The 60,948-nt window shown below is 31.9% G+C and overlaps 1 protein-coding gene across 1 annotated transcript; it reads left to right on the top strand.

Annotated features, from left to right (window-relative positions):
• Window positions 1–1,960: 1,960 nt before the first annotated feature.
• On the top strand, window positions 1,961–52,193 carry LOC109055842 (1-phosphatidylinositol 4,5-bisphosphate phosphodiesterase beta-1-like). The gene is made up of 19 exons (XM_042743067.1): window positions 1,961–2,356; window positions 8,503–8,580; window positions 14,097–14,165; window positions 29,222–29,362; window positions 29,693–29,772; window positions 30,265–30,318; window positions 30,400–30,475; window positions 32,217–32,317; window positions 33,308–33,474; window positions 38,403–38,549; window positions 40,147–40,304; window positions 41,465–41,547; window positions 42,462–42,546; window positions 42,622–42,808; window positions 45,548–45,624; window positions 46,365–46,490; window positions 46,556–46,626; window positions 47,892–47,986; window positions 52,018–52,193. The coding sequence occupies exons 1-19, from the start codon at window positions 2,258–2,260 to the stop codon at window positions 52,191–52,193; spliced, it is 2,070 nt and encodes a 689-aa protein (XP_042599001.1). The 5' UTR covers window positions 1,961–2,257.
• The last annotated feature ends 8,755 nt before the right edge of the window (window positions 52,194–60,948 follow it).

Below are 60,948 nucleotides of genomic sequence, written 5' to 3'. Positions count from 1 at the left end.
AATAGAGAATCAGTCTTTATGTACTTGCAAGGTGACTGCAGCACATAATAATAATAATAATAATAATAATAATAATAATAATAATAATAATAATAATAAAGATGAAAATAATAATTGCTGTTTTTCTTTCTTGTAGGTTTCCCAGAAGTGGACTGAAAAAAGACACATGACTGTGGCTTATATTAATATAAATATTGATCATATTGCTATCTGCCAATATTAGCATAATTATCATCACTTCTCTGTGATTGAAAGAATCATTAATTGAACATATATTACATTTCTTTTTCTAGAAATTGAAATCCTGCACGCCCTATTATTTTGCTTGAGATAAATAAACTTATAGATTAGTTTGCAAGAGATGAAAGATGAGGAGAAGTTAATATATGAGATGCATGACTGCATTCAGGGCTGAACTGTATTAGATTCCCAGATGAGGAAGAGGAAAGAAAGAAAGACCCCCACATGAGATGAGCCAGAGCTATCTTTGTCAGTCAGTATTAGTGCATGAGTGTTTTAATTATCACCCTCCACTTGAACTGGTCAATACTGGAAGCAGATTATGTATTTTGTCCAGTTCATTCAGTGTACTTCCTTACACAGCTTTAGCTTCCCCTCTGTAGATTTTAATGTTTTGATGCCTGTTTGTGCTTCAGGCATGCATTATATTTTGGATTTGAGCTGTATTGTGATCACATTAAAAAATAAATTAATATGTTGTCAGTAACAAATAATTATGTTGTTGCTCTAAATTTCATTCAATGAGAACGATATTGTCAGGGTACAACTCATTTTTTCCAGAATATATATATATATATATTTTTTATCACAATGGCAAAAAAAAAAAAAAAAAAAAAAAATTCTTCTGGGAAAAATGAGTTGTGTATATGTTCAAAGAAGTAGCATAATATTATTTTGCATTTAAACTTTAATTTGTTTTCTCCCCCCATTTGTTTTAGTCCCATTACAGTAGGTTACTAAAAGGGAAAGGGCACTTGTCAGGAAGACTATTGGGCTTTTAAACTTTGATTTATATATTAATTTATTTGCATTGGATTGTTTCCCCCCACATTTAAGTCATGCAAAATGTCTCAATGAAAAAAAAAAAATAAAATAAAAATTCTTAGGGCAATAAAAATAGGCTCTTTTCTTTCTTTATATATATATATATATATATATATATATATATATATATATATATATATATATATATATATATATAATATATATATATATATATATATAATATATATATATATATATATATGTATATATATATATATATATATATATGTATGTATTTATACAATATATATTCTTTTCATTTCCTCATGCAGCATTCTGTATTATTGTGCATTTAAACTAACAAAAATAATTTAATTTTAATATATATATATATGGGGTTGAACGAATTCTGATTTTTTAAAGTCGACTTTTATATGATGAAAGTCGAGTCAAAGTCGACAAGTCGCTGATGACGTCATTAATTAACAAATACTGTAAGTCTGGAGTTGTGACAAACACCTTGTATACAGCTATGACATATGACACAGCGCTGCCCACATGGCTATTGCTCCTATAACAGCTCATTTTTATCAGTTCTTTTGTCTTTGGGTCGTTATATTTATCACAGATATATATATAGTACACTTACAATTTAATTTAATTTCCCATTGCAACATATTTGAGCATTTATTTGTAACTATTAAAACAGATGAAATGATGATGCTGATTTATATAGGGCTAAATTAGCTGGCAAAAAAATCCCCGCGTGTGTCCTGCCTGCGTTCTCTTTGCAGAGGTGTTATGAAATGTTTAATTGTGCCGGTTGCTCCAGCAGGGGAGGGACGCGGTGCGCGCTAGGAGGCGCTGGATCTCAGTGCGCTCATGAGTCAACTTGCGGAGGACTCTCTCTCTCTCTCTCTCTCTCTCTCTCTCTCTCTCTCTCTCTCTCTCTCTCTCTCTCTCTCCCTCCATCATTTATGTTCGCTCTTTCTTTCCGCTGCTCATTTGCTCCGCGTTTTCGATCACTCCTTCCGTTCTCAACCACAGATCTGCGGCGTTCAGTCCAGTCAAGCAGCATGAATTGAACGCTTCTAGATGACCATCCGAGCGCGTAAAGCGTTTCCATTCACCACAACTGTTCCGCTGTCATCCAGCGCGCTCCGCTTGGGCTTCTTCCCGGAGAAGAAAGAGAGAGACTCTTGATTTTTGTTTTTATTTTTGCGCTGCTTTGGGTGTAAATGTTGAAGCTTGGATGGCTGGAGCTCAACCTGGCGTTCATGCGCTTCAACTCAAGCCGGTGCGCGTGTCCGAGAGTCTGAAGCGAGGCAGTAGATTTATGAAATGGGATGAGGTAAGTCACCATCAGCCTGTGTGTGTGTGTGTGTGTGTGTGTGTGTGTGTGTGTTTGACGTCTTCAAGTCAGAGAATGAATGCATGTGATGATTGCGCGGTGAATGCGGTTTGTTTGATCGCTCGCGCGGATGTTGCATTGTTTACAAGCCCAGCATGAACGCAACGGACGCCGCAGAGCCTCTCAATCAGCTCCCCATTGAGCTCTATCGATGTTAGACGGGCTTTGACTTCTGAGTCCATCAGCAAAGACTCCATCTGGAGCGAGTGTCAGAATCTCTGCAGAGCCTCGAGAATGACATCAGGTTACTTTGTGTGCAGTAATGTATCACTGCATCGGTCTGTCACTGGAAACCTGACTGCACTGATGCAACAAGCTCATATGTGATTGCTCACTCTGTGTCTGTAATATGAAGGCTTTAAAACAAGCGTGCAGTTTGCTAGAGAATATGTCGCATTTTGTAGCGAGTGCTGCATGAGCATTGATGGAGTGCTGAGGATCTCACACACATTCACCTGTTGGATGAGAGAGTTTCCTGCGAGGAAAAACTCCCTGCAGCTCTAGATGAAGGAATTTAAAGACTTCGCATATGATAAATGTCAAACATTTCCTGTATTTTGAAGCATAGACATGATTTCATTTGTTTCTGTTATTGCAGATGCTTTATTTTGTACCAGATGTTGAGAAATGAGGGGTTTTATTGAATATTTAGTATATGTTCTCCCTACACTGAAAATAAAAATTAATGTAGAAAGAGTTTTCTTTTAGAAAGTGCTAGTATTTATTTATTTATTTTTTTTTTACCATTAATTAAAAATAAATAAATAAATAAATAAATTTTGTAATAGACTGACTGAAGTACACTCTTAAAAATAAAGGTGCTTAAAAGGTTCTTCACAGCGAAGAACTATTTCTGGTTCCTCAAAGAACCATCTCTTTCTTACCTTTTTATAATTTGAAGAACCTTCTTTCACCACAGAGAAGCTTTTGTGGAACAGAAAGGTTCTTCAGATGTTGAAGGTTCTTCATGAAACCATTTAGATGAAAAAAGGTTCTTCTATGGCATGGTGAAACACCTTTATTTTTAAGAGTGTATTTCCTTGCATATGAGTTTTAATGGACTTGAGCTTTTAGTCCATGCTGATCTTGAATATCTGGTTGCACCATTAATCAAGAATCAACTAGGTTTTGATGTGGTTATGTTTTACACATCAGTAATTTTGTCTATTAATGCTCAAAGGTTAAATATTAAAGCCATACATTCATTTGGAAAAATTCTGCTATAAATTCTGTCCAAAAAAAAGATGCTATATTATGTTAGTGTAACTCTAATTCATTAAATCTTATATCTGATATATATATATATATATATTTATATATATATATATATATATATATATATATATATATATATATATATATATATATATAAAAAAAATCTGGGTCATGCATTTAAGTCTGATACCATTTTTCTAGCATTTAAATAATTGTTTGATTGCAAATTATCAGCAGAACAAGAAATATTAACATGCATTTGAGAATGCATTTGGAGTGTTCTCTATGCCACATTAAATATTAAGAGATTTTGATGTGGTGTTGTAAAGCAGGTAAAGTAAAATGTTTACTAATGTTGGTAACATCTGTATCTTTAATGCTTTAACGCTAAATGTAAAAGCCATTCTTGGTCATTTTAATCATACAGGCTACATTCATTTTAGAACCTGCTATAAATTCTGTCCAGAAAAGCTACCACAGATTTTAAGAAGTGAAGCATTTTATTGAATATTTAGCATATTTCCCCTAATATTGTGTATAATAATACATATATTACATATATTATTAATAGTATTATCATAATATTATAATATGAATCATAATATTTAGTGGTTGAACAATATGGGTCTTAATGACCAATTCTTGGACTTTTGCTTTTAGTTCACACATATCTTGATCAAGAGATTCTGAGATTCTTGTTCTGCAGATGATCTAAAGTAAAACATCTGTTGATGTTGGTAACATCAGTACTTTGGTCTCTTATGTAATGCTTTAAAAATGATCAAAAATTAATTTTATTTTTAGCTTTAATCACACAGGCTACATTCATTTTAGAACCTGCTGTTATAACAGCTGGTTTAATATGTTAGTGCAACTCTAATTTTACTCAAATTATCCAGAGTAAAACATTTTTTGATGAAAACTAAATACATTAGTTTTAGAAACATATGCTATAAATTCTTTCCAAAAAAGCTGGTTTATTATGTTAGTGTAAAAATACAGTGAAGTCTGATATTTTAAGCATTTTTCTAACATTTTTTTTTCCTAATTTAATTTATTTAAAACATTTTTTCATTACAAAACAGCTGGTTAGTTGTGTTAGTGTATCTCTAGTACATTTAATAAGAATTTTTCTAGCCTTTTAGACTTTTTTATTTCAAATGATCTAAGGTAAAACATTTGTTGATGTGGGTAACATCAGCACTTTTGTCTATTATATAGTGCTCTAAAGCTGAATACATTCATTTTAGAAACTTCTGCTATAAATTCTGTCAAAAAAGCTGGTTTATTATGTTAGTGTTACAAATTCAAGTCTAATACCATTTAAATTAAGTCTGATACAATTTTCAGCATTTTCTCATTTAAAACATTGTTTATCACAAATTTAAGTTTGATACCATTCATCTAGCATCTTCTATCCCATTTAAACACAACATAATAAGAATAATAAACATAAACATGGGTTTTAGAATGTATTTGAACAAAACCAGATGATGATGTTCTGCAGAATGATTTGAGATGTTATAAAGGTGTGTCTCTGCCTCAATTTTAAAGATAACCCAGAATCTGAAATATCGCTTCATCTCGCATCTTGGTTTTATATTTTCAGGTTTAAAAGCGGGGGAAAAATCCCATCTTATGGATGTATCCATGCTCTTTTAGAAGCCGTAATCACTACGTAGGTGTGAGTTTTCTGGAGGAGTCTGACTGCCATCAGCACAATAATGCCGTGCAGCTTTACATGAGCTTATGCTGAAAATGTTGACGTTTAAAAGCTTTTCTTTGCAAATAAAATGGGAAATGTTGGCCTGTTGCTATGGCAACTTTCATGCTTTAAATTCCCGTCTTCCTTGCCTGCCTTACATTAGCGAAGACACGCCGCGCCGCCCAACTTAGATGTGCCGTTAGAATGTGGGCAGACCCACGCAAGAGCTAAAATAACACAATCAATTACAGCTCTCTGTGGAGAGGACGGTTCATGCTCCCCTTCGTTCGGCGGATGAGACGTTGGTTCTACTTGAACAGACCTGTGACTTGAATGTTGTGCCTTCCACCAGGTGGGAAATCATTACCAGCAAGCGTGAATCACACAAATATAGAGCGCTTATGCAACCTCTGAGTCAAAACTCAAATTTCGGTCCGTCCCGAGATCGTATCGAGAAACATGTTTTCAAGTGGATTGCCACAGAAATCCCAAGTGTTCTTGCTGCGCAAGGCAAGATTAGTCTTCACCTCCCACAGAAACATGACGTCGGCTTACACAAGACTTTGATTCTGCTGTGCTCTTTATTAAGTGCACTTAAAATAACTCCTGCAGTTGCATGTAGAGATCATATGTTATCAAAATTGGTCTTTTATGGGTTTTATTCCGTCTGTTTGCTCCGAGCCACACTTATTTTAGAATGTGCTATAAGATTTTGTTAATTATTTGAATTTTATTAGATTTTTTAGTTAATGTTTTAATTATTTTGTCATTTTATTAGTCTGTATGTATACAGTAGTCAACATCTGAAGTGGATCAAAAAGTTCATCAAAGCTGTCCTAAGACAAGAACGATTCTAGGACAACTTTGATGAAAGGTTTTGATCCACTTCAAATGTTGACTACTATATTTTATACATTTTTATTCATTAGTTTTTGTACTTCAAGCTAAACTAAATGAAAGTGAGAAATATTTTTATTTTATACATGTATTAGATTTTTAAAAAATGATCTTTTATTTTATTTTTATTTAAGTTTATTTTATTTCAACTAACAAAATGTTTGTTATTATTATTATTATTATTGAATTTTATGGGTTATATTCTGCCATATGTTATCAAAATTAGACTTTTATGGGCTTTATTCCATCTATTTGCTCTGAGCCAGAGCCACTGCTGTTTTACTGTAGAACTTTCTTTAATATTTTTAACTTTATTTTAAGTTCAAATATTCCTTTATTTTCACTGATATGACTTTATTTTAGTTCATGATATTTTATTGATCTATATAGTTTTTAATTCATTTTTATTTATTAGTTTTTTTGAATTTAGAATTTAGATTTTTGAGATTTTAGTTTTAGTTAATGTTTTAGTAATTTGGTTGCATGTTTTATTTTACTAGTCTATATTGTTTTTAATCATTTTTATTTATTAGTTTTTTGTATAATTTTAGTATTTTAAAATATATGTATTTTTTTTTTTATTTCAGTTTATTTATTTCAAGTAATGCCTTTTTTATTATTATTATTATAATTTAATTTTATGGGTTATATTCTGCCATTTGACATCAAAATAGGTCTTTGTAACAGTTCCAGTGTGGGGGAAGCCAGATTGTTTTAAGAAAAAGGAGGGTTTGAGTTGGCGTTCAGCTTTCTCCCTTCTGGCCTTTAATTATTGTTTGGTGTGTTATCTGGAATCTTTAAAATCTGGACGGACTTTACCTCAACATCTTCTCTTGGACATTTGGATCGTCCGGGTTTGGATTTTTTCCTTTTTTTCTTGGTTTTTGAGGAGTTTTTTTCCATCAAGACTGTGGTAGCAAACTGAATTTACATTTTTGTGCGCTGACAATCAGATCATTCGTCACTGGACTAGAGTTTTTTTCATTTACTTCAGCATAGAATATTTATATTCTTGCCCCAGTGTGTGTTTCCAGGAGGTGCATATTGAAGGACTGAATGGACATGGTTTTGATTTATAGGGTATTACTGCATGGTGGTGGGGTGGTCTTTTGTCCTCTAAATATTTTATGTTATGTACTGATTGGTTGGCAATTATAATCTGTGCAAAAGAGTTGGAGGGTGTCCCTTCCCTATTATTTTATTGTGTTACATATTGCCCTTAATGTGGAATGGTTGTTACAACTTGAATGGGTTTTATTCCATCTATTTGTCTAAGCCATTGTTATTTTAGTACATACTATTAGCTTTTGTTAATATTTTGAATTTTATTTTATTTGTATTTATTTTTAGTAATTTTGTTGTGTGTTTATTATTTTATGAATCTGTCGTTTTTATTAATTTTATTTATTCGTTTTTTTAGTTTTTAGTTATTTTAATACTTCAAGTGAAACTAACTGAAAATGAGAAATATTATATATATTTTTTATATTTGAATTAATTTTATTTTATTTAATGTTTATTTTATTTCAAGTAGCTATTTTTATTTATGTTTTTAGTTTTAGTTCATTATAATCCTGCTCTATATGCTAGTGTAAAAGGAAAATTTCAGCAGATATATACTCTTAAAATGTATGACATTACAAACCAAAAAATACTGACATCTTGCATTTACATGTACTGTAGCTCCATATTGTCCAAAATTGTTGTCTAACAATAACAAGTGCTTTCTATTTAGTTATTTTATTATGTCAAGTTAAACTAAACAAAAATGTAAAATGTTGCCTTTGCATGTATCAGAAATAAAACTGCAGATTTTATTTTATTTCCATTGAAGTTTTTTATTTTAAAGAATCATTTTTTTTTTAGTTAATTATAACTCTTCTCAGAGCTCATCTATATGCTAGTGTAAAAGGAAACTTTTATGATGTATATATTTCAAATCCGTCTTTCTCCTCCAGCTGTAGTGTCCAAAAATAATGCCATTTTGCTTTCAGATTCATGTGCATGATGTGGATTTTTCAAAATTGTTGTCTAGCAATAGCAAGTGGTAAATCATGGTCTGTGTAAATGAAAAGTTATTGGCTATTTTACATTTTGTTATGTCCTGACTCAGTTCCCCCTTTCCAGCCTTTTTCAAAAGAAAATACATCTGTGCATTAAAGAATGTCTTTGTCTTTTCACGGGAGCTTAATGCATATTGTGAATATGTTACCATTTTTACATTAATTCTGCTGTGTATTTATACTTATTGTCATTTTTCTCTGCTTAGGATTCATCTACGGTGACTCCAGTGACGTTGCGCGTCGATCCGCAGGGATACTTCCTGTACTGGACAGATCAGAATAAGGTAAAATTTCTCAAATCAAAATCCAGTGCAGCCCAATTGAAATGTGTGATATATGTTATATTTAATATTTATTTATTTATTTATTTATTTTGTTATCACAAGTGCGTCCCGGTTTTGTGTGCAGTGTTTGCTGATCGGTTTGTCCATCGCACTGTTATTCTAGTATTATTGTTATACCACCTTACTATTTATCACTATTTCATTTGTATTTTTATTTTCATTTTAGTTAAAGCTTTAATTTAGATTGTTCTCTTGATTAAATATGTCTATTTAGTTTTTTATAAACCTTAATTTCATTTTTTTTTCGTCATTTAGTACTTAAACTAATTGAAATGTTTTTTTATATATCTCTTTAATAAGTTTTTTAATATTCTATTTCATTGAATTTATTTAAATTAACACTAAATGTAATTTTTATTGATGTATTTCCCATTCTAGTTTTAATTTTAGTTAAAGTTTTTAGTAATTTTGTTGCAGTTTTTTTGTTTTAATGAAATGTCTTTTTAGTTTTTAATATTTTTTACTTAATTTTTAATTTCTTCATTTAGTACTTAAACTTAATGAAAATTTGATTTCTTATTTATTTCATTTTATTTATTTATTTTTTGCCTTTGCAACTATTTGGAAATAAATGCAAATGAATATTTCTCTAATATGTTTTTAATATTCTCTTACATTTAATTGACATTAAAATGATTTTTTTTATTTGTAAAATTAAATCTTTAATTTATTTCAATTAACATGGTGTTTTGATCATGGGATTTCCTGACGTTGAGACTAACCTGCCAGTGAGATTAAAAGTATTTTAATTCAAAATTTCACTCTTCACCCTTAAGCTCCAGCGTCCTGAGCATTAAAACGAGACATTATAGATTTGCATCTCATCAGAAGGAAACAGTTTGTTTTATCTAGTGTGGTGTCACTTTCCAAAGTCTGTCCGGAGGGAGTGAGGTTGAGTCTTTTGTCCAGATGGAGCACCGACAGCCAAATGCTCACATCGCCTCAGAGTCTGGCTCAGAGAGATTTCCCACTTTAAATGAGAGATTTTCATCCAAGTATGGATGATTTTTCATTTGAACTGTTCCGGAGTCTGTCCTTCACTTTTTGTGTTTGCATTAATATTCTAAACATGAAAATAAAGGCGTACTGTTCATTCAGTGTTGATCTTGACTGATGTACCTGGAGCTGCTGATAAACAGCATCTAATAGATTGTGCTGAAATGATCTGATGTAGTTAAGTGTGAGTGAAGAGCAGAACAGACGTCACACCGTATTAAAAGCATACAGCCTTGCTGTACATGATTACACAAGAATCACAAGCATGTTTGGTAAGATAACATCAGTTCAGTCTGCCTTTCAGAAAGCGTCATAAAGCACAATCGTATCTTATTATGGCAAGTTAAGGGCATTGAGCTGATAAAACCAGAAAATGAAGAGCTCATCTGCCATGACATTGATTTTGAGTAAAAAAATGTTGAAGAATACTTTGCACTTGTTCATTTTACATCTTAATTCACCTCTTTTGATGAACCAATCTTTTGTTTTTATAGACAGAATTATACATGAAATCAAACTGACCCTGTTCACTTTCATAATTCATGTTCCTGGTTTTAAATGTCATTTAAAAAATGAATTATTTATTTGGTTGTTTGTTTGTTTTTGAAACGTAAAAAAAAAAAAAAAAAAAAAAAAAAAAAAAACTTGGTGTCAGATTCATTTTGAAACAATTTTCACTCAAACATTGCTAGTAAATTTCATAAATAATTGCAAAGAAACTGCAAGTAACACATTACAGTAAGCATGAAATTTTGAAGTAGAAACAATAAATAAGTATTTGTATTTCTTGTAAATGGTGTTATTTTAGGATCATTGAGATACTATTATAGTTTTAATTAATATTCTGAATCAGTTTTTATTTTTATATTTACAGTTGTCATTTTAATTTTAGTTAAAGATTTGTAATGTATTTGTTTTTATATCTATGTTGATATAGTTTTTAAATTAGTTTATTTCAGTTTTAGTTATTTTAGTACATTTAGTTAAATTAAATTAAAATGAGAAATGTTGACTTGGCAACTAGATAAAATTTAAATTGTATATTTTAATTTTATTCAAGGTAAAGTGTGACCTGGACACGCTTTGAGAGTAAACTCAACAGGAAGTGAGGTCATATGAGTTGAATGTGGATTTGGCAGCATATTACAGTCTTTGCTCTCCTCTTGCTCTTTTATGTAAGAGAATCAATTATGATTCAGTTGAGTGCGAGTGTATTCCAGCAAACTTTAGCATGTCATTTCTCATGTCAGTTTCCGAGAGCAGCAGTAACATCAGAATAATATTCATCTGAGATACCAGATGGTATTGAATAAAACGCTGTTAATTGTGACGGACTCCGAAGGGCTCGGGACACCTAAACTGCATTCAGTTATCAGATTCAGTGTCTGTGCATATAGATTGGCTGAAACAAAAGCATTTTCATATACATATACATATACATATACACGCATATGTTTTTTATTTTGTTTTTTATTTTAAGTGTTCCTTTAACAAGTGCAAGGTTGGGGGTTCGATTCCCCGGGAACACATGATAGGTAAAAATTGATAGCCTGAATGCACTGTAAGTCGCTTTGGATAAAAGTGTCTGCTAAATGCATAAATTTAATTTAATATATTATGTAAACAAAAACTTTTATTTCTTTTATTTCGGATGCGATTTACACATACACATTATTAATATATATATATATATATATATATATATACACATTATTAATATATATATATATATATATATATATATACATTTTGTATTATATTTTATTATAAATATCTATATTTAAGTGTGTGTGTGTGTGTGTTTATATATATTATATTTTTATATATATATATATATATATATATTTTTTTTTTTTCATTCAATATATTTCATTTCAATATATTTTCATTATATTTTGACTCATTCTGTACAGGTTTTGTGAGATTCACCCTGTTTTTTTTTTGTTTTGTTTTGTTTTTGTTTTTTTACTCCGATAACAATCTACTTGTCAATCAATGAAAGCAAACCTGACAGTTTTTCCTGTCCATAAAATACGCTCAGAATTCCAGCACAGGCGCCTCTGGCCAATAGTAATATAATAGCATCCTGTATTGTTATGCAAAGCAAGCGTGTATTTGAATCAATACATGAGTTTCTATATTTAGCAGCACTGCAGGCCGGATTGTCGCCAGTGAGAGTCGAGCAAATCATCGCAGTCACTTACAAGCAGCCCATTATTGAATTCTGTAGCAGGTTTGTGAGTTTTCTGTGGATGGAGAGTCAATAGAGTGCGGTTTGCTCTGCTGAACTAACAGATATTTGATCATGTAGTCTCAATGGATTTTCAGAAGCAGGAGTCTGGGCTCGCTGGCGACGTCTTCTGCAAGCTGATTTCAAGGGTTTCTGTTGTCTGTCTTCATATTGCTTTAGCCCGACTCCCCGTCACAGACCACCTCCATCCACTGTTGCCATGGCACTGGTGAAGCTCCCGCCACCATACGCGGGTTTTCATAGATGAACCGTCTGAGTGAGAGATGCTTTCATTATTCAGACAGCCTTGGCACGCACTTGCAATTATCATAAATATTATATCCTAGTCATAGAATAGGGAAACTATATCGAAGAAATAGCCACTGCACTGCATTGTAGTTGCACGCATGCAGGGACCTTCACATGTTCATAAAATTCGCACATTTACATTTGCATTGTTTGGATTCCTGTCAATGTCATTTCTGCATGTTTTGATTTCAAAGTTAGTAGGCTAAATGTGAGTTCCGTTGGAAATGACTTAGTGGCCTAGTGAATATTAAAGGAGACGTGTTTCTTGTCCTGTGTTAGTGTTTTAGGTCAAAGCTCTGAACAAATGACATCCTGGATGTCTTTATATAATCTCCTGGAGTCTGCTGTCCTCCCGCGTTCACAGAAGTGTGTCACGCACACAAAAGTGTGTCAGCGAGGGCTGGGGATTGTAGCCCATCCAAAATGTCTAGAAAGGAAGAGAAGTATACTATAGAAATAAAGGACATGAATTTATTTTGTGAAATTATAATTGTTGGTTTTGTGCGAGTTTATCCTTATAGAAAGTGTTGGTTTAATCACAGATGTGGATTTTTTGAAAGGTCTAACATTATAACAGATATAATGTGTAATACCTAATATATGTTTTATAAGATATATCTGTTATATCTTTGTTTCTTCCAGGCAGAGTGCTTGTGTATTTTTCAGTAATTCTTTCTGCAAGTTGCGTCGTTACGCCAGTAGTTGGCGCTGTAGGTCTTTATAAGTGTGTAATTTAATGATTCATTCAACCGATTTGTTCAAAACACTGATTTAGTCAGTGAACCATTAATTCAGGTGACTTGTTAAACCATATAGATTCATGCAGGCACAAAAGAAACTGCTGCGCTTATGAGTGAGTCATTGAATTGTTCACTCAACTTACTTGCTGGACCATCCCGAAACAAAACAGCACTACAGTGATTTGCTCAGACACACTATTATGTTTGTTTTTAACTCTTTTCGCTGATGGAACAACAACGGCAAAGCAACTGGTGATATTGTGCCAAGGATATAGAATTTAGTAGGGACACTTGGGACATGTTAAACTGTCCCTAGAAATAATTTTGATCGTTAAATCCCCACCACTGTGAAAATCAAACCTACACCCTTCTATTGTGCCTAAATATAAGTTACTCAGTATTAAATTATTGTTTATGGAACTTTTTTTTAAAGAAATGTCAAAATCCCGCTGTTTGTGATATTCATGTTGGTAAACAACAGCACTCTTGCAGGCATGAGATTGCTTAAATAAGCCCTGGCTCATATTTATATATTGTAGTTCTGTATTTTGTTTTGTTTTTATGTATACATTACTTACAGTATTATGAGCTCATAAATCAGCATTCTAGTAAAAATAAAGGAATCAGACAAATGTGGTTTAGTTTTTAGAGTATGATGTCACATTACAGGGCACCGTCATGTGTCAAGTTGACAAATGTTAGAAGTTGTTTGTGGAGCACATGAGGACATTCAGGTTTCACCGTCATAATAATGATGCTCTACTTTTACCCTCCAATCATTGCTGTTGTAGCTCGTTCGTTCCAGCAGAATGCCGTCAGTTTTGGTTTCTGCTGCAGCTGTCAGAAAGCGTATCTATCAGCGTGTCCATTACACACTGCAGACGCAAATAATGCGGTGCTCTGGCCCTGCGTCATTTCCTTACCAGGGTACTTTAACGAGAGCCTTTCAATTAATTCTTTGATCTGGATCTGCGTGTGTGAATTAGTCACTATGTTTTAAGTCTGTTTAATTATTTATTCTTGATTTTCCGTCATTGTTTTCTCTGTCAACATTTCCCGTGCTGTTACCTTGTGTGATGTCTGAATGGCTTTTGTGATATTTAACTACATATTGATTCGGTTCAACAGCATGGAATTGTTTTTGTGAGCTTTGGCATAAAATCTGTCCCTCCCTCTTTCAGGAAACAGATCTATTGGACATCACCTACATCAAAGATGCAAGAACGGGGAAATGCACCAAAACTCCAAAGGTAGGACTGCTGTATTTAATGCACCCAACCAGACAAATACATCCAGGCCCAAACAATATACCAACCAATACTAGTTCCAACATATTCTAAAACAAGAAAAGGAAAGTTCATCCACACTCATGAATCTTTAGTAGTCAAGTCAAACAATCCACCTCATTTTTAACGTTAAGAAACTTCTGGTATCATTTTTTGTTTCCAGTTATTTTTAATGGTATGCCTTCCAAAGATCGTTATGCTGCTTGATATTGCATACTGGTATTTGTTATCGTATTATTTTAATGTATTTTCATAATTATAAACACTGGATTTTGTACGGTTTACTGCAAATTTTTGTTCTTCTAGGTAGCATTTTAATAATAGTTTGGCTAAAGTTCTGCCAAGGTTCGATCAAAGTTATGAGCACACGTTCTTTCAGTATCATTAATAGAACATTAGTTCAATTGTAAAAACGTTATACATTGTTAATGGAATGTTGTTTTGAAACGTTTTAGTAGAGTGTTCAACTGACATTTTTTAAATGTTACTACTTGTTTCGGAATGTTCAGAGAACATTCAAAAGTAACATTCCCATAATGTTTAAAAAATGGTAAAACAGAATGTTCCCATTATAGCGTTCGAAAAACCAAGAAAATAAAAAGGTTTTAAAACATTAAAAACACTAGATGTATTGAATGTTCAGAGAATACAATTTTCATAACTTAATGGGAGCGTTAGCAGAATGTTCTTAGAACATATTTTTGTTAGTTGGGTCACCTTTGTCTCTTTATCCTTCAGAAATCAAATGTTTTAGTCATTTGGTTCATCTTAGAGATGGTTGATCTGTCTTATAAGTCACTGTGGAGTTTTTGAGATGCCTGTGGAGTAAATGAATGAGAAAAATACTGGGAAAGATGGGCGTCACTGTTAGAGATGGTGGTCTGTCCGTTCTCCTTTATTGGCTTGCAGCCATTTATAAGCATGTCCTTGTGTAAAGGAGGTTTAGCCATTACTACGGCAGCGTGCTCTGTTTCCCAGGCCTTATATAGGTTAATAGCTCTTGTGGGTGATAAGCATCTCTCTATGAGGGTAATGGTCTGTGCAATCTGGTGTGCAATGGCCACAGGCAGACAGACATCTGCACCCACGCTATATCTGGACCGCGCCGGTCTAAATATGGAGCCCGTGGGCTGCGGGTCTCCCAGGTGAACTCTTTCCTGACGCTCACGGATGTTATTTGTGTCTGTGAAATGAGAGATGGAGCCCGTGGGCTGCGGGTACGAACAAACGCAGTGAAGAGTCGTGTAATGTGTTACGCCCCAGCGGATGTTAGCAGCACATCCATTTTAGTCTTGAGTTTATGCTGTGGATGCATTGATTTCTATGTGGTTGGTGCACCACACGGATGTGGAGGAAAAAGGCTTTGTGAAAGCGGTTGGTCATGCAATCAAAATGTAACAAATGTTATCTTTTGCATCCGGTGGTCTATGGTTTCCAGTTTCAGTTACTTGTATTTTATGTTCATAGATACTTAGGTTTTATTCCAAAATTAAAACAAGGAAATAAGAAAATATTGTTATTGTTGTTGACTCAAAAGCTGTTTCATGGACCAATGTGGGTCATTCCTTCATTTTTTCTACATCAATTAAGCAGGTAAAAGTTCTGAAGTTGATTCTAAGTGTGCCATTTTCATTTGGAAGCTGTTGCTGTGAACCAACATCATGCAGTCAAAGGATCTCTCCATACAAGTGAAACAGACAATTGTTAGGCTTCAGAAACCAAATAAATCCATCAGAGAGATAGCAGGAACAACAGGAGCGGCCAAATCAACAGTGTGGTAAGTTCTGAGAAAAAAAGAACACTGGTGAGCTCAGAAACATAAAAAGCCCTTGACATCCACGGAGGACAACAGTGCTGGATGATCAGAGAATCCTCTCCATGGTAAAGAACAACCCGTTCACAACATCCAGCAAAGAGAAGAACACTCTCCAGGAGGCAGACGTGTCACTGTTAAAGTCTACAATCAAGAGAAGGCTTCACCAGAGCAAATACAGAGGCTTCACTACAAGGTACAAACAACCCCAGATTAGACTTTGCCAGATTAGACTTCTTTGGATGACTGAAATTAAGATCAACATGTACCAGAATGACGGGAAGAAAAAAGTATGGAGAAGTCTTGGAACAGCTCATGATAAAAGCACACAGCATCATCTGTGAAACACAGAGCAGTGTGATGGCAGGAGCATGTCTCCAAGTGGCACTGGGTTACTGGTGTTTAGTGATGATGAGACAGAAGACAGAAGCAGCCGGATGAATTCTGAAGTGTATAGAGATATACTCTCTGCCCAGATTCAGGCAAATGCACAAAGTTTATTGAGCAGCGCTTCATAGTACAAACAGACAATGGCCCAAAACATACAGCAAAATCAACCCCGGAGTTTTTGAAGGTATTCTGCAATGGCCGAGTCAATCTCCTGATCTCAACCTGATTGAGCTGCATTTCACTCGCTGAAGACAAAACTAAAGGCAGAAAGAGCCACAAACAAACCACAACTGAAGTCAAGCTGCAGTGAAGGCCTGGCAAAGCATCACAAAGAAGAAACCCAGTCTCTGCTGATGTCCATGAGTCCAGACTTAAGGCAGTCACCGCCTGCAAAGGATTCACAACAAAATATAAAAAATGAACATTTTATTTATGATTATAATTACTTGTCCCATCACATTTGAGCTCCTGAAAAGGGGGGGGGGGGGGGTCTGTGTATAAAAAAAAATTAATTCCTAAGCGTTTTATGTTATATTTGTGTTCAACCCCTTGAAGTAAAGCTTAAATTTGCACTTCAATTTCATCTAGATTGTTTCATTTTAATTCTATTCTGGTAGCATACAGAGCCGTAATTATAAAAATTGTGTCAGTGTCCAAATATATGGACCTAATTGTGTGTTTTTTATCAATAATTTCTACAATTCCATACAAATTATTATTAATTTTATTTAATGTTTTTAAATAACCATTGGAATTGTAGTCATTTTAGCATTCACTTTCAAGCGCATTTACTTCACCTGTTGTTTGCCGTTGCTGGTTAGTCTGATTATCAGTTATTATTTGTTGATTTCTCTTCATAATCTTGTACTGTGGTGGTCAGAGTGAATCCTGCAGTCTCTCTCTCTGCGCTGTGATATAAATCATCTTCTCGGAGCGAGTGCGCTCTGACTCAGTGTCATGATTGAGAGGGATTCTTGGAAACGCAGTGTGCTGGTGTCAAAGCAGCTGAATAAATCTTGTAGCGGCGCGTTTATATGAAGGCGTCCACGAGCCACAACAAACCGTCCATCCACCCTTGGATGTAGAGGTCGAAGCCATTTCCACAGACCCTGTATGAGTGAGAGAGAGTGAGACATGATGATTCTGATGATCGATTGAGCCACTCAGCACACAATACAACATCATGCATGAAGCTGCTGGAGAAATGCTGCTCTCACCAGCTGCTTTTTTGGATAAATAATTGGTTGTTTGTGATATTGAATGTTTACTCAATCTATTATTTAGTTAAAGTTATAAAAATTACCAATATTGTGAATCACCACCATCATGATTTATATAGGCCTTTTTGTTTTGTTTGGGTTTTTTATTATGCATATATGGTGGTAATTTCATAAAACATATACTGTAAATATCAAGATATTTATAAAATGTTTATATGTGTGTGTGTGTGTGTGTGTGTGTGTGTGCATATATACAGTACAGGTCAAAAGTTTGGAAACAAAAGTCTCTTCTGCTCATCAAGCCTGCATTTATTTGATCAAAAATACAGAAAAAACTGTAATATTGTGAAATATTATTACAACTTAAAATAATAGTTTTCTATTTGAATATACTTAAAAAAAATAATTTATTCCTGTGATGCAAAGCTGCAATTTTCAGCATCATTACTCCAGCCTTCAGTGTCACATGTAACATCCAGTCTATCACATGATCATTTAGAAATCATTCTAATATTCTGATTTATTATGAGTGTTGGAAACAGTTCTGCTGTCTAATATATTGATGAATAAAAGGTTAAAAAGAACTGCATTTATTAAAAAAAAAAATTCTAATAATATATATTTAATAATATATTTTCTTTACTATCACTTTTTATCAAATTAACACATCCTTGCTGAATAAAAGTATTGATTTTATTTAAAAAAAAAGAAAGAAAAAAAATTACTGACCCCAAATTACTGACTAGTAGTGTATGTTTTGTTATTACAAAATATTTATATTTTAAAAACATAGCTTCTTTGTTTTTTTTTTTTTTTTTTTTTTACACTTTTTATTCATCAAAGTATCCTAAAAAAAAGTATCACATGTTCTGAAAAAATATTAAGCAGCATAACTGTTTCCATTTTTGATAATGAATCATCATATTAGAATGATTTCTAAAGGATCATGTGATAATGATCCTAAAAATTCAGCTTTGCATCACAGAAATAAATGATAATTTAAAGTATAATAAATTTAAAAACAATTATTTTAAATTGTAATAATATATCACAATATGTAACATTTTGTTTTTGTATTTTTGATCAAATAAATGCAGGCTTGATGAGCAGAAGAAACTTCTTTCAAAAACATTAAAAATAGTAATGTTTCCTAACTGTTGACCTGTACTGTATATATGTGTGTGTGTATATAAAGACTTATATATAGCAAGTGTTTATATATTTAATAAGTTTAGATTTATGACTTATTAATTATTACTTTATTAATAATAACCAATTTATGAATTATACTTTTTATTTTTATTAATAATACGTTTTAGTGAGTTATGATGTTATTATTATTATTATATTATTATTATTTATGTGTACAAAGCTATGTATTATCATAAACTTATGATTTAGGATTATTGAACTTCTAAAATGATTTTAGATTAAAATGAATACACTTTAATAAATTATTAGATGATTATTATTATTTAATAAATATGTTTTTAAACATATATGCATTTACTTCCATTTACCACAGGTTTCAGAACAAATTAAAACAAACAAAAATCTAAACGAAACAAAACATTGGAGACTGGAGTAATGATGCTGAAAGTTTGGCTTTGATTACAGCAATAAATTACATTTGACAATATATTTAAAAGAAGACAGTTATATTGAAATAATATTTTACATTATTTCATTATTGCACTTTTTATTGTATTTTTGATAAGATAAATGCAGCCTTGGTGGGCAGTAGAGGCTTTATTTTTATTTATGGTTATGTTATGTGTTGTGTTGTGTGTTATGTTATGTTATGTGTTATCCCCCTTTCTTTACTTTATGGTAAGTCATCAGACTCCTTATCTAATCGTCTGTGTTTTATATGTCCCAGAGTAGCAGGTGACTCCTAATTGCAAGCTGCTTAACCAACTTTTTTTATTAAGAAATGAATTTGAATGAGATTTTAATCACTAATGCGCTGAGACCATGAAAAATATCCTGCTGCTTTTGTTTGCAATTGCTTTTTTTATGTGAGCCATTAAAGATGTGTTGTTAATTGAAACGAAGAAAGATGCCATTGATTTGTTGTGCGCCTGTAAAGCTGACAGCAGATGAATACAGAAGAGAGCGGAGGAACTGCTCATCTTTCAGGAGTTTATCGCTTGTTCTTGGCTTCTCGTTAAAGCTCCCGGCGAGAACAATAGCAGCCTGTTAATTACGCCATTGAAAAATAGAGAAGATAATGAGACGGTTATGTCATAAATGTATATGATTCGTATTAAAACCAATCACATCGTCTCAAGCAGTAGTGGGTTTTTTACATGCGCCCATCTGTTGAAAATCAACCAGAGCTTTGCTAATGGCGCTGCTGCTGGTACCGACCATATGTTTGAGGAGCGAGCGGCTGTTCCCATTCTTCTGTGAGAGTCTCCCAGTGAAGTCTGCAGCTTGTCTGAGCATGCATATTGGCATACATACACTGTTTATGAAGGGTAACTTTACTAAACAGTTGCTCCCCTTTTGCGGACAATATTTTAGCATCTCAGTATTCTCTAATAGTTCCCTTAAAAATGAAAATTCTGTAATTTCTTTATACGTAGAATGCTACATGGTTGTATAAATATTATGGCTGGGCATGTTCTCATTACGCATTAATTAATTAACACCAACAGTTATTTTATCGAGCATTAACGACGCTTTTATTATTATTCCCACACTCTGTTGCGTTGGGTCCCGTGATCGTGCAGGTCTCTAGGGAGCCTGTTATAATGTTATGATCGAGGCTCTGGACTCAGAGCTTATGCGTTGGGTCCCGTGATCGTGCAGGTCTCTAAGGAGCCTGTTAAAAATTAAAAACATTAATGCCCTGGCAGTGGCAGATAGCTTTGGTTTTATATTTAATTTGATTACATTAATGTTTAAGAAATATTTTAACTGCTGAACACTGCTGTAAAAAAATCAAGTTATTTCTGGCATATTGTTTTTTTTAATGTGTTTTTATTTCAATTTTTTTTGTATTTTTGTTCATTTTAAATGAAAAAAGTGCGCAATTCACTACTTTTGAATTCATTATTGAATTTTGTGCATAACAATGTGATTAATTACAGAAAACTCATGTGATTAATCACAATTAAAATTTTTACTATATATATATAAAATATTGAGTGCAAATATAAATATGTACATAAATACATAAATGACCTCAGTCACATTTTCTTCAGAATGAAAAAAAAATCTATTTTTCTTTCTTTTTTTCTCCACTGCTGCAGTATGTGGTCTAATCTCTGTTTTCAAGAGACTGTTTTACTGTATAATTATGAGGTATCAAAACATAAATCAGTAAATAAAGGTTTTCTACAATGCAATATTTGCCTGCTGGTTTAATATGACACCTGATTATTTCTTACTCATTTTACTGCAACTTTTGTTAAAGTTCATTGAGCATTTGCTCTTATCCAAAGCCACTTATGAATTTTTTTTTTTTTTTACATAAATTAGATGCGGACATGGCTGAAACCATCATCTAATGCATTTTAGTTGCTTATCAGCTACATGAAAAGGCTGACTCTGATTGTCCGGCAGGTCTCTCGCTCGTCTTCGGTGGTTGACAGCGCTCCAGTGATTCTGGTCAGAGCCCTGCGCTTTGATACGGCGTGGTTTGGTTAAATCTGGCTCCCGGAGGCAGCGAGGTCTCGGTGCATGTTGCCATAGAAACTCTGGTGCAAAGGCTCCCTGTGTGTGACTGGAGCCAAAGGCGCCGGAGCTAATGAGGTTGCAATAAAGGGCATCCAACATGGCGAGGAGCCTCGTGGAGGACAAGGTGACAACAATGACAGCAGCGGCTCTCCAGTGCGCCAGAGACGCTGACTCATCTGATTTAAACAGTGCTGCCATCATCACAATCAGTCTGCATTTCACTGCATTCTTTCCTGGAAGAAAGAGAGAAGCGTCGTTGATGATCACAGATGTAGGTGGACTGACGCTTTTGTTGGTGCGCGTGTTTGGATCTCGCACCTTTGTTAGTGGTGTTTTTTTGTTGAAGGGTGAGTATTGGTATTTATTTTTTTTGATTTACATACTAAACTTGGGCTGCACAATTTGGGGAAAAATATAATTGTGATTTTTCTGGTCTTCTTTTTTCTTTTTTGTTTTCTTTTTTTTTGCATGGATGTGTAAAAAGCACCAGGTTTGAAATGCTTCTTTGTTAAAAACTGAAATTAAAATTTTAATTTGACCAAAAACTGAAACTGACAATAAAGTGGATTAAATTATCAGTTAATCACATTTATTTAATAATCAGCATTCAAATACAAACTAATAATAACTAATAAAATGTTATTTAATAATTAATTAATTAATTATATTTATGTGATGAACACTAAAATACAAACAGAGTTGCATGTAAATATTTAAATTGCACTTAAGGCAGCTTTTATATAAAAAAAAAATATGATGTAATTAGGTTTCTATTCAAGTTTATTGTTGAAAATATAAACATTTAAATGGTGGCTTTAATAATAATAATAATAACAAAAAATTAATATGTAGTTAATATATTTCAGTTGCAGAAATTTTGGTGCATCACTAAAAATAAATAAATAAATAAATTATTAATAATTAGTAATGCAATTAAGGAATATACTTTATAATATTAATTGCTAACTTACCGCTGATCCTGAGCTGCTTTGCTGTATATTTAAGTAGTTAAATCCCAGTCTTTTCAGTTTTATAATTGCACAAAGCCATATCGCGATTTCAGTTTTCTTTTGATTAGTTGTGCATCTCGGTTTGATCAAATGAGCAACAAATCCCACAGACCTGCACTGAAGAGACCAGAAGATGACTCCTGTATGGGCCGTTCTGAACTTGGATAGTAGTAAGAAACCACCTAACAACCACCCAGCACACTATACCAACACCTTAGCAACAATTCAGAACTTGTGATAGTGAGTTTTAAGGCAGCAGCTTTCATCTCGTGTTGGTTTTGTTCTCTTTAAATGGTGATGTTTAAATGCTGAAGTGTTGAGGTGATGTCGGGGGGGTTTGTGATTATGCTGCTGATGTTTCTGTCTGCCGGTCAGCGGTGCAGAATTTTGTTTTATTCCAGGCAGCGCTGGATTCCTGAAGACAGAGAGAGAAATGAACACAGCTGTAATATATGCAGATAAATCTAAATCTAATTTATTTTGCTCTCAGCAGGACCTTTCATTTTGCCCGGCGTCCTGCAGAGAATAAAAAAACAGATTTGCATAAAACAAGAACACGTGAGAGAATCACATGATGATACAGTATCTGAGTTTGAGAGTCTGACACGCGATTATCATACTGAAGACTGCAGTTTATCAAATATATGCCATGCTGGATGATTTACTGTTTGAAATGAAGACAAAAATACTAGTTTTGAAATTTTATAGTTTTACTACAAAAGAAAAAAAATGTAGTACAATAGTACAATAGTGTTTTTACAATATATTTCAATATAATATATTTTATTTTTTATTTATCTTATTTTATTAATTATATTTAATGAATTAATTTTACAGTTGTCCTATAAATAAAAAATATATTTATATTTATATATTTATTGCAAATTTGTATTGATTGATAATCATAATACAAGTACGCATTAACGCATTATATTATTATTATTATTAGGGGGAAATACTAATATATATATATATATATATATATAGATATCTATATATATATATATATATATATATATATATATATATATAAAATATATATATATTAGTTTATTTTACAGTACAGCAGTATTTTTTTAATATTTAAATTTGTATTTAATAATTAAGAAGATAATCAAGAATAAGAATAAAAAAACTCATAATTATTATTAATATTTTGTAATAATATTGACTGGATAAAAAACAGTGAATGAAATCTTGAGTGAAAAGATTTTTTTTTTTTTCATTTTACATAATGTTTGAAAATGAAGATGTAAATATTAGTATTGTAATTTTACAGTTGTACTATAATTTTTTTTCTAGTTTATACATAGTTTGTTTTATTTTACAGGATATTTATCATTTTATTGAATATTTTTATTAAAATTTAAAATGACAAATTAAATTAAAAAATTACAAAGAATAATTGTGATTTTTAGTCATATTAAATGGAAAAAAGTGTAGAGAGTGGAAAGAGATTTCTCAAGTTTTTCACAAATTGTTTAACCATAACAAGGATTGTTCAAACTTTTTAACAATTATTTATATTTTCTATGAAGATGCATTCTACTGCAAAAATTACTCCAATCTTTCTATAATCGGTAATTCTTTCCTAAATCCTCTTGTTTTTTCTAAATTCCTGTCGTTTTTCATATAACAGTGCAATTTTTTCCCAATATCGTGAACCAAGTGAGCCAAGAACATGCTTGCATCGTGGTGTTGAGTTTTTGCACAAGAAAACATCATAAAAGTGTGAAGTGAGATAAGATGATGTTTGAATGGTGGTGTTGAGTTTTTAGGCTATTTACAGGCGTGATCTTTTTTTAGCGCCGATCTCACACACATCTGTCCGGCTGACACAGAACTCCCCTTTTAAAGAGTCAATTTAATATTCAATAACTGCATGTATTATTCATGTGCTATTCAGAGCTGGTGTCTGCAGTACACACAGTGGCTTTCACTAATGAACGTGTGTCGTCTGTCATGCTGTCGGAGGAAAGCGCTTTAAATAAAAGTCTAACAGTAGTCTGGCTGCAGGGGCTCCGGGGCCTAAACCAGTCATGGGTCATGAGGAATACGGGAAAATCCTGCCGGAAACAGAGCCGGAATGAGTCTCACTACAGAACTTCACTGGAACATGATCACAGACAAATATTAGAATAAAACTGTGTTACTGTTACAAGTATTTTAATATTCACAGGGTTCCCTGTGCTTTTTGCCAAAATAAAAGTTTGATGGTTTAACTTTTAAAATCATTAAAATGTTTATATTATTTTTATTATACTTGATTTTTTATTTTATATTTCAGTGAAATATTACAATAGTAGTTTCTCTATTTTTGCTTTTATTTAGTGTTTTTTATTCTTTTGTATTTTATTTTTCTGCAATACTTATTTTGAATAATTTAATATATTTGTTTTATTGAATATAATTTAATTATAATAATTATTAATAATAGCCATATTATATATATATATATATATTATATATATATATAATATATATATATATATATATATATAGTATATATATATAAGAATAGTATTTTTTTATTAGTATTTAATGTATTTGTATTTAATAATTTATTGTTTTTCAATTTATAATTTTTTTATTAAATATATTTTTATTGTATAAAATGTATTTAATAGTAATAATAAGAAGAATAGCCAAATTGATATATATTTTGGCTAAATTGTTCAGCCATACTATCAAGCACAACAAACCTAACCCTAACCCTGATGACAATAATAATAATAATAATAATTATAATAATAATCGTCTTGTTATGGTCAAAGGCATCAGCCACAGGTGATATCTCTGACTATCATCGATACAGGATACTATCGTCTCTCAGCACAACCCTATACAGAAATATATGATTTGTTTAATAATGTTTTTAATCTTCTTATAATGTCACTGGCGTCTCCCTCAGAGCAGCTGTTCAGCTCAGTCATGATATTTTAAGCTCCAATTTAATCACCAAGATTTACATAATTTACAAATTCTGTACTGTAGGTCCAAACAGCCTGAAGGACATTAAAGTTACGCTTAGTTCACCCTAAAATGACAATTTGCTGAAAATGTGCTCACTCTCGGGCCATCCAAGATGAAGATGGGTTTGTTTCTTCATCAGATTTGTAGACATGTAGCATTGTATCAGTGTCTCAGCAATGGCTGCTCTGCAGTGAATGGGTGCCGTCAGAATGAGAGTCCAAACAGCTGATAAACAGTGCTGTGGATTACTTGTGGATTATCATGATGTTTTTATCAGCTGTTTGGACTCTCATTCTGACGGCACCCATTCATTGCAGTGGAATTTCTCCAAATCTGATGAAGAAACAAACTCATCCACATCTTGGATGGCCCGAGGGGGAGAACATTTCAGCAGATGCCATCTTTATTGCTGTATGTATGCGTTCACAGAAACTGAAGGGACAGGTGGATTCATTGATGTACTCTGTGTTGGGTGTGACGCTTCAGTGTTCTCACAATCTTCATTTATGAGCATCATTTAGCAATGCATCTGAACGCTAGTTTGGAGCGAGACATTGGTGGCGCTGATCAATCATTTGGCCCCTGAAGTGGTGAGAAGACAATTGAAGCTGTAATATTACTCAATTAGTGAAGCTCCCGGAGCGCTGATGGATTTAGACTCTGTAATAGCACTCTGTTCCTCTGGGTGTGTTGCGGGCATATTGTTTTTGTGAGTCACAGCCGGAACTGATGAAACATTAGATTTTTGTTTTTGATGAAAGAAACCATTAGGTGTCTTTTTTCCCATTTGTTCTTGTGCTCACGTGTGCTTTGGGATTTCACTTGTCCTTTCTGATTATATTTGTCTGCTGACATGGAACGCATTCACATGATATGTATTTCTTGTAATAGTTAATATGTTTCATTTTTGGTTATTTTTAGATTTAGATTTGGTTATTTTTAGTGAAAAAAAAAAGGTGTTGAGTCATTGCAGTAAAATCCAATGTAAAATCCGGGTCCTGAATTAAGTTCAATAAAAGCAAAATGTTATTTGGTTACTTTTGTATGATTAAAAAAATTAGTTTAAAAGAATTAATTCATTTATACATGTATGAATTCTAATTTATGTATTTGGTTAGTTATTTTTGTATGATAAAAAAATACTGTTGTACTCGATGTAAAATCTGGATCTTAAAGTAATTTTTAAAGCAAAATTTAGTTAGATTTTATTTATGTATACAAATTTTTTTTTTTTTCGGTTATAAAAAAAAAAAAAAAGACAAAAAATATCCAATATAAAATCTTGGTCCTGAATTAAGTAAAAAAATATATATATAAATAAATAAATAAATAAAATTAAAGCAAAATTATATGTATGTATTTATTTATTACATTTTATTTTGTATTGCTTTTGAATGAGAAAAAAAGTAAAGTAAATTATAGTAAATATAAGTAAATATAATAAAAGGTAAATTTAGGTAAAAATTATTTATTTAAATACATTTATATTTGGTTTGGTTTGTTTTATTTATTTACTTATTTGTTCATCTATTTATTTATTTGTTTGATTTATTTATTTATTTATATTTATGTGTTTCATTTTACCTGTTACTTTTGTATGATAAAAAAAAACAACAACAAAAGTAATTGTTCAATAAACGCAAAATTTTGAAAAAAAATCAAGTTATTCATTTATTTCTATTTATAATATAGAATTTTCTGTTTATATTTATAATATATATATTTTTTGGTTATTTTTATAGTCATGTTGAGATTAAATTATTAGATTTTTCCGTGCTTGGGTGCTGTCTGGGTTTTGGCTGGTTCTCAGTCCTCCAGTGGTGTTTGGTGGTGGGAGTGTTTTTCAGGCTTGATTATATTTGTTGAAGCATTGGTTCTGCTGTGGCTCAGATGAATGGCTCTCGCTCATCAGCGCTTGATTGGAGAGTCGTGGCGCTGGCTTTAATTAGCCGCTGACAGCTGAGAGCCGAACACACACCTGTTGCACAGCTGCATGAGAAACACTTGTTGAGCGACACACAGATGAAAGATCTGCTCTCTACCTGTCCTGACCAACACTCTCAACTACACACACACACACACACACACACACACACACACACACACACACACACACACACACACACACACACACACACACACACACACACACAGGCTTTCTGGCTGGAAATGGGCTCCACATTGCAGCTCATTCTGGCCAACAAACGCCCACTCAGACAGGAACAGAGCAAACAACCAGCCAGAGCTTATTTCATCTTTACGCTCCAGGTTTATATGAGACAATTGGCAAGCTTGTTAATATTAATATATTTCGTTTTTGGGTTATTTTTGTATATGTAAAAATGCTGTGTTGTTAAAGTAAATATAACAAAAGCAAAACTGAGGTAGAATGTATTTATTTATTTATTTATTTGTTTACTTATTTAAATACATTTAATATTTTTGCTTATTTTGTATGATAAAAAAGATTGATTGATTGATTGATTGATTGATTGATTGATGTTTTAGAGGAAAACAATGGAGTTTTAATTCAAATAAAACAATTAGATAGAACTGCCTGTTTTATGTATTTATTCATTCATATATACAATCTTTAATGTATTTTTAGCTATTTTGCTATATTTTATTTCTATTTATTTATTTGTTCATTTTATATTTATTTATTAATTGTCTACCTACCTGTTTATTTATCTATCTATCCATCCATCCATTATTCATTCATTCATTCATGTATTTTTTATTTCTCTGATAATTTTGCTGTAATTTTTCTATTTATTTGTTCATTTTCTTTATGTTTATTTATATATTCATCTATCGTTATTCATTTATGTTAAAACATTTTATATTTTAGGATTAAAAAAGTGTTGCAGCCAAGTGTTCTGAAGTCATTTTAATTGTGTTTTTTAATTATTTATATATTTATCTGTTTATCTGTTTATCCATCCATTATTTATTTTTATTAATGCATTTTATTTTTAATATTTTTGGGTGATAAAATAATCTTAAAGTCATTTTAATAAAAGCAATAATTAATTAATTAATTACTTTGTGTATTTTAGAAGAAAACAATTGAGTGTTAATTCCAGTTAAGTCCAGTTTTTATTTTTTATATTAAAATTTGATGTATTATATTTAATTTTATTTATGTCTTTATATGTATTTTTTTTTTATATATATATTTATGTATATCTTTAGCTGTATTTATCTATCTATCTATCTATCTATCTATATATCTATCTATCTAATCTCTATCTATCTATCTATCTATCTATCTATCTATCCGTCTTTCTGTCTGTCTGTCTGTCTGTCTCTCTGACATATAAAAAACTAAATATAAATATATATTATATTTTAATTATATAATTAATTATATTAAAACACTAGATTTTCTAATCTTTCTTTGTATTCTATCTATTTTTTTCTTTTTATTTATTAAACAATTAACAAAAGCAAAAAAGACCTCTAACACTACCTTGCTCTATTCTTTTTCTATTCTATCTGTTTTCTTTTTATTTATAATATAATACAAAAATGCTATGTGTACTGCATTCAGCTAACTGAGACTCGTTATAGCACTTGTATATCATTGCTCTTTTGTTGATTTTGATTGCTTCCATTGTCCTCATTTGTAAGTCGCTTCGGATAAAAACATCTGCTAAATGTCTAAGTGTATATGATGTATATTAATTTTTGTATTAATAATGTATATTAATACATTTCATTTCAGTGTAAAATGTTGGTCCTGAAGTAATTTCAATAAAAGCAAAAAAATATTTAGATATTAGTAGTTTCTCTTGTATGATATTGGGCTGATGTATTGAATGTTTCTTCATCATCACGAGCAGGTGTTGAGCAGCTCAGATGGAGATTTTCGGGCTTTTTCTGGCGTGTTTTATGGCAGCAGGCTTCATTGTTGCGGTTCTCCCTCAGGAGGCGAAGCTGCGGGAGCTGCTGGATGTGGGGAATCTGGTGGGCCGGATAGAGAACCGGATGCTGACGGTGGTGACGGGGCCAGACATGGTCAACATCCAGTACCTCAACTTCATGGCTTTCCAAGAAGACGTCGCCAAGGTGTGTGTGATTAGATACACTCTTAAACATAAAGGTGCTTCACAGAAGAACCGTTCTTGTCTAAATGGTTCCATAAAGAACCTTAACATGTTCACAAAAGCTTCTCTGTGGCGAAAGAAGGTTCTTCAGATTATAAAAAGGTAAGAAAGAGATGGTTCTTTGCAGAATCAAAAATGGTTCTTCTATGGCATCGCTGTGAAGAACCTCTCTTTATTTTTTAGAGTGTATTTGTTGCAGTGAGATATTTGTGCGACGTAAATCCCAGTCAGGATGCTTGATCTGGATCGTTTTAATGACATGTCTTTGTGTTTGTGCGCTGTCGCTGATGAAGAGTGGGCAGATGAGCTCTTCAGTCTGGCGTCTAACCTGCTCGCTCAGAACATGGGCCGAGAGTCCTGTCTGGAGAAAGCGTGAGTTTTCAAATGAGTCATTGTCAGGAAACTACTGGATTTAAAAGAATATACAGTAACACTTAAAGCCTTTGTGTGCAATGCATTATAAATGTATTCATAATGCATGCTTTTAATGCATTATATGATTTCATAAATAATTGTAACCAAAACTGCATTAGAATGTTTGAAGGTTTGTTTGTTGTGTGTTTTAATGCATTACACTTTCTAAAAGTCTAACGATGAAAAAAAGTGTTATAATGTATAGTGGTTACAGTTATTATTGTGTTAATATGATGAATTGTAAGATGCATTACAAAGCAAAATCATCTATTTATCCATCTATTTATCTATCCATCCATCCATCCGTTCATCCATCCATCAATCCATCCATCCATCCATCCATCCATCCATCCATCCATCCATCCCTCCCAACACAATCAGAAGGTCGTGTAAACACACTTTCCTGAGAATGACTGATGTAGTTTTTCCGTGGTGTTGTTTTCTCTCCAGCTTCACGAGACTCAAGCTGCAGACGAATCAAGAGGGTCGTATCCCAGTGAAAAAGTAAGCCAGCATCCGTCTGCACCTCTGTGTCACATGATAAATGAGAACGTCCTCCTCTGATGTTTCTCCGTCTCTCTGCAGCATATTCCGCATGTTCTCGACTGACCGGAAGCGCGTGGAGACGGCGCTGGAGAGCTGCAATCTTCCGGCCGGACGGGTGAGCATGTGTTCGGTTAATCGCTCCAGAATCCCGCTGGCAGACAGGAACACTGCGTGTTTCCACAGGAAGTCAATTTGTGGGTTTTACCAAATAAGTGTGCTCTCGGATCAAGGAACACCACCTGATCTTAGTTTTTCTCTCCCAGGATCGAGTGGATTCTACACGCCTTATTATTTTACAGCAAATCTAAAAACTGAACATAGGACACGGGGAGATTTTCAAAAACATGAATGTTAAAAGGCCTCGGGAGGGAGAAAGTGTGTTATAATTAGTTATTTTATATTTGTATTTATTTGTTATTTTTGTCTATTTGTTATTTTTGTAATTTATTTCAGTTGTGTTTTTTATTTATTTGTTTTGTTATTTATACATATTAATTATATTATACATATTAAATATATATTTATATATTTATTTATACATTGTTTTTATTTATTTATTTGATCTATTTAACAGTTATTTTTGTATTAATTTTTAATATATTATTTATTTATTTATTGTCTGTAATTATATTTTATATATATATATATATATATATATATATATAGTATTTATTTAGCTTTTTATCTGTTTATTTTTTGTTATTTTATTTTATTTATGTTTTTCTGTTTTTCTGTTTTATCATTGATGATTTGTTTGTATATTGTTTTTACCTATTTAAGTGTTTTTAATCTATTATTTATTTATTTTTATTTATTTATTTATTTATTTATTTTAGTTAGTTAGTTATTTTGTTGTTAATTTATACATATTAATTATATTATACATATTAAATATATAATTATATATTTTTACATTGTTTTTATCTATTTATTATTGTTTTATTTATTTATTTTTAATATATTGTTTACTTTTTATTTGTAATTATATTATATAATTATATATTATTTTATTCATACATTGCTTTATTTATTTCTCTAGTTTTATTTTTTATCTATTTATTTATTTGTGTATATATATATTGTTTTTCTTATTTTTTGTTTTATTTTCATTTATTTATGTTTAACAGTTTTATCATTATTGATTTGTTTATACATTGTTTTTACCTATTTAATCTGTTATTTATTTATTTTTATTTATCGGTTTAATTTTTTTTTATTTATTCAAACATTAATTAACCTATTTCTCTGTTTTTCCCCCTGCTTTTTAATTCCTAGCATCAAGGGGAGTCTGTTGGTTTGCTTTATCATTTTACGGCCAATTTAAAGGTTGAAAGTTGAACATGGGGAGATTTTCATAATCCATAATGCTAAAAGGCCTCGGGAGAGTCGGGAGGGGAAAAGTGAGGAGCTAATGAGAAACCCTCACTGTGTTATTCTGGCTGGCCTCCGCCTCTGACTCACTCACATTCACATCCTTTCATCTGTTTTTTCTTCTTTGTTTGCTGCTTTTATATTTTGTGCGGTGAAGCATTAATCAGCCGCGGGCGAGAGCTGCATGTTTTGAATGTTCACTGCAGAGATGAGCGTCTGACAGCTTGTGAACGACATGAGTAATGTTCACTCGCTGACGTTATTGAGTTGGTCGTAACAAACCAATCGATTCGTTGTCAGGTGAACTAGATGCTTCTTAGGATGAAATGAGCTAATTAAATTATCAATTCAGCTCAAATGTTTTTGTTTCTATTCTTATGAGACCACGTGTTATTAAAGGCAGGTTTAGCCTCTCTGTTTTTGGTGATTAATCGCTGCGTCAGACTGAAGATGATTTGATGGTCTGATCTTGTTCGTCTCTGCAGAGCGACTCCGTCCCTTTGGAGGATTTGATGCCTGACGTTTACAAATCATTCATCAACAACCTCTGCCCGCGATCTGAGATCAACCAAATATTTGCTGATCTGTAAGTCTTTATGGAGCCGTTTCAGCTGATGCTGTAGCTAAAGATGCCTTCAATTCAATTCAATTCAATTCAATTCAAAAATAAAATAAAATAAAATAAAATAAATTAAAATAAAATAAAATGAAATAAAATAAAATAAAATAAGATGTTTGTTTGTCTGTTTTTTTATGATTTCATATATTTATTTATTTTTCAAATTTGTATATAATTTTTTTATTTGTTATACTTTTACTTGTTTATTTGTATTTACACATTTAATTATTTAGTATGCATTGCTGCATGTATTTATCTGTTTTTTTTCTGTCTACTTTTTCCATTTTATTTATATTTTATTTGTTTGTTTGTTTTTTGTATTATTTATACATTTTTATCTGTTTATCTGTTTGTTTTTTATTTATTTGTCTACTTTTTCTATTTATTTATTTGATCTTTTTATCTGTTTTTATGTATTTATTTACTCATCAAATTTTTATATGTATCCTTTTTTATGAATGCTTTTATGTTCATTTTAATGTTTTTTTTTATTAATTCATCCATTGTTTTATCTATTTATCTGTTTTTTTCTGTTCTTCTTGATTTATCTTTTATTTATTTTTACTTTTATTTATACATTATATATTTATCTATATTTTTCCTGTTTTTATGCACTCATTAATTTTTATCTATTTTCTAATTTTTCAGTGTAACTAGTTATGCATGTATGCATGTGTGTATTACTAAATAATGTTGCCTTCAAGTCATGTTGGAATGATATTTATGAGACGGCGAGTGCATTACAGTGTTGTAATTAGTTGGGGGCGTAACAATTTAATAAATCCTGATGAAAGATAATTGGTATTGATCATAACAAGACGTTCCTTTAGAAAGAAATCCACCTTGCTGAAAGTCATTGTGTAATTTGCATGCTGGGATGATGTAGCTGCTCATCTCTGTGTTATGATTATGACTGTAAACCATATGCTCTCTTATGGATCTCCTGTCTCTCTCCAGCGGCGCGAAGAGCCGAAGCTATCTGACGGTGGATCAGATGACAGAATTCATCAACAACAAGCAGCGGGACCCGCGTCTGAACGAGATCCTGTACCCACCGCTCAAACCCGAACAAACCCAGCTGCTCATGGAGAAGTTTGAGCCCAGCGCAGCGGGGATTCAGAAGGGTCTGTCATTATTCATAATTCATCCACTCACTCTCATTTTCTTCTGTGGACCACAATACAAACTCTTTTCCATATGTTTATAATAATTGTATAGTTAGGCTAAATGTTTGGGGCGGGGGGGGGTAAATCAAATGGGATTTTTATTTATCTTTTTTGTTTGTGTATTCATTTATTTGTTTATGTGTTTATTAATGAATTAATGAATTAATTATTTAATTTAGAGATCCGAGTTTGCTGTGTTGGTAAAGTTTTGCCCCCAACAAACTTATTAGGATTATGTATCAGTATGACTTATAAATTACAGGACGAGTACAACTAATAAAATGATCTATTTAATAATAATAATAATAATAATAATAATAATAATAATAATAATAATAGTAAACAAAATGGAATATATTACTGTTGTTATAATACTTTTACAATAGAAAAAAAGTATTTAATATATAGTACTATTAATCATCATCATTATCATTTTAAATCATAATTAATCATAAGAAGGGCTGCAAAATATGGCCCAAATCATATTAGGGTTATATATTAGTATGTTTAGGAAGTAATAGCACGACTACTAATTATATTAATAAAAAATAGGAATAAAGAATTTATTAATATAATAATTAAATAAATACATAACAACAACAATAACAAAAAATAATAATAACTATTTGTAGTATAACTGAAAAAATACAGTTCTAACATTTATGTCTTAATTTCTTTATTTCCAAGTTTTAACCCATCAAGCTTTTATTTTGACAGAAAACCACTTGACACCTTTAAAGCTTCTCCATTTTTTGCAGCAGCTTTATTAATCCTTCTCATCACAAATCTGTGATATAAATTTTATTTCACTTAACCGTTCAGCTCCAGTTCATAGTGACTAAAATAACACCATGACACTGATTCAGATGACTCATTCACTGTAACGCATTTCCTCTGAAATCATCTGATGTTTTGTGTGAGAAGCAGATGCAAATTTCCAGAAAGTTCATTGATGATATTTTTTTTCTTTGCTGCTTTTTTTTGATTTCATTTCCCCTCTCTCGGCCGGATGCTGTTTTCAGACGCAGACCGTTTCTCCATCGATCGCTGATAGTCAGCTCGGTGTAATTGTTAATTGCTGATAATTACGTGGGAGGGTTTTTCCTTGCGTTCCCATGAGGTGCTGCATTTATATAAGAGCAGAAGATGTCAGGCCTTTCTAATCGAGCTCCGTCTGTTCCCGCCATTGCACTAATATGAAATTTAATCCCTCATTAGTTTTTCCACCCAACTTGTTGATTGACAGCCGCATTAAAACACTGATGGATTCCTGCGTTTCCATGTTTAAACGTCAAACACCTCGGGATTCAACCAGCAATACATCCCATCCGATTTAAAGGCCTGTTGCCATGGATACGCTCATATAAGATGCCATTTGAAAATATTAAACTTTTCAGAAACATCAGTCACATTTGAGAATTTTCCTCATTAAAGTTTAATAATTAGGCCTGAAACATTGTTGCATCAGCTAAATATAAACATGCACATTTTTGTCAGATATTCTCAGTCATTTCGTCATTCTCAGGAGGTTTGCTGTCTGTCAGCGAATCAGCACACAGGGTCATGAATATTAATTAGATGTCGCCCTAAATGATTTGCTGAAAAGATGATGCTGGAGCAAATAATGGGGAAACCAAATACTAATAGTTATTTAATATACAAACAAATATACTAATTCATTCTAAACTGAAAACCATAGCTAAAAGTCTCGGTTGTTTCATTTTAATTCTATTCTGGTGGCATACAGAGCCACAATCATGAACATTTTGTCAGTGGCCAAATATATATGGACCTTACTGTAAGTATTTTTTTCAGTTAGGACATCTCCTTATAAGGCAGCTGCCTGCGTAGGAGGCGCACAGCAAGGAAGTGCACTTGTTTTTGGAACACAGCCTTTGAGTTTTCTTATTCTGTAGACAGAAAACCAAACCTCCATAACATTCTGCACCGTTTCATTACCATAGCAACAATAACTCACGAGATGCAGTGGAGCCGGCTTATTTATATCTCACGGAGCACAAGGCTCCACGGGCGAACTGGAGATCAGGTCACGGGATGATAATGCTTGACGGCTGATTGATTATAGGCACAATGAGTCCAGAGGGGCCAGCGATGGATGAGGAGGATCATCTGGTTTTTTAGCTGCGGGTTCAACATGACACATCGCTGTCACACAGATTACAACTCTGTTTTCTCCGAGACAGGAAGAAGACAGTCCACCACCCACACCATACACACCATACACACCAGACACTCATATTTGCATCGCATGGTATTGATTGTACTGTAGATTTGGAGGAACAATTGGGTTGTAAAGCAGGAATGGTCTGCGTTTGCAGGATTACATTGTTTCTGTGGATTTTTAGTTGCATGTTGGTCGTTTGAAGGTTTAGATTGTGTGTTTAATTTTTTGTTTGTATGTTCTGGAGAGGATGTTTTTTTTTTTGTGTTTGGCTTTTAATTTTTTAAAAATGGAACAGTTTATTGAACCTTTAGACACAATATAAAAACAAATCTTGAGCAATAAGGTTTCATATGTGTTTTTTGTTGAGTATAATCAGGCTTTTATTACATTTACATTTAGTCATTTAGCAGAGGCTTTTATCCAAAGCGACTTACAAATGATGACAATGAAAGCAAACAAAAACAACAAAAGAGTACTGATATATAAGTGCTTTAATGCCTTTTATAGCTCATATAGTGTGATATAGTGAGAATAAGGAGGAAAATACAGATCAGTTTTATTCAGAGACTTAAACTGAGCAGAAATATGTGATTTGCTGCAGATGCTGATAATTCTATGATGAAATTCTGATGCTTGTAATGTAAATCAGTGAGATCTTTGTAACAGTAGAGCAGATATTTACATCAAATTATATAATTATCAGTCATCACTCTATAATATGTCTTAGTAAGATGAGATGATCCAAACATATAATGCAATGCAATCCAGTGCTGATTGAGAGATGAAGAAATAAATGCTCCTGAACATGTTTCAATTGATATTATTTTAAATAAATAAAGATGATGATGATTCACTCAATTGAAGTCAGTGTTATGATTGCTAAAAACTAAAATCATAAAAATGTCATTCATTGAAATAAGATATGTTCAATAAAATTAACAAAATTAACTAAACCCTAAACTTAATAAAAACAACATAGAAAATAAATAAAGTTGATAACTAAAATTAAAACGAAAACAAACTATAAAACATTAACTCTAACTCAAAATATTAAATAAACTGAAAGGTAATATAAAACCACATATAATAGACATATTAGAAAATAATAATAAAAATGACAAAACACAACACAATTACTAAAACTTAAAAATTAACATTAAAATAAAATTCAAATTTTTTGATATTGAGATAATATTATATTATATGTAATGTAATAAAATTTTTGTTTTTTGTATTGTAATTTAAATTATAATTTCAGTTATTTTTTTACTAAAGTATTGACAGCACTTGAAAGAGAGAAGTGAAGTGAAGGATGAAGGTGGACGTTTGTGCAATTAGACTAAAAGACTTAAAAATATCAATCAGACGTGAACGACAGGACGTTTTGATCATTTTGATCATTTAGATTATTAAGAAATAGCAAATCAAATATGATACCACGGGGCTAAAACTGTTTATAACCTAATGTCCAAACCAGCAGAGAACCCTGTGAAATCTCTGAACTGAATCTAACTGTCCTGAAAAGCACCTTAAGATGCAGAACCGTGACAGCAGACGTGATCTTGTTCTTTCGTTCTCCATTTAACTCGACAGGACAATTGCTGAATTTCAGCAGTGTGCGCTAATTGTAGTCTTTAAAAGCCATTTGCCTCGCTGCTCATGACAGCAAGGTGGTTGATGATATTTGTGTGTGTGCAAATCAAAGGTTGTTTGCTCTGAAGTGACAGAGACGCCGGCGATCCCCACCGCGCCGCCCCGTCCCACCAGAAAAAGAGCCACGGTTAATTACCTCCGGAGCTCTGCAAAGAACAGCTTTAATTAATGTAAAGTGCTGCTGAGAGTGAGTCGCAGGGGACGCTGGTCCCGAGTGTCTTCCCTTCAGCCGCCAGTGCTGATCTCCAGCTTGAGTTTAATTTGAAGTCTGTTTGCAGTCGCAGTGCTAATTTACTCCACGAGACGAGCTGTTACTTGAGCTGCAAAAGAGAGAAAGACAGTGCTAATATTCCGAGGTGAAATCAACTCTATTACATGCGTAGCGCTCTACTGTCATGAACTTCAGACACTAGCATCACAACTGTTGAAAGAAGTGAATGCTTTTATTTAGCAGGGACGAATCAAAATGATCAAAAGTGTTATTGCTACAAAATATTTCTATTTCAAAGAAATGCTGATCTTTTGAACTTGCTGTTCATCAAAGAATTCTGAAAAGGAAAATGTATGACAGTTTCCACAAAAATATCAACTGTTGTCAACATTGATAATAATCAGAAATACATCTTAAGCAGTACATCAGCATCTTAGAATGATTTCTGAAGATCATGTGACACTGAAGACTGGGGTAATGATGCTGAAAATTCAGCTGCACATCACAGGAATAAATTACAGTTTAACAGATATTCACATAGACAACAGTTATTTTAAATTGTAATAATATTTCACAATTTTGCTATTTTTACTGTATTTTTAATCAAATAAATGCAACCTTGGTGATGAGCAGAAGACTCTTCTTTCAAAAGCATTATCAAATCTTACCGACCTCAACGTTTTGAATGGTGGTAACAGTCAAAACACAACATGTTAATGGAGTCAAATGGGTTGTGAATGCAATTTTGCTGTTTGAAAGTCCTGAAAGGATGCCTGTGGTCTTGTCTGCTGAAATGTGATGTGATGCATGACGCTTTTTATCTGATTTGTGTAACAGGGCAGATCTCAGTGGAAGGCTTTGCCAGATATCTGATCAGTGAGGAGAACAGCGTCATTCCTCCAGAAAAACTGGACCAGAGTGAAGACATGAGCTTCCCTCTCTCTCATTACTTCATCAACTCGTCCCACAACACCTACCTCACAGGTACCGCAGCATGCACACACACACACACACACACACACACACACACACACACACACACACACACACACACACACACACACACACACACACACACACACACACACACACTCTCCTGTCTGAACGCAAATACACAATTTATTAGAGAATTCATTATAATAATGCATTTTATTTTTTATAGCACCTGCTTAAAGGGCTTCGCTGGTCAGAGAGTAAAAACAGAAGTTTAAAAGAAGAAAACAACAACAGACAGAGAGATAGAAATAATCTGCTAAACAAAGTTCGAATGTAGCCTTTATTTTAATCAGTTTGCATAAAAGCTGCTAAGAAGAAGAAGAATATGGTGTGAGAGGAATCTGTGTTTCTCTATAATCATAATTCAACATCTGAAAATGTTTTATATGCATTAGTGCATTTACATTTGTATTCTTATCAAAGTCTACTTAGAATAAAGTGCATTATGTCACATAAGAAGCAATTATCAGGAGAGGGAGCTGAGAACATGCTAGCCGCAAAAACAAAGAGGAAATGAATAATGAATGTAATTATGGTCAAAGTACTGCTAATGTACCAATCTAACACACAGTGCTGCTAAAGTACACGCAGCAACTGGTGTTCTTAAAGGAACAGCACACCCAAAAATGAATCTTCTGTCTTGATTATTTTCAGCTTTATGACACTCAAGCCAATATGATATTGCTGTTTTTTGTTTGTTTGTTTATAAAATGCATAAGAAGAATTTTGGCAAGCTCAAAAAAGGACAAAAAACATGAAAGTATCATAATGCAGTCCATACTGTCGAAGATTGTTTCCGCCATGGAATAAAAATAGAAAAGGTGATTGTGACGTTATATCTCACAATTCTGACTTTTCTCACAATTTTTACTCTCTTTTTCTCAGAATTCTGAGTTTAAATCTTGCCAATTTTCCTTTTTTTTTTTCCTCAAAATTCTTAGTTTAAATATCACAAATGTAACTTTTTTCTCTAAATTCTGAATACACATCTGGCAATTTTTACTCTCTTTTTCACAGAATTCTGAGTTTACATCTTGCAATTCTGACTTTTTTGGAATAAAAAAGGCAAAAAAAACCTGAACAACTCACAATTATGACTTTTTCTATTTTTCCTATTTTTTTCCCTATTTTTTTTTTTTTTTTTTTTAGACCTTTTTCCTCAGATCTGCAAGTTTATAAAATCAGAATTGTGAGATTAAAAAGTCACAAACAATTTTTTTTTTTAAGTTTGCATCTCATAATTCATCATTTTTACACATCGTTTTAAGAATCTAGCAATTCTGAGGTTTTTAGGAATTCTGACTTTACATCTTACAATTATTTTTTTTTTTTTTTTTGGTTTTTTTTTTTGGAGAATGAATAAAAATTTATTTTTTATTTTTTTTTCTTTTCTTCTCAGAATTACATATAATTTAAATGTGCAATTCTAAGTTTATAAAATCAGAATGGTGAGATAAAAAGTCACAATGACATTTTTTCTTTTGTTTGATCCCATGGTGGAAACAAGCTTTCAACTCAAGTGAAGTATTTGTGTGAGTGCATGTTAGTTTGTGCATCCAGTCAGCGTGTGTGTGTGTGTTGTCAGCGGGGCAGCTCGCGGGGAGCTCCTCTGTAGAGATGTACCGGCAGACGCTGCTGTCTGGCTGTCGCTGTGTGGAGCTGGACTGCTGGAAAGGCCGGACGGCGGAGGAGGAACCCGTCATCACACACGGCTTCACCATGACCTCAGAAATCTCCTTCAAGGTGACCCACCGCACGCTCACCAGAGTTAGGTTTCCATTGAGTTCTCTCAGCCTTTCATCAGGGCACACTGTTAAGTAGTGCTTAACATGGAGCTATTTTCTGCTTTTGGAACCGTTTCTATATATAAAAATAATAGGTGCACAGAGTCATTTTTTTCACTGACTGATACACATTTCCATACAAAAACAATCTGCAGTTTACAGCCCTGTGAGTGCTCATTTAATTTTATTAAAGCTAATTTATTTTTAATAATTATTTAATTTGATTTGATTTGATTATGATTTCAGATTCCAATAAGAGTTTCGTAATTTTATTTTTATTTTTTTTATTTTATTTTTTATTTTTTTATTTGTTTTGTTTAATTTCAGATTCTAAAAAGAGTTAAGTACGTTTTATTTCTTACCATATTTAAGTCTAAACCAACAAAGATATTATTTTATTTTGTTGTATTTCTTCTTTTTTTTTTCATTTTATCTAACTTTTTCATTTTTTATTATTTTTATTTTATTTTATTTTATTTTATTTTATTTTATTTTATTTTATTTATTTTATTTTATTTTATTTTTATTTATTTTATTTTATTTTATTTTATTTTATTTGATTATGATTTCAGATTCCAATAAGAGTTTTGTACATTTATTATCATTTTTAGATTTTATTCGTTATTTTTTCTATGTTTTGCTAAATTTCAGATTCTAAAAAGAGTTAAGTACTTTTTATTTCTTACCATATTTAAGTCTAAACCAACAAAGATATTATTTTATTTTGTTGTATTTCTTCTTCTTTTTTTTCATTTTATCTTACTTTATAATTTTTTATTAATTTAATTTAATTTAATTATTTATTTTTTTTCAGATTCCACAAAGAGTTCAGTACATTTTATTTATTGCTAATATTTCTAATTTGTTATTATAATTTTTTTATTATTATTATTTCATTTTTTTTTTTTAGTTTCATTTATATGATAAAACAAAGCCTAATTAAAGTACATTGTATTCAGTAACAAGTTAAATAGAAAAAGCATTTAGTATTATAACTGCATTAAAAAGAAAAATAAACGATATAAATGGAGCTATTCCATTATGACATTTCACAGTATTTCCTGTTAGATAAATTGCTCAGACAAACTAAATTCCTTTCAATCTGTTCTTGTTTTCCAGGAAGTAATTGAAGCCATAGCAGAGTGTGCTTTTAAGACGTCTCCGTTCCCTGTCATCCTGTCCTTTGAGAATCATGTGGACTCGTAAGTGTAGACGCTGCCGCGGCTCCTCGGGGCCGACTGCAACTATGGCAACAAGGAGTGGAGCAATTAGAAGTGTCTCTGAAATGCATAATTTGTTTTCAGTCATCATTGTTGTCTTGTGAGATGTCACACGCGCTGGCTCGCTTCAAATCAGAGATGACATGATCGGGGAATTTCACTTCAGTCACATCACAGCTGCAGATGTAGTTTCCCAGAATGACATGCATCTGAACATTGACAAGTGCTAAATTTGGAATTTTATTTTTATAATTATTTTATTTAATTCTTTAATTTCATTTTATTTTATTCTATATTTTATTTTATTTTATTTCATTATGAGTTCAGCTTCCAGATAGGGTTTAGGACATTTTATTTATTACCATATTACATATTTTACCATATTTTAGAAGATTTTCCCCTAAATCAATTACATTTTTTAATCTATATTTTATTCTTTATTTTATTATTATTATTAGCACATTTTGTTTATTGCCATATTTAAATTAAGATTTTTTAAAGATTATTTTTTATTATGCTTTCAGCTTCCAATAAGTTTAGTTCATTTTATTACCATCTATTTTACCATTTTATTTTATTTTATTTTATTTTATTTTATTTTATTTTATTTTATTTTATTTTATTTTATTTTATTTTATTTTATTTTATTTTTGGTTTGTTCCAATATGATTTTTTGCTAAATTTTATTACCATATTTAAATCTATTCAGCTGAATTTTCCAAATTTCCCCCCGAAATCAGCAAAGAAATGATAAAAATAGTCTGCAGATTTCATCTTGGTCTTGGACTTTATACTGTGATGTAATGTTGTTGATGCAGCAAATGTTGCGAAGCGCTGGTTTGTTACTCACTGTTTATGCAAAAATGTCTGTTTCATGTGTTTCTGTTGAATGGCAGCCCCAAACAGCAAGCCAAAATGGCAGAATATTGCCGATCGATATTCGGGGACGCTCTTTTGACTGAGACTCTGGAGAAATATCCTGTAAGTGTCTCTGTCCCTCATGCATTTGTGCTGTTTTCAGCCGGTGTTCTTCTGACTGATTCTGCTGTGTTTCAGCTTGAGTCCGGCGTTCCTCTGCCAAGCCCTCATGAGCTCGTGGGAAAGATCCTGATCAAGAACAAGAAATCTCACCCCAAACCCTCAGACGGCAGCACCAAGAAGAAGCTGTCCGAGCAGGCGTCCAACACTAACAGCGACTCGTCCAGTGTCTTTGAGCCGTCGTCTCCCAGCGCTGGACCCGCAGGTATCACACACTCAAATCTGCATGAATCATCGAGACAGTGCTGAATTAAATAAGATTTAATTCATTCATTTAAGTGTTTATTATTTTAAATATTTATTTAAATAATTAATTATAAAAAAAAAAATTAAATCATTTAAATGGTAATTTAAATGTCTGACGGTGAAATGTGAAAATATACAAACTGTAGTACTGCTGTTATTAGCATTTATTAATTGTAAATAAAATATAATTAACTTAAATTTTAGTAAATTTGAAAATTGTAAATATATAATATTATAAATTAAAATTTGTTATTTTTAAATAAAATATAAATGTTTATAAATTTGTTGTAAAGTTGTAAATATTCAAAATAACATAATAAATGAAAATGTAATTTGTAAATTGTATGTAATAAAAAAAAGTATATAATATAATATAATATAATATAATACAATACAATACTACAATACAATACAATATAATATAATATAATATAATATAATATAATATATATAATATAATATAATATAATATAATATAATTCCTGTGGGATCCTATAGGATAAGCAGTTTGGAGAATGGATGGGAGCATAATATATTCTAAAATAATAATAAAAAAAAAAATAATAATAAAAAAATCATTAAAATTACATTTTGTAGTTGTAGTTCTAATGTAGAGTTTATAATTTATTGTTATTATACAATATACTGTAATGTTTTGTTATAATTATTTTTGTTATAATTTGTAAATATGCAATATATAACAAATTAAAAATTTTATTTGTAAATAGTAAATATAGCATAATATATAATATATTGCAATTACATTTGTAAATTGTAAATAAAATAAAATTTTAATTTGTAGGTGTTTCTAAATTGTAATTATACAATATAATATGATAAATTAATACGTGTCAGTAAATCACAAATAATAAAAAAATCAATTAAATGCATAAATTATAATTGTACAATAATATATAGTAAATTATAAATTCTGAATTGTAAAAAATATAATATAATAAATTAAAATGACATTTCTAAATTGAAAATAACACAATGTTATATAATAAATAATTAAAAATATTTTTGTAACTTTAAAAAATATAATAAATTAAAATTTTATAAATTGTAGATATACAAAATATTGAAATAAAACAAATTCAATGTGTACAAGTTTCCAATAAATGTACAATTTGGAGCTTTGTTTGTTAAAGTGACTCTGTGGTAGTTGTTTTCTAGACGGATAACTTGAATGTTTTGGGAGTAAAAATACAGACAAGAAACTTCTAACTTTGATCCAAGAACACGTTTTGCCATTGATATTTGTATATTTGTTTTGTTGAGGAGCGGCGGAATGAACTGTACGTTAAATTCTTTATAAAGCAGCAGGAAAACCTGTGATGAGTCAACTATTACGGGGTCTGTGCTCACGTCTGTCTTTAGCAAGTGTAAAGAAGGAGCAGACGCAGACGCAGAGGCAGAGGTCGAGGAGTCGAGCGGATGACATTTGAGCATGTGTTTGTGTGGAAGTGAGGGCTCTGAAAGCAGATGTTGAACAGCAGGACTGTGTGGAGTCACCTGTAACACCGCAAGCATCACAGCCGTTTCACACGATTCAGGACATTAATCAATCAAATAAATATTGTTTATTTGATATTTGATGAATGGATTGATAACATGTAAATAGTAAAAAAAATAAAAAAATAGTATATATATATATCAATAAATTAGAATGTTGTGGAAAAATTAATGTATTTCAGTAATTCAACTCAAATTGGTGGTTTTTGTTAAATGTGAGCCAAAATCATCACAATTAAAAGAACCAAAGACTTAAACTACTTCAGTCTGTGTGCATTGGAATTTTTTGTAATACCACGAAGTTTCACGATTTGAGTTGAATTACTGAAATAAATGAACTTTTCCACGACATTCTAATTTATTGAGATGCACCTGTATATTTATGCACAAATGAAATAGTTCACCTAAAAATGACAATTATTTAATTTGCTGGTAATTATTTAATGATAGATAAATAAATAATGTATATTTACGCACAATTCCATGTAATTTATTTATTGGTATTTATTTAATGATCGATAAATGCATCTCCCATTCATGTGCATGACAATTATTTACTTTATTTATTGATATTTAATGATAAATAAATAATTGCATAAATTATTTATATTTATGTCCAAAGCCAAAAATTACAGTTGTCTAATGTATTCATTGCTATTTATTTAAGGATAAATAAATAATGAAATATAGAATTTATATTTGTGCAATAAATTAAACATGAAATTAAATTCATTCATTGATAGATTAAAAAAAGATAATAATTTAGATTTATGCACAAATCACCCAGATATATTATATAGATATATATATACTATATATATAGATATATATATATATAATATAGATATATATATATATATATATATTATAATATTATTATTATATATTTAATAATGCATAAATAATTAAATAAATAATTGATATTTTTGCACAAATGACCTGGATTAGCCCCTGAATGAAAGAGGGGTGTTTTTGGAGACTGATGCGGTTGTCGAGGATGAGTAAACGATGAGAGTGTTTTCATTAGTGTGTCTCTTGAGTTCAGACTCATTGATTCTGCTCTCATCATCATGACGTCTCTGAGCTCTGCTTCTTCTCTCACACCAGCTCTGGCTTTCTTCAGCGCATCCAAATCACTGTTTAAGAGAAACTCAGAAAGTTTGATCCTGTTTTTGTGCTTTAGCGCCTGCAGAGGTGGAGGCTGAGGATGATGAGGATGAAGATGATGATGATGATGACTGTAAGGCTCTGGCTGACGAGGTCAGGGGAAGAGATGATTGCTTAATTTCATAGTATTGATTCATATATTGAAGTAGCTTTTATTTGTATATTTTCAGTTTTCATTTTAGTGGAAATTTGAGTAACTTTGTGAGCTTTTGTCATTTTAAGTTTTTCTTTTCTATTTTTAATTTCCATGTAGCTTTTTTTAATTTATTTTAGTTTTAGTTATTTTAGTACTTTTTAATAAATATAAATAGGGCCTATTTAATTTAGCATGTTGCCAATGCAACATTTCTCATTTCAAATTTTTAATAAGCTGTTTATTAAACTTATTTATTTCAGTTAGTTAACAAGGCAACAGTTCTAAATTCTTTTTTTGTAGTTTTTTATTTAATATTTCTATATAGCTTTAATTTATTTTGTCATTTTTAATTATTTCTAAATATTTTTATCTATTTCTAATTTCTAATTGTTTTTTATTTCTTTTTTTTTTCCTATTTTTTAATTCATTTATGTTTTTTTTTTTAATGTTTTTGTTTGTTTTTTAAAAGTTAATAGTCTCATTTTGAAACTGTATGATTGGTCATTTTGTTCAAGTTAATTACTCTGCTTGTTAATAAAATGTTGTAACTCTTGTGTACATTTTCACCAATGGAGTACAAAATAAGGTTTGAAACTCTTAAAATTTACAATTGTGAAACGAGGTGCTCAGCCTTCAGAAAATGATGTCCGTCCACCTCATGAGCTCAAACACTGATGTTTTTGGTGATTTTCTTCAGGGTACAGCAGGATGTGAAGCCTTTGCCACTGAAGAAATGTCACACGCGCGCTCTGTCAAACCTACCATCCCAGTCCCACTGACTACATCCAGCCCACCAAGTTCCACTCGTTTGAGATTTCCAAGAGTAAGTTTTGGCCGCATATGATGATTGGAGTTCATGATTTTGAACGATATTGTTCTGATTTAGAGTGGTCTGACTTTGTTAGTGAGATGTCGTCGTTCGTGGAGAAAAGAGCTGTGGCATCTTATCAAGAAGACAGGTGTGGTTTGTTGGGGATCCTTTCAAACACAGCCCACATTTCTGACGACAAACCAGGACAAGAGCATCTATTATTCATGCCAGAACTTATGACCTAAATAATCAAATCTGTCAGGAAGATTTCAGAACAGTATCTGACTCATGCCCTGTTTGCAAGTCTCCAGAAGCCATTTAATATGTTTGTGTGAAGAACAGACTGAAATTTAAGATGTTGTTCACTAAGATTATGCTCTAATTCACACACGTATTATATATTTAGATGTTATACCTTAAGATGTGTGCATTTGACATGAATGACACCGAACTGCATTTGTTTTATTAATCGTCTATTTTTATAGCTTTTTTTTGACAATCAAGTGCATAAATATTTTAGATTTTTAATTTAATATAATTGAAATGTAGGCGCATATGTATATTTTGATGCCTAGTTTTTTTATATATATAAAAACGATAGTAAATGATATAATTTATAGTTTAGGTGTTCAGATGATAATAAATGATATAATTTATAGTTTTAGGTGAGTAGTTTAGATTCCTAAATTAGTTTTTGTTGCAGAAAAATACTATAAAAAATATATTCAATGTTTTTGGTTTATTTTTACATTCTAATACATTTTATAAATTAAATAAGGTATATATAAAAATAATAATGTTTAAAAAGTAAGTAAATAAATAAATAAATAAATTGTTCCAGAAAAAAAACTACACAAATAATATAATTCATCATTTAAATTTAAAAATTATATTTTGATGCCCAAATTATTATTATTTTTTACATAATAATTATTACATAACAATTATTACAAATTTTTAATACATTATATAAATTAAACAAAGTGTATATAAAAATAATAATGTTTTATTTCTGTGAGATGCCAAGTTGAGATTTCTGATTCCTCATTTTTTCTAATGTCTATATTTATTTTTCCTAATTTCTAGTACATTTTGAATTTTTCAAAGTTTGTAATTTAATATTTTATTTTATAGTTTTAGTTTTAGTCATCAATAGCAACACTACGGAGGATTAAATAAATTTAAATAGATTTTAAATTAGTAAGTTTTTTTTTTTTTTTTTTTTTTTTTGGGGGGACGGGGGGGGGAAGTATATTATAATACAATTATAAAATAAAGGAAAACAATTGTTGTCTTTGATGGAGGTGGATGAGATTTATTGAATTATCGGTGTAGTTCGTTTATGACGCTCCCTTAATCCGTGTGCCATGTATGATACAACATGTTTCAGCTGAAGCAGGATTTATCCTAAAGGAGTGACACGCGTGGATTCCTCCAACTACATGCCGCAGGTCTTCTGGAACGCAGGCTGTCCAGCTCGTTTTCGCACTTCAACTTTCAGACCATCGGTGAGACCACTGAATAATGAAGAGCCGCTCTGGAGAGGCTTGTGACAAATATGCTGTAATATGAAAATGTCAACTGTAATTCAGACTTTATTAGCTGTTGATTTTCTGTCATCCATCTCTCAGAATCATGTCCATGCAGCTAAAACCTCGGCATGTCACGAGTATTAACGGGGCATAGAGTGGCTACAGACTCAAACCAGAGTTCATGAGACGGACCCGACAAGCACTTCGACCCCCTTCACAGAAAGCACTGTGGACCGGGCATCGTTAGCCAAACCACCATTATCAGTGACGGTTAGACATTTTACCAGCTCGGACTTCCTCCCAAACGCAGCTTTAAAATATTACATTAATAGCTTTTATGGCACACTCGAGACGGTTGCCCCCAAACCCTTTAGTACCAGGAAACTCGTTTGCAATGCATTATAGTAAGAAGGTAAACACAATAAGTGATTTGATGTAGTTCTTTTTTGTTTTATTTATTGTATTTAGTGTTAGATATCTTGTTCAATGTTTGAAGTGCACTAACTTCGGTTTTTCTTCCAGAAAAATGCATATAAAAAGTTCTATATATATATAATTTGTTTTCAGGTTTGATACATAAATCGGTGTTTTGTTCCAGAAAAAACTACTATATAAATTGTCATTTATAATTGAAATTTAGGTTCACCGGGCCCCCCTGTGTGTGATTTTGTTCAAATTAAGCTTTCGTTTTCCAGACCAAATACCATAAAAGCTATATCGATCATTTATAAATTTAATCTTATATGTTCAGGTCTGGAAGCCGGAAATTTGATTTGCAAAATAGAAATTTTTATCCTGGGAACTGCAAATATGCCCATGAAATAATATAATTTATAATTGGAATAGTGACAGATATATGTTCAAATTTGATAGCCAAAACAATTATGTAATTTATCATTTAAAAATTTATGTCTTCCAGTTTTGATGACCAAATGTTATTATTTTTTTCCTTGAAAAAATACTATGATATAATTTATAATTCAAATTTATATGTTTAATTTTGATGCCTACAACTGTGTTTTTTGTATATTAAGAAATTTTTTATTTTTAAATTGATATTCATGATGGACTATGTATTACCAAATGTGTTTAAATTATATTGGTTGTCTATAGCACCAATGAGTGTTTGGCATTGTACCTGACAAAGTACTATAAAAAAGGAATTTAATTAATTGACAGTTATTTAAATAATTATACTAATTTTATGATTTAAATTTGTTTAAGGTGTAAGTATGCCTAAATTTGTTAAAATGATTTAACCCTCATCTAAAGATAATGTTCCCTTATCACTGCCACAATTTTTCCACCCGCAATCTGTCAAGCACATATTAGCAGCAAACTTTACACTCATTTCATCATCCTTCTCTTCACTCTCTGAGGCAGAAAGAAGTCTCCACAACACATCGCTTCTAATCAGCCTACCTTGCTTTCCGTTTGATCCGATTCCATCTCCTTCAAGCCATTCTCCTGCAGGTTGTACCTCGCAGCTCACTCACATCATTAACACATCCCTTCACACTGGTTTGTTTTTCCCTCAGACATTTAGAACAGGCTCGTATAACTCCTACCTACTTAAGCAAAACCCACCGCGTTAACCTCTCTCTCTTAGAGAACTAAACAAGATCTGTTTTCGTTCTTTCTTTTTCACTGCAAAAAACAACTTGAAAAGAGTTCGTTTTCAACAACAGCCGAACACACCTTCCTCAACACAACCCGTCTGGTTTCAGAAGTGGACATTCAACCGAGGACTGACTTTGCACTCAGTTGTTGCAAGCACCTAAGGAAGTGGCAAAGACCAGATTCAAAATCGCTTATATAACTTATATTTGCTGGCATCGTCCGCTGTTTTTGATCACTGTTAGCCACCAGATCCTACTGTCCAACCTTTGGCCAACGGCGCATCTCCAGGAACCGCACTTCCAGATATGTTTGAGGTATTCCCTCTCGATAGGGCGTTTTTCCCTTTAAGAGTATCTTGGAAAGGTTTGAAGTGTCTTAAGTCGCAACATATATTATCTGGAGAGTTCCTCAGGGTCCAGTTCTTGGGACCCTTCTCTTCTCTGTCTACATGGTCTTCATACGGTTACTGTCATTTAGAAACCTACAGTTTTTCATATTCACTGCTATGTGCGATGACACTCAGCATCTACTCTCACATTCCATCCCTGCATGATCCGGACGAATAGCTGGCTCGCATCTCCCGCTTGTCTAACAGACATTTTCTTGCTGGATAAAGGACCATCACCTTCAACTCAACATTGCCAACGACAGAACTGATTGTGGTTCCATATAACCTATCTTCTATCATTTCTAACAATTCACCAGCCAAACCTTGGAGTTATGATTGTGATCAGCTGACTTTCTCAGACACCATTGCTTAAAACTGTACGGTGACTGCAGGTTTACTTTATTCAACATTAAGAAGATCAGGCCATTTTCTTTCAGAACATGCTTCAACAACTCCTTGCTTCAAGCTCTTGTTCTGTCCCAGGCTGGACTATTGCAGTGCTCTTGGCAGGTCTTCCAGCCAGTTTATTCAAATCTTTATAATTAATCCAGAATGCAGGCAAGCAAAGATGCATTTTTACTGAGCTGAAAGAATGCATGTTCACATCGTATGTATCAATTTGCACTGGTCTACCAATAGCTGCTCGTCATAAAAATTCAAGGCATAAAATGTTTGCATACATACAGACCACCAGTGGCTCTGCGACCCTTAACCTTAAATTTCATCTACTTCAGACTTAAGTATCTCTATGAGCTTGCGTACTGCAAGTGAATGTCAATAAATTGTGCCATCTCAAAGAGGCCACAAAATCACTTTCACTGTACTTTATATTAACTGTTCGTCTCCTGGTGGAAATGACCTGCACAACTCAATCCCAGCAGCATGTAGGCGTTAGGCCATCTTCAAAGGAAACAACTAAAAAAACACATTCTCTTCCATCTTTATTTGGAACCCTCTAACTCTAGCAACTCTCTGTTTATTATCAAGATTTCTTAAAAAAAGACTTTTAGACTTGGACTGACATTCTTCCATTTACTAACCTGCTTGTTTACTTAAAAAACAACAACAACAAAAACTTGCTATGTGACTGCATTAAGGCTAAACTGAGACTTGCTATAGCACTTGCATATCATTACTCTTTGTTGATTTTGCTTGCCATTGATCTCTCATTTTTGTAATGACTGCTAACCTGATTAAAGTGTTAATGTAAACCATGTTTTTTGTATAAACCAGAGGTTTTACTACAAATACCATGTGTTTAAAACTATGGTGTAGTTTGTAGCAAAAACGCCATACGTTTTTATATCTTGGTTCCCCATGTTTTTTTTTTTTTTTTTTTTGAGTCAAACAATGGCTTAATTTTGCTTAAGCGGGATCGGTTGTGTGCCAGGACACATACAAGTAACACATTTTGGACTGAATATAGAGACTGCAGTTTTGATTGCTTTATGATATTAAAACAGATCTTTAGATAGTTTCCATCTACGTTGTCTTAGACCAACCTTTGAATAATGAAAAGACCAAGTTTAGAGCCGACTTTTCGGCGGTATGCATGAAAACAGTTTAATTAAGTTATATTTTCATGTTCTCTTTTTTAAAAAAGAAATCCAAAGGGAAAACTAAAGTTTCCAAAGTCAGACCATTGCTTGTTTATGATTATTCAAGGGTGTAGAATTTAGTAGAGATGACTCTGCCATGTCCCTGCCAATATATCAGAGACTAAATGTCCCTAGCGATAATTTTGAGTCAATCAATGTAATATGTCTGGTTGTTTTCGGTTATGTCCCCCACCAATGTCAAAAATACAAACCTACGCCTTGAGTTTGGATGTTGTGTCATCTGTTGTTTTTATACTTTTGTGGTTTGCTTTTTGTCTTGATGCTCATGGTTATGTGTTGAATGTTCTATACGTGTCATTGTATTACCAGGTGTTGTTCCTGAGTCGGTGGGTGGTTCCTGGTGTTTATATGTGTCTATATCTTCAATGTCTCTCTTCAAGATCATATCAGGACATTTTTGACTGACAAGACAGGTGGGCGTTTTATGTGGAGATTGATCATGTTTGGACTTCCCGTTGACACGGAGACGAACAGCTTTCAGGACCCAAGAACCCAGAGCACCGCCATCAACCCTGTGTGGGACGAGGAGCCCACTCGTTCTTCAACCAACGAGTGACGACACATTCGGGCTGAGAGAAGATAAGCGTTTTTCACGTGCTCAGTTGTTGAACGCGCTGGTGATCACTACCCGTGTTTGGTGTTATGGGTCAGGGGTTTTTCCCACATGGCGTCCCTCAGGATAGCGTGGATGAAGGGGCGGACAAGTTCATCGGCATCGCATCATCCCCGTCTCAGCCATTCGCTTGACTCCTGGCCGAGGTTGCGATCGTCTTGACTGAGAATCAGTCTGAGCCACTGGATTTATAGACTCTTTTCAGCCTGAAATGTGCTGTTGTTTATGTTTTTATGAACAGTGATGATGTCATCACAGTAATTTCATACTGACATATGATCAGTATTTTCTTTTTTACATTTTATTTAACCTTTACATTGCAAAGATAGTGTTGCATTAAGGGTCATGATGGCGACAAACCTGCATTTCATGAATACAGATTCAACCAGGGGTTTTCAACCTTTCTGAGTTGAAAACCTTCACTCCATATAGGTTAAAGATAACCAAAGCATCTTGTTTTCAAGTTTCATTTGTTAACAGAAACTGGGGAAGTATTGATACACATCCGATGTGAGCCATTAAGAATGCACATTTTATCTTGTGTAGCATATATGTATCAATATAATATGATAAGGAATGGACTAAATTTTCATTTTGGGTGGAGGTATCTGTTGTTATATGTTCCGTGTACGTTCCGCCAGACTCGACGGTCAGTATTAGTTCGGTCTTGAATCTACCCGCACGTATACTCTCGCGTGGATGGGCTATTAAGTGTACCTCTTTCGTATATTTAGAAATGTTTACAGTTACTATTCATGCTATACTGTTTTTTTTCATGGCTTCCTGATGGTATACAACTTTAATAAGAGGAAAACACACAAAAACACAAAAAAACAATCAATTTGAGTTAACTGTGAGCTATGTGCTCAATAGGAGAATTGTTTTTCAAATTAAAAAAAAATAGTTATTGAAGGTAATATTGATGAGTTGTTAAATTGCAATTTATGATTTTATGTGATATAATGTATATAGTTGTGTATTTTATTTTATTCTATTGTACTGTGAGGGGACTTATATAAATGATTTCAGTTTAATTGGATTGTCTGTGTTTTAGCATTTGTATAGTGCTAATGTGTTGCAGATGTATTTATAAGTTTATTATTATTACTAGTTATTTTCTTATAGTGTGCTTGTAATTAGTGTGCTTCTATTGTATTGTGTTGTGAGGGGGAAGTAAAATATAATTTTAGTTGATTTTATGCTTTTTAGCATTGTTATAAAGATTAAAGTTATTTTTTTGTATTTTAATAATAGTAATGTATTATTATTATTATTATTATTATTATAATTATTAATAGCAATACATTTTACAATATGAAAATGCAGATATAGTTTTATATGTTTTTAGCATTTTAATTTAGAATTTTAGTATACTAATAAGAGTTTACAGTATTGTTATTACTATTATTATTATTTTGCAACATACAAATTGAATGTGGATGTATTGTCATTGTTTTTACTGCAAGGTACATTTTGAGAAGTGACAAATGCGAGGTTGGTTAAAATGTGTTCTTTATTTTGCTAAAAACATAATTTTGCATTATTACATCACAATTCTATCGTTGTCAGACTGAGAAATGAAAAGAATCAAGCACTGCAATTGACTCTTCCTGCTATATTTGTGTATATCGAGGTGAAAGATGCTATGTTCCTGATACATTCGCCGGGTAGAAAGAATTCTTGTACTTTAATCATTGACAGCTTGAACAGCGCAATGCTCTCTCTTTAGGATTCATGCCACTTTAAAAACAAAACAACAACAATAAAGCGTACGAATAGTATTCCTGTGGATGATGCTGTGAAATAACCTCTCCGTAGCATATGAATACCATAGGTTAATAGGGAAACCTCACAAACAGTCTGGCATAATGATGCAGGAATCCACATTTTGGCATTAAAAAGACCATCGGCCATTCTTTGACGTTATACGCGCAAATGTCTTGCCATACTGATTGTTGGATGTGAATATGACTGAACATGCATTCGCGTAACTACGGGTTATATAAGTATAAGTGGTGTATTACCGTTACTGCTTTTCCTGTATCACAGTGTTTTTTGTGAGGAGCGTTTCTATCTGCAAAGAAAACAAAAATAACGACTTTATTTAATAATTCCTTTGTCAACAGTCTCCTCTGTGTCTCTCCATATCACCGTATGCTGTGTGTATGCCCATCATCCGGCGCCACAAGGATGTACTGTTCTTTCAATCAAAGCTAAATGATGGGTATTCACAGCTGACGACTTTCCTTACCTTTTCTGGACCTTGACACTGTTATTTATTTGGCAGTCATGGACAATCTGAAGCCTCCCGGTTTTTCATCAAAATATCTTAAGTATTTCAGCTTTCAAGCTTTGTCTATGAAAATAATGATAATATTCCCATTTCTTTGGGAGTAAATATCTTTAATGACGTGAACAGTCGCTGTATTCCACCCTAATTTATAGCGAGATATAGCGGCATGAGAATCAATCATCTTTTCGATCACAATGATTACATTCGTTTCATTATACTGTTTTTTTCATGCCTTCTGATGTATAACTTGTAATAAAGAGGAAAAACACACAAAACACAAAAACACATCAAATTGATTAACTGTGAGCTATTGTGTTTCAAGAATTGTTCTTCAATTAAAAAAAATAGTTATTGAAGGTAATATTGATAGTTGTTTAGTTTACATTTTGATTTTATGTGCTATAATGTATATATAGTTGTATTTTTTTCTTTTATTCTATTGTACTGTGAGCGAATATAAAAATGATTTCAGTTTATTTTATAGCATTTAATTTAGCGCTAGATTATTTTAATAATTTATTATTATTACTATTATTATTATTATAGTTGTGCTTCTCTATTGTATTGTGTTGTGAGGGGGAAGTAAAATATAATTTTAGTTGATTTTATGCTTTTTAGCATTGTTATAAAGATTAAAGTTATTAAGATGACGTTATTTTAATATATTAATAATAGTAATGTATTATTATTATTATTATAATTATTAATAGCAATACATTTTACAATATGAAAATGCAGATATAATTTTACTTTTATATGTTTTTAGCATTTTAATTTAGAATTTTAGTATACTAATAAGAGTTTACAGTATTGTTATTACTATTATTATTATTTTGCAACATACACATTGCATTGTATTGTATTGTATTGTTTTACTGCAAGACATTTTGCGACATGAAAATGCAGGTTTGGTTAAATGTTTTTCTTTTATTTGCTAAAACATAATTTTGCCATTTTTTTTATTGTTATAGTTAAATATATTGTTGATTTGTATTTTTTTGTATTTTATTATTATTGCTATATTTGTGTATATCGAGGTGAAAGACTATGTTCCTGATACATTCGCCGGTAAGAAATGAATTACTTTAATCATCTGCCACCTGGAACAGCTTTAATTCTCTTTTAGGATCTGCCATTTTAAAAAACAAAACAAAACAATAAACGTACCATAGTATTACTGTGGTGTGCTGTGAAATGACCTCTCAGTAGCATATGAATACCATGGTAAATATGAGTAAACCTCACAAACAGTCTGGATCATAATTAAGGAATCACATTTTGCATTAAAAAAAAGACCATCGGCCTTCTTTGAATTATTTACCAAATATGTGACATACTTATTTTGGTGTGAATTATGACTGAAAATCATTCAGTACTACGGTATATATCTAAGTACCGTGGTATTACCGTCTACTGCCTTCCCTGTACCACAGTGTTTTTTGTGAGGAGCGTTTCTATCTGTATCCCAGCGGCCCTCATTGGTCCTCCTTTGGATCTTGAATCTATAGTATCCCAGGGGATCATGTGGGACAGATCGAAGTCTCCAGTACCCAGAATGCACCTGTTGGTGTTGTGCTTTAGTTAAGAGGTGTTAAACCAGAGAGGAACGACAGCACTGACCTCCTCAGCAGCGTTTCACACGTTTGTTTGGTCTGACTGCATTCCCAGCACAATCACATCTGCACTTCAGCAAAGCTAATCATGATGAAGGCAAAGAATAGGCTAAATTTGTAATTTTCTTTAATTAAAAAAAGAAAAAAAGAAATGTTGCTTTATTAATTTGATGAAATTGATTTTTTATTGTTTTATGAAAAATGTTGAATTTATTTATGAGGAATGTTTTATTTATTATGCAAATATGTATTTGAATATTATATCAAAAGTGATGTAGACCCAACAGATGTCAGATGTTTTATTTTATGTATATTAGGTCAAATAATTGTTTATAATAGTCACTTTTAGTTCATCATTAGAGAATGTTGAATATAACTCTTTGTTTATGTAAATGAAGGTGATTTGAATTAGATGATGTAATTGTTTATAATTGTATATTTTACATTATTTATTTGAGGCTTTCCACTTGTACTAAAGCTTCAGAAATTATGTATGAGCAAATTAAAAGAGGCAAACCAATGCTAATGTCATATAAAAGTTATTTTGAAGTTGCAAAAAACATATAATTATGTAAAGAAAACTGATGATTATGAAATGATAACTAAACAAAAAATCCTGTGTCAAATATTAAATCAAATATAATATCTATTATGTTTTTTTTTTCGGATGTTTTTTAAAAAGTTTCAAAGTTGCAAAATACTGTTAAAAAATTAGAATTGTTAACTAAATTCTAAAGTCATATATAAAATCAAATATAATGTCTTTTCATTTCTTTGGCTATTATTTTGGATGTTTTTGAATGGTTTAAAGTTGCAAAATATTGTGAAAGTTATTGTTAACTAGAAACTTGTTAACTAAATTAAATGCTACAATAATATTTAACATCAAAAATAATATATATATATATTTTTTAATTTATTTGACTATTATTTTGCATCTTTTTTAAAGATTTTTAATTTTTTTTTTTTATTTTTTATTTTTATTATTGTTAACTAAAATGCTAAAGTAATATATAAATTGAAATATAATATCTTTTAATATATTTAGCTATTATTTTGGATGTTTTAAAGGTTTAAATGTTTAAACTTGCAAAATATTGTGAAAAAGTTATTGTTAACTAGAAACTGTTAATTGTTAACTAAATTAAATGCTGAAATAATATATAGCAGCAAAAATTATATTTTTTAAATTTGTTCGATTATTATTTTGGATGTTTTTTTTTAATGTATTATTATTATTAAGTTAAAAAAAAAAGTTTAAAAAGTTATAATTGTTAACTATTAATAATAATAAATAATAATAATATCTTTAGAAATATAATTTCTTTTAATTTATCTGGCTATTATTTTGGATGTTTTAAAGGTTTAAATGATTAAAGTTGCAAAATATTGTAAAAAAAAGTTATTGTTAACTAGAAATTGTTATTTGTTAACTAAATTAAATGCTAAAGTCATATATAAAATAATTTTGAAATTTTGAAATAATAAAAAAAAGAATATATATATAATATATATATATATATATATATATATATATATATATTATATTTTTTTTTTTTACTATTATTTTTTTTGGTTTTTTTTAATTTTTTAATGTTTATTAATGTTAAATTATATGCATGAAATAAAAATATAATATTTCTGAATTTCTTTTTCTATTATTTTAAATGCTTTTTGAAAGGTTTGAAGTTGCAAAATATTGTGGAAAAAAAGTTCTAATTGTTAACCAAAAGCTGCTAAAATGTTAATAAACTGAAATCCGATTTCATAAATAACATCAAATATAACATTTTTGAATTTCTTGATGTTTTTGAAGTGTACTCTGGAGTGTGTTTGCAGGGACTGACTAACGGTGTGTGTTTCTGTGCTGATCAGATGTCATCGAATTTTAAATTTTTTGATTTTTTTGTTTTTTTTGAGTTTTATTTCGAGTTCAAACAGCTGGCTAGCGACAGCTGGCGGCGCTCACTCTAGAGGAGGGAGAAGAGGAGAAAGACACCAAAGAGGTAGAGACGTCTCCAGATCTCCAGCGCTGAAGAGCTCAGATAGAATATGAGCATCAGATAGCAGCTCAGATTACTTCACTAATTACTCCATCTGAACTCTAATCACATCACATAGATTACTTCACTAATTACTCCATCTGAACTCTTTTGGACTTGTAACCAGAAGGTCGACAGGTTCGAAGTCTTCGGTGCTGGCAGGAGTTTGTAGGTGGAGGGAGTGAATGATAACGCGCTTCTCTTCCACCTCACACCCATGGCTGAAGTGCCTCTTTGAGCAAGGCACTGAACCCCCTCAGTTTGCTCCCCTCGGGCGCTTGATCTATAGCTGGCCCACTGCTTCCGGTTGGCGTGTTCACAGGTGTGTTCACGTCTCACTGCTGTGTGTGTACACTTGGCTGGGTTAAATGCAGAGCACCATTCTCGGTATGGGTCACCATACTTGACAAATTTCACGACTTTCACTTTTTTTTTTTTTCATTATCAACATGTTCATTTACTCTGTGAAGGGAAGTCGCCAGTAATGAATTAGCCCGGTTCTTTTTAATGAATTAGTTGTAATGAATTAGTCGTGAACAGTATCGGAGGTTTTGATGATGAAGTGTGTTGTTCTCCAGGTGGCCTGGTGTTGAAAACCCTTCGGAGTTGAAAGCGAGCCCAACACCTGCCCGTTTGCGAACGGCTTGAGTCCCAACGCCCAGCGCCGCTCCGAAAACCCACGTCCCCGATCGCCCCAGCCCGCAGTCCACAGGTCAGACTTCGCACAGCTGATACCGGATAATCAACCCATACCATCCACTGCTAATCCTCCAAACCTGCTGATGAGGATTACTGCATATGCATGAATCTTCTCTGATGAGATTTTATCCTGTTATGATTCAGGCTCACCAACCACGGCAAAGACTGAAGATCTGATTCAGAGCGTCCTCACCGGTCAAGTAACGCACTGTTACCCAGACCCAATGCGCTTTTTATTGCCCAAACTTTCAAAGAGTTTTAAATTCAGTAACATCACAATTTGAAATAACTGTGCCCATGGTTTAGTTTATTTTCCTTCGTTTTAAATTTTTAGTATGTAGTAATACATTTTATTTATTATTAATTAATGCATTGTATTATTATTATTTTTTACTTTTTTAAATTTTGTTAATTTTGAATTATACACAGAGAACTATAATAATAATACAATATATAATCAACAACTATGACAGCAGAGTTATTAAATTACTTAAATACAAAAGCATACAGAACTATAATGGCACTTTTCTATACACACAAAAGAGTCAAAGTCAAACCATGGCAGGCTATTTAAAAGTTTTATTATTTATTATTTATTTTTTTATTGGTGTCCCATCACTTTAAGAAGTATTATTTGTACAAATGGCAATTTGGTGTCATTTTTTTTTTTAATTTTATTATGTGGCATTGTGTAATGTATCATTTTGTTTGATATGGCATATAAAACAAATATTACTTTTTTGTTTCATATTATATTATTATATACAATAAATGTTCATTTATATACAATATTATTTATTTGTTTATTTGTTTGTTGTTTTTTAAATTACAATCAAAAATATTTCTGAGTAATATATCAAGCGGCATATATATATAGATACTATATATAGTTGCTATATATACAGGAGATATATGCATATAAAATGGCTGAGTATAAAAAAATAAATCACATTGTTATATTATGTATACTATATAAATTGCGATATTACTATATTATATTATAATGTATATAGCAAAATTATTGAGGCTAGTTTATGCCAATATGTTAGGGTGGGGGGGGGGGGTGTGTTTGTGTGGTAAATACATGTTATATAAAAAAATAACATTGGTATATTTGATTATGTTTTAATATATTAAGTATGTAGTTTTTAGATACTAATAAATGTATGTTTACTGTAGAAATAGACAAAAAAAAACTGAATAAACAAAAACCATTACAGGTTATTTTAAATGCACCTAAAGAGACAAAATGCTAAAAACATAGAAACAAATAAAAAATTGCAATAAATCCCATCAAGTGTGCACATATAAATGATGATCACTGTATCTTTCAGAGTAAAGCTGTAATTTTGCTTATTTCAACTGAAGAAATAAACACACACACACAGCCAAACAGGCTGTGGTTCTGGTTAGGTAACAGTTGGAGCTTTTACATCCTTGTTGAATGCATCTGTAAATTATTGTGAAACATTTATCTGGGATCCTACAGCTTCAGAAAAATCCCAATGACAGGAGCCTTCAGAAGGTTAATAAAATATGGAGGTGATGGTGATATTATAAAATCAAATTTTAGCAGTCCGTGAAACCTGTGTTTTTCAGAGATGAGGCGCAAACCGTCGAGGAGCCTCAAACAGCAGAAGGGCTATCTGGCCCTGAGCCGTATAGAATTTACACTGCAAAGAGTGAGCGAACTGTAAAGGCAGAAACATCACAAGAAGGTCACCCTAGACACTCCAGGATACTACCGGCCAAACACCACAGATCCAGCACACTACTACGCAGCAACGGGTCATTCCCTGCTGAAGTCTGCCCAAACTATAACGGTAAGAAGAGGGGTGGTGGTATAACCGCTGGGTCCAGTCACTGGGGGCCTGATATGGACGAACGTCGGGAGAACCAGCTGTTACTTCTACTAACCACAAGTGAAAAATTTGTTCTTGGCTCTAAGCAAATACTTTATAACAAGACCAAAAATGCTAAAAGCATTTAGAAAAAAATAAAAAATACAATAGACACAGCATGCACATATGTGATCCTGCACCACAAAACCA

This window comes from Cyprinus carpio, chromosome B17, assembly GCF_018340385.1.
Source record: "Cyprinus carpio isolate SPL01 chromosome B17, ASM1834038v1, whole genome shotgun sequence".
NCBI lineage: Eukaryota > Metazoa > Chordata > Actinopteri > Cypriniformes > Cyprinidae > Cyprinus > Cyprinus carpio.
The sequence above is the reverse complement of the archived record's forward strand: the minus strand, read 5'-3'. Positions and strand labels throughout refer to the sequence as shown.

Coding starts and splice junctions, on each gene's coding strand:
- LOC109055842 (XM_042743067.1), top strand. CDS start 2,258: ATGGCTGGAGCTCAACCTGGCGTTCATGCGCTTCAACTCAAGCCGGTG. Junction 8,581..14,096: donor ACTGGACAGATCAGAATAAG/GTAAAATTTCTC, acceptor TCCCTCTTTCAG/GAAACAGATCTATTGGACAT. Junction 41,548..42,461: donor TTTGAGAATCATGTGGACTC/GTAAGTGTAGAC, acceptor GTTGAATGGCAG/CCCCAAACAGCAAGCCAAAA.